The 72,089-nt window shown below is 39.9% G+C and overlaps 2 protein-coding genes across 2 annotated transcripts; one reads left to right on the forward strand and one right to left on the reverse strand.

Moving 5' to 3' along the window:
• Positions 1–20,556: 20,556 nt before the first annotated feature.
• LOC133806581 (uncharacterized) lies at positions 20,557–24,593 on the reverse strand. Its single transcript, XM_062244670.1, has 5 exons — positions 24,090–24,593; positions 23,601–23,934; positions 21,734–23,506; positions 21,529–21,611; positions 20,557–21,381 (listed from the first exon to the last, which is right to left on the reverse strand). Exons 1-5 carry the CDS (start codon positions 24,591–24,593, stop codon positions 20,557–20,559), a joined length of 3,519 nt encoding a protein of 1,172 aa, XP_062100654.1.
• Positions 24,594–27,706: 3,113 nt separating this feature from the next.
• LOC133807422 (mitogen-activated protein kinase homolog NTF3) lies at positions 27,707–31,130 on the forward strand. The gene is made up of 3 exons (XM_062245745.1): positions 27,707–28,260; positions 28,643–29,067; positions 30,106–31,130. The coding sequence occupies exons 2-3, from the start codon at positions 28,645–28,647 to the stop codon at positions 30,799–30,801; spliced, it is 1,119 nt and encodes a 372-aa protein (XP_062101729.1). The 5' UTR covers positions 27,707–28,260; positions 28,643–28,644; the 3' UTR covers positions 30,802–31,130.
• The last annotated feature ends 40,959 nt before the right edge of the window (positions 31,131–72,089 follow it).

Raw genomic sequence — 72,089 nt, forward strand, 5'->3', positions numbered from 1 at the left:
CTGGTCCTCTGAACTGCCTTAGGACCTAAGTATCTCCTTTCACCTGTCTCATCCCAATGAATGGGAGATATGCACTTCCTACCATACAACATCTCATAAGGTGCAACTCCAATGGTAGACTGATAACTGTTGTTGTAGGAAAACTCTATCAAAGGTAGATACTTACTCCAAGATCCACTAAAGTCCAGCACACATGCTCGCAGCATGTCTTCCAATATCTAGATCGTCCTCTCAGATTGCCCATCTGTCTGAGGAAGATAAGCAGTACTGAACTTCAACTTTGTTCCCATGGCCTTCTATAAACTTCCCCAGAACTTAGAAGTAAAAGTGGGGTCACGATCTGACATGATCGACCTTGGCACTCCATGGAGGCGCACGATCTCTCTCATATAGAGATCTGCATACTAATCAACTGTATAGGTAGTCCTCACTGGCAAGAAGTGAGTTGACTTAGTGTAACGATCCACTATCACCCAAATAGAATCATGCTAACCAACAGTCTTGGGTAAGCCCACCACAAAATCCATTGTGATGTCCTCCCATTTCCACTCTGGGATATCGAAAGGCTGCAATAACCCTACCGGCCTCTGATGCTCAACCTTGACCTGTTGAAATGTCAAGCACTTAGCCACATACTCTACTACATCCCTCTTAATTTCCGGCCACCAATACAACGACCTCACATCCTGATACATCTTTGTAGTGCCTGGATGCGAAGAGTAAGGTGTAGTATGAGATTCATCCAGAATCTCTCGCCTCAAAGCAGTGTCTAATGGAACACATATCCACCCCTTGTATCTCAATAAGCCCAAATCAGACACTGTATAATCTCTGGATGCTCCAGCCAAAACATCCTCTCTGATCTTGATCAGTTGTGGATCAGCTAACTGACCCTCTTTTATTCTTTCCAACAGTGTATACTGTAGTGTAATATTGGTCAACTGGTCCACCAGCAACTGTATACCAGCTCTGGTCATATAATCAGCTAACTCTCTGGCTATCGACCTCGTACCATAAATCTGCCCCGAACCTTTCCGGCTTAAAGCATCAGCTACCACGTTGGCTTTTCCTAGATGATACAAAATCTCACAATCATAATCTTTTACTAACTCCAGCCAACGCCTTTGTCTCATATTCAGATATTTCTGAGTGAAGAAGTATTTCAAACTCTTGTGGTTTGTATAGATCCCACACTTCTCCCCATAAAGATAATGCCTCCATATCTTTAAAGCAAAGACCACAGCCACTAACTCCAAATCATGAGTGGGATATCTCTTTTCATACTCCTTTAGCTGACATGAAGCATAAGAAATTACCTTCTCTGACTGCATCAGAACACAGCCCAAACCCTGATGAGAAGCATCGCAGTAAATCACAAACTTCTCCTGATCTGTTCGAAGACTCAAAATCGGAGCTGTAATCAATCTCTGCTTCAGTTCCTGGAAACTATTCTCACACTTGTCTGACCACACAAATTTCTGATTCTTCCGCGTCAGCTCAGTCAAAAAAGTAGCAATCTTTGAGAACCCTTCCACGAAACGCCTATAATAACCTGCCAATCCAAGGAAACTTCTAACCTCAGAAGCATTCTTCGGCCTTGGCCAATCTCTGACTGCCTCAATCTTCGCTGGATCTACCTTAATCCCCTCCTTACTGACAATGTGCCTAAGAAAGGATACCTGAGATAACCAGAACTTGCATTTCTTGAACTTTGTAAACAATCTGTGTTCCCTCAGTCTCTGTAGAACCAACCTCATTTGTTGTTCATGCTCTGACTCTGATTGTGAATAAACCTGGATGTCATCGATGAAGACAATCACAAACTGGTCCAGATAATCCTTGAACACTCTGTTCATCAAATCCATAAAAGCAGCAGGGGCATTAGTCAATCCAAAAGACATAACTAAGAACACATAATGCACATACCTGGTACGAAAAGCAGTCTTCGGTATATCTCCCTCCTTGACCCTCAACTGATGATAACCAGAACGAAGGTCGATCTTTGAGAATACCTTCTTACCTTGCAACTGATCAAACATATCATCTATCCTTGGCAAAGGATACTTATTCTTGATTGTTAGCTTATTCAGCTCTCTGTAATCAATGCACATCCTCAGAGAACCATCTTTCTTTTTCACAAATAGCACTGGCGCACCCCAAGGTGAGTGATAAAACCCAAATCCAACAGCTCTTGCAACTGTACTTTCAATTCTTTCAATTCAGCTGGGGCCATTCTGTAAGGTGCTCTAGACACTGGCTCCATCCCTGGTGCCAGTTCTATCATGAACTCCATTTCTCTTTGTGGTGGCAACCCTGGCAAATCTTCTGGAACACATCCAAGAATTCACAAACTAATCTGGTCTCACTGGCACAACCTGAGTGGTGTCAACCACACTAGCTAAAACCCCAATGCAACCTTCTTGCAATAGATCCCTAGCCCTCAAAACAGAAATCAATGGTATGCGAGGTCCATGCACAGTACCAACAAACACAAAAGGATCCTCACCTTCAGGCTCAAAGGTGACCATCTTCCTTTTGCAATCAATGGTTGCCCCATACTTCACCAACCAGTCCATACCCAGAATCATGTCAAAGTCAGTCATAACCAACTCTATCAAATCCATTGACAACTCTCTGCCCTCCACTGTCACTGGCAAAGATCTGACCCATCTCCTGGATACCACTAACTCTCCAGTGGGTAACAAAGTTCCAAACCCCACAGCGTAAAAGTCATAGGGTCTACATAGTCTATCAATAATTCTACTAGCAACAAAAGAATGTGTAGCACCAGAATCAATCAATACATTATAAGGGGTTCTAGCACTTAAAAGCTGACCTGTAACCACTGAGGGAGAAGCCTCAGCTTCTGCTTGTGTCAATGTGAACCCTCGAGCTGGAGCCGAGCTGTCCGCTTTCCTAGGTTCTTCTTTTCTGGCCTTAAGGTAGTCTTTCTTAAGATGACCCACTACTCCACATGAGAAGCAGGCCCTTGCCCTACACTCTCCCAAATGACGCCTCTTGCATCTAGGGCATTCAAGATAAGACTTCCAGGCCTCATTACCACCTGGACGACCCATTGAAATACCACGAGGCCGCCTATCAGGACCTAGAACTGGGAATGTGTCTGGAACCTTCCTTTTCTGCTCACTGGGGCCTCCACCCCTACCAGAACCCACAAATGGAGGACCTATCCTCCTGAACTCCTTTCTGGCTGGGCTATCTCGCCAGATCTTATTCTCTGCACTCTCAGTTGTGAGTGCCTTCTCAACCACCTGTGCATAGGTAGTAACCCCTGCCACAGTGGTAATACGAACATCACGGGCTAGTCTAGGCTGTAGCCCCTGGATAAATCTCTCCCTTCTGGTCCCATCAGTGGGCACCAACTCCACGGAAAACTTTTCCAATCGATCAAACTTCAAGGCATACTCATTCACTGACAAACCTCCCTAAAGTAACCTGATGAACTCCTCAGCTTTTGCTGCCCTGATAGCATCATTATAATATTTCTCATTGAACAGAGTCTGAAACGCTCCCCAACTCAGGGCATTGACGTTTCTGGTATGGGTAATAACTTCCCACCAAATTCGGGCATCCTCTCGAAACATATAAGTGGCACAAGCTACCCTCTCATTACCAATCACCCTCATGAAGTCCAGGATGGTGGTAATCATACTCATCTGATGCTCTGCCTTGGCAGGATCTGCACTACCTTCAAAAACTGGAGGTTGCTGCTTTCTGAACCTTTCATAGAGAGGCTCCCATTTATTACCAACCTCAGGTAGCTGTTTAGCTGCTGGCACCGACACAGGAGGTGCCTCTGATACACTGGCTACTGCAGGTGCTTGCTATTGTCTCGGGAGGCAGAGTTCTTCTCACTGTCTCAACACTGTATCCTGCAGATCGTTAAATAACTGCTGCCAGTTTGCAGGAGCTGGCTGTGGAATTTGTTCCTGGTCATTCTCTTGACCCTGATTATTATTATTCTGGCCTTGATCACTCTGGCCAGCTGATGTATCTATCTGCCCTGGATTCATTCTTATAAACTTATACCATGCGGAACACAATAGTCAATACGGTCAGTCGGGTAGTGACAACTAAACCTCTTGCCGCCTTACGGTCCAAGAATAAGCAGATAATTATCATATTCCACAGTCATGCAAATATACAAATAGATACATGATTATAACATTTAGCACTTAGCATGTATCACATAATAATTCACAATCAACAATACTAATAAGTATGTTCCAGCAATTTCAATACTATAAGCACACGGTTGCTGAAGATGCATTATTCAGGGCACAGGTTTAACATGGTGTCTCATGTATACAGGTAAAGCATTTATACTATATTTAAGCAGTTATACATATAACTACATAAATAGTTACAAAACTATGAGTCGAGCTTGTCTTCAGTTGTGAGTGTACATGCCCAGCCAGTCTACAAGAACCTTAAACCTTGGCACGCTCTGATACCAAGTTGTAACGCCCTGGTTACCCCAGGGCAGTTACTGTGAACTTTGAACCATGAATTTAATTCGCTACCCGAGTTCTTTGGTTAAAAACGTGCTTCTAGGTGTTATTAACAGGTTAAGGTGGAAAATCAATCAAAAGGAAAGGATATGTTTTATTTAAAACATAAAATTGTTCATGGGCCCATCAAAACATTTACAAGTTATTTACAACTTAAAATGTTCATTACAGTTTAAATTTACAACCCGCCGACCTAAGCGGAAATAATAGGGTAAACCCCCTAGTTCCTCTAAGAACTCATTGACCGTGGTGGTCAAGCGGCTGCATATGTACACAGCACCACCTAAGCTCTCCACTCAAGGCTGGGTGAGTTTTTCTTTCCCTTTACCTGCACCACATAGCACCCATGACCCAAAGCTCAGCAAGAAAACACAAAACTGCATGAATATAACATCAACAATGATCATAATAATCATTCAGGACTTTTAGTCCAAAAATAAAGGAGTGACAATTGCAAAGTCACTAAGGTGGGTTCCGTTCCCATTAGCCATGTGACGATAGGGTCACCTAGGCTTTACAAATAAGTGATCCTTTCACTAGCTTATCAAGAAAGGTGCTCGATGAACTAGTCACCAATATAACCTACCGCATGACCATAGAGTCACAACCATGGGATTCTGCTCCCTAGCCATGTGACAAACAGTCACCTAGGACTTTGGCCCTGGCTCTGAGTAACTAGTCTTAGACTAGTCAAGCGCTTATAATTTTCATCGACCTTAGGGTCGGTCAAGAATTAATGCTCCTAGAGTCATTCAACGCTGATATCGATTAGATCTAATCTTTTATCGGCTTTGTGTTCTCAATGCTTATGTCGTTTCTGACTCTCAGGTCAGTAATACACGACCAGTGCCGATTCTGAATAGTCGGTGCCATACACAAGTAAGCAAGATTTTCTAAACATTTAATATGCAATCAATGTCCACATTTAACAACCAACTTGCCTCTATAATAACCCCGCATGTCACATATAGGGTGCATTTTTCTTACCTCTGGATCGAGCGAGAATTAGTATAAGAACGACCCACAGAATGATCAACCTTTTAATTCCTTGACGGTCACCTGGTCATAACCAAATATGGGATTCCATCAATAAAATGATTAACACTGGTTCTCGAACCAAAACCTAGTCTCCGAGACATCGAATCCTACTAAACCGGGTAGTAGGATTGATCCCGAGGCCTAAGGCTTGAATCCCCAAGCCAAAAACCTATTTCTGGCCAAAATACCACTAAGTGCCGCGGTCCGCCCCTCAAACAGAGGTGGCCTCCCTTCAGCTCCCAGCACGGGCCGCGGCCCTCCCTGGCCATGCCGTGGCCCTTCAGCCTCTTCCTCTCATTTTCTCAAGCTTGGGTCGCGTCACTCTAGAACAGAGTCGCGGCCCCACCTAAAACTCATTCAAAAACCCTATTTTCCTCCCTTCGAACTCAATCCAAAACCTCATCAAAACTCCCCCAACATCACCAAGCAAAGCCCCCAATTTCTACCACAACTTACCCACCATACAAGCATCAAAACCCAAGTGAACTTCCTCCAAAAACTTCCATTAATTCTCAACTTAACACCTTAGATTTCACAACTGAAAACCATAAGAAAAACAGAGCATAACTAAGGTTTCATGGATAGATTCTTACCTCAAGCTGGATTTAAATCCTCTTCAATGGTTAAACTAAAGTCTTAAGCTCCAAACTTTGATTCCTTAGCTTAGTTCTTCAAGTTGGGATCAAAAACTCCAAAGGAAACAAGAGAAAGATGATGAACGTGAGGGAGGTAACCAAACTCTATTTTGGTTCTATTTTCTACAGCCTTCAGCCCATATACCAATCCAAGGGGTAAAAAGACTAAAATGCCCCTAGGTCAAATAAAAGTTTCTAAAGACTCCCATGGGCAAAACCGTCCTTTTCCACCTATCTCGTTAATCATAATTAACACCCTTCAATTCCTGATATCCTCAAGTACCAATAATTCACAGCCCGTTACCCTTTAATTCCCGGTAAAGCTCTAATCACCAAAACACCCCGAGCCACGAGCTTAAACCTGTTATGACCAAACTGATAGTTTATATTCAAAGATCGTCTCATGCCGAATAGCTCGAAAAAATCCACATTATAATATGGCATCAACAATATTTTACCGACATGCATACAAATATACAATTATGCCCTCAACAGGCCAAATTACCAAAATACCCTTATCATGAAATGTGGACCTACATGCATGCATTTAACATCATGTTATATTATAATTCACATAAACATGCATATAATCATTTAATGGCATAATAAAACAATTATGGCCATCCCGGCCTACTAATCTAGCCATTAAACCGCGTTAGGGATTTCGGGGCATTACAGTGGTGGTCGACTTGGTGGAGTATTCTTGCAACTATATCGATGTTATCGCATGATTCGATTAGATGGAGATATACCGGGGTTTTATGGGGGAGTCAGGTAGTAGTATGAGACATCATTTTTGGATGATGCTTAGAAGAATGGGGGATGGTTTTAACGATCCATGGCTGTGTAGGGCGGGGGGGACACCTTAATGAAATTTTGTTCAACTATTAGAAGAGTAGCGGTCAACTCCGGATTCATTTTTTGATGGAGAACCTCCGACAAACGCTTGATCACTCAAACCTCTTCGATATGGGTTTTGAGGGTGGTAAAAACACTTGGTGCAATACACATATGGATGGCTCATTCACACAGGAAAGACTTGATCGAATGTTGTGCAACTGTGAGTGATCCAATTTATTCTTGAACTCTTTTGTGTCCCATCTTATGCTTTGGGGATCGGACCATCGACCTCTTCTTACAAGAATCCATTGTAGTTCAAATGCTAGACAAACTAGGCGCCCCAAATCTCATTTTCACTTTGAGATGGCTTGGGAAAATGAGGAGGATTGCCATGAGGTTGTGGAGACTACATGGGGTTGTGGGACTAGTCTAAATGTAAGTGTCGTGACCGAGAAGCTGTATACTTTTTCTGTGGATCTTAATGTTTAGAATCATTATTCTTTCAAACGTACTAGCTTGCTATTAAGCTGAAGAAAGAAGAAATGATAGTTATGGATAACACATTGGATGAGCACTTTTGGGGCAGATATAAGGAGGTGGAGAAAGAGCTAAATGTGCTCATGTATAAAGATGATAAATATTGGACAACTAGAGCAAAGGACACTTGGCTTAAGTTGGGAGACAAAAATTCAGCATTCTTTCACCAAAGTGCCTCTCAGCAGAAAAAGAAAAATTTGATTGAAGGAATTTTTTGTGAGAAAAATTCATGGGTGACTGCGTCGAATGAAATTTCTAGTGTGTTCGAAAACTACTTTGGGGAGCTCTTCAACTCCCATCAACCCTCACAGGATAGTTTGGTGAGAGTTCTTAGTGTTATTCCAAAGCATGTGACCACTGCCATGAATAGTAGACTTATGCATGGGTTTACTGATGATGATGTTAAAGCTGCTTTGTTTCAGATGAATCCTCGAAAAAGCCCAAGCAAGGATGGTATGGGGGCTGGATTCTATCCAAAATTCTGGGATATTGTGGGAATGGATGTGTGTCGAGCTTATTTGGATTTCATTCATGGAATTGGCTCTATGGAGTGTATCAATGATACCATTATTACACTGATCCCCAAGGTAAAAAGCCCCACCAATACTACTAATTGCAGACCTATTAGTCTTTGCAATGTTTTTTATAAGATAATTGTCAAAATGTTAACTAATAAGTGAGAGAGTACTTGGGTCACATCATCTTAGAAGAACAAGGTGCCTTTATCCCTGGGAGGTTGATTACTGATAATTCCATGGAGGGTTTTGAGTGTCTTAACACTATCAAACTATTGGGGTTTTATGTCCTAATTAAAACACAATTTCTTTGTAATCTCATTTTATTATTAATAAAAGAATAGAAATCAATTTTTGACTTGGTCAATCACTTTGCTCACGTGTTTTATTTTCATGATTATTTGTTTAATATAAACTTCTATTAAATTCCGAGCATATAGCTAATCATATTTATAGTGACGTAATCCCAGTGGAATATAAATATGATTATATGTTCAAAATAATTTAGTCCTAAGATTGGTCAGTGCACATGGTTTACACTGACTTGCCAGTCTATGATATGATCTACTTACACATTGCAATGTTATGTTATTTCTAGAACATTAGCAAAGTAGATAAGATTGGATGTATTTGCTAGATCAGACTGAACCGATATTGACAGTAGATAGGATAAGTAAACATACAATTATTATCTATTCTAGTCATATCATATAGTTGACCATAAGTCAACTCAATCTCAATTCTGAGTGGTTAGTATTCTAACTAATTGTATTATTTGAGTTCTTTGACTTATTCGTTACCAGCTTACCCTACGGACTAGCCCATACTTATATCTTGGGAACTCGGTAGTACAATTGAGTGGGAGTGTTAATAATAGATATGAACATCTATAGCTTCTGATGAAGAAGTGAAACGATGGTTTCCTTTTCGTTTGGTTCAAGTTTCTAAATGATAGAGATCTCATTTCAGTAATTAATATTAGTTTACTAAAATATCATTTTCAAGTAAATAAGTGTTTTAAGGATAAAATACAATGAGGGGTAAAACAATATTTTAGTCTCATCTCATTGTAGACCGTCTATAGAGGATTGAGTGACAATTATGGTTGTCATAATGGATAATTAATAACGTATCTATATTTTTTATAGAGCATTCTATGAATTCAAGAGTGCAATTCTGAGTCTTTAGTAGAGTCACGAGGAATTAATAAGTTAGTAAATTTATTTGTTAAATTTATGATAACTTATTGGAGCTTGATTTCATAGGCCCATGGTCCCCACTATACCTTGGATAAAATCATCTAGATGGTCTCAATTAATTGATTTAAGTATCAATTAGAATTATCACAGTTGACTAGCTAGGTCAATTTTGGATTGGTTCACAGAGTTATGTAATTTAGAGAAGAAAGGAAAAATTATGGCAGATTTATTAATTAAGATAAATTGGTGTCTAAATTAATAAATAATTTTAATTCAAGGTTCAAATTATAAATAATTAATTTGATAAAGGATTTAAATAATTATTTAATTAATTAATCAATAGAAAATAATACGGGCCTTGAATTTAAGTCCAACGGGCTTATAATTAAAAGGGAAATTTCACGGGCCTATGGTTCATGGGAATTTCAACATAGGGCAGATAATTGGCTATTATTTTATTGATTTTTTAATTAAATAAGTAACATAATTGAGCCTATAAAAGGAATTCTAAGTGAGAGTTGAAAACAGATTAAAGAAAGACTATCTGACAGAAAATCACAAGATCTATTCTTGATGCTCTAGGTTTTAGATTCTCTCTATAGCATAAGTCATTTTCTAAGCCTCAATATTCTCTTCTATTCTTCTTCTTATTGTATCTATCTCATGTGTTGAGAATTTCCCACTCTAGTCTAGGTGATTCTAAGGATACTTTGGAAGGCTGTAAAGAAAACTGAAGAACTGTTCAGTTTCTTAGTGATACCTTGTGACAGAAAGGATACAAGGGTTAGAGAAACTGAAGAAAGGACTCAATCATTCTGCTGCACAATAATGTAAGTGTTCTTATCATTATCTTTGTATGAATTCAATTTTAGAAACATGTTCTAGGTGTTCTTATATTAATATGTTTAATATACGATTTACATGAAAATAAACAAGATCATGAATAAGTTTTCCTAACACAAACGACACAAGAAGGGTAAAACTGGGTACTTTGCATTCAAAGCAGATATGGCAAAAGCATACAGCAGAGTATATTGAAACTTCTTGTGGGGGATGATGAAGAAACTAGGATTCAACACTGGTTGGATTGCTTTGATTCGTAATTGTGTTTCTTTGGTCAACTATTCAATTAATGTGAATGGGGAAGTTATTGGAAATATTACTCCTTTGAGGAGCTTGAGATAGGGTGACCTTCTATCACCCTTTCTCTTTCTAATTTGTGTTGAGAGCCTTTCTGCTTTGCTCAAACAAGAGCTAGATGTTGAAAGTATTGCATGTTTGAAATGCGGTAGAAATGGTCCTATGGTTTCACATCTTTTCTTTATAGATGATAGATTCTTCTTCCTTGAGGCAAGTATAGAGGGTTGTTCCAAATTCAAGGAGGTGCTAGCGTGTTATGAGAATGCTTCTGGTCAACTAGTGAACTTCAATAAATTGATAGTTTATTTCTCACCTCATTTGAGCCCTTAGGTTTATGATTATCTCGCTGCTACTTTCACGGTACCCTTGGTCCCTTGCCATGAAAAGTATTTGGGGCTCCCTTGCTTTGCTGGAAAGAGCAAGAGTGGACTGCTTCAATCAATTAAAGATAGGGTGCAGAGTTACATTTGACACATATCTCCAAAGCATTGAAATATGGAATATATTATGAACCCCTGATAGCGAAGGGGGTAAAGCCAACCTATAGGCTACCTGACCAATCCTTTCCAAGATCTCAAAAGGTCCCACGAACATAAGTGTAGCTTGCCCTTCTTTCCAAACCGCTTTACCCCTCTCAATGGTGAAACACAGAGGAAAACATAGTCCCCAACCTAGAACTCTATATCTCTACTCTTGGGATCAGCATAGCTCTTCTCTCTACTCTGAGAAGAAAACATTCGAGCTCTAATCTTCTCAAGAGCCTCACTGGTCCTCTAAACTGCTTCAGGACCCAGAGATTTCCTTTCACCCATTTCATCCCAATGGATGGGTGATCTGCATTTCCTACCACACAACATCTCGTAAGGAGCCTCTCCAATAGTTGACTGGTAGCTGTTATTGTAGGAAAACTCAATCAATGGAAAATATTTAACCCAAAGCCTTCAAAGTCCAATATACATGCTCACAACATGTCCTCTAATATCTATATCATCCTCTCAGATTACCCATCTGTCTGAGGATGATAGGCAGTACTGAACTTCAATTGTGTACCCATAGCCTTCTACAAACTTCCCCAAAACTTGAAAGTAAAAATGGGGCCCCGATCTGACACAATGGACCTCGGAGTCCCATGAAGGCGCACTATCTCTTTCACATAAAGATCAGCATACTGATCTATTGTAAAGTTTGTCCTCACTAGCAAGAAGTGGGATAATTTGGTATATCTATCCACAATCACCCATACTGATTCATGCTGACCCATTTTCCTGGGTAACCCCACTCGAAGTCCATAGTAATGTCCTCCCATTTCCACTCGGGGATACCCAAAGGCTGTAACAGCCCTGCTGTTCTATGGTGTTCAGCTTTTACCTGCTAGCACATTAGTGTAATGACCCAACTACTCTAGACTTTGGACCATTAATGACTACTATACGTAGACACTAATTTTTAATAAAACTTACAAGTGAAATAATCATAACTTCATTAAAACTTGAAAAAAACAAGTGTTAAACTACATAAAATTTAAAGTAGGATATAGGATCCCATTGTTTTTAAAATAAGAACATAACATAATTTTAAATAAATGGATTACATAATAAAATGCGGAAAATACATATAAAATTTTAAAGAGACTTCATCCTCGAATCGAACGCTCGTTCCATCGATTCCATCCGGCCTCAATACACATCCCCAAGCTTCCAAGAACCTTTCCTGCCACCAAAGTTATTTTCTTGCACATATAAACATAAAGGAGTGAGCCTAATGCCCAGCAAGGAAAACCTAACACATAAACCATATACATAAAATTCATAACACAACATATAATAAAACATATCATAAACATATGTCACGCATATTATAATGGCCATTATTACTTGGGGCTCGTAAACTAAACAAGTCATATGCCCATTAGATTTGTGGGGCTTGCTGGCTAAGCAAGTCATATGCCCATCAATTTATTGGGGCTTGTTAGTTATACAAGTCATATGCCCAAGTCTACAACATACATAACATAACACATAAATCATAAGTTAACATAACACATAAATTATAAGATAACATATAGCATAACATATAATATCCTATCCTATTTTTTACCAAAAATATCGGGATATGTGAACAGGTTTGGGACCTTGGGATACTCCTAAAAACCATCAAAGGAAGGTGAGTATACTTAAAGAAAAAGGGATGAAAATAATGAAAGAACTATACCATCGAAAGATACTTACCAAGAACCTTATGTTCAAGATCTTAGATTTCCTAACCAAGAATAAAGAATAAAGTTAAGATGTTGAGTAGAAAACTATAAGAACTTAAGGATAACAATACCAAAATGAACTAGAGTTTGAAATACCTTGAATGCTTCTATGACCGATCTAAACCTTGAACCGAAATGTGCTATAAACCTTACTTCCCAAGTGTTTGGTAAGCTTATAATGATTAATCTTATAATCCCCAACCCAAGTGTTTACACTCTCAAAAATAACCTAGCAGCTTGCAGCCTCCGAACTTAGCTTGATGAATGAATAAATGGCTGGGTACTAGGTCCTATTTATAGAGTTCAAGAATGAAAAGTTCTTCATTTAACTTGAATAAAATAATGGCTTTTTAATTGAAAAATATTTGAATTATCGTTCAGCAGAGACTGAAGACTCGATTAGAAAGATGCTGGGCTTATCAAGAGGTTAAAGATTAAAATGAGAACGTTTTCAAAACCATTCAAAAATTCATCAAAGGAGTCGATATATCGCCCCGAGTACGCGATATATCTCCTGGGCCAGAATGCTCGAGGCTCGTCGAGGTGATCATGCGAAGTTACGTGTTTTTCGTATCCCTGTATTGCGATCTATCGCCCCCTATAGCTGCGATATATCGGCATACGCTGAATATTTAAACACGAAATTGCACATTTTCAACCTAATTTGAATTGAGTAAACAGCCTAGACTAAGTCCTCTAACGTTTTCAAAGCTGCTGACAGACCCTAGGATATTCAAATATTAATCTTAATAAACTTATTCCTCAAAAATACTTAATTATCATTAAACATACATATGACAAGTGTTACTATCTTATTGGGTCTATCTAAACCTTATAATATAATAAATATCACCATCAATATTAGTCATATTAATCAAACCTTAGGTTAAAATTAATATTCTTAAACTATAGGTTAAACTTAGAAAATCTAAAGTGTTACTACGAGTGTCCAATTAAATCCCGGTTTGAACCATAATCCACAATCATAAAAATACTACTACTATTACTATTATTACTACTATCTAACTAGCTAAGTAAAGTTCTTGGACTCTACAATTAGGCACTTAGCCACATATTCAACTACATCTTTCTTCATCCCAGGCCACCAGTATAGCGATTTCAAATCCTGATACATCTTCGTGGTGCCTGGATGGAGCGAGTATGGTGTAGTATGAGATTCATCCAGAATCTTTCATCTGATAACAGAGTCCATCAAAACACAAATCTGCTCCATGTATCTCAGTAAACCCATCTTTGAGACAGTGTATTCCCTAGCCACTCCAGCTAGGACATCTCTCTGTGCCTCATCAACTAAGGGTCATTCACCTACCCTTCTCTAATCTTCTCCAAGAGAGTAGACTATAAGGTGATGTTAGCTGTCTAGCCTACCACCAGTTCTATGCCTGCTCTAGTCATCTCCTCTGCCAACTCCTTTGATATTTGCTTCAAGCTAAACAGTTGTCCCGAACCTCTCCAGCTCAAGGCATCAACCACCACACTGGCTTTCCCTAGGTGGTAAAGAATCTCACAATCATAATCTTTCACCAACTCCAGCCAACGTCTCTGCCTCATGTTAAGATCTCTCTTGGTAAATAAATACTTCAAGCTCTTGTGGTCAGTGTATATCTCACACTTCTCCCCATAAAGGTAGTGCCGCCATACCTTCAAGGAAAAGACCACCACTGATAATTCTAGATCATGGGTAGGGTATTGCTATTCATAATCCTTCAACTGTCGTGATGCATAGGTAATCACCTCTCCAGCCTGCATAAGGACACATCCTAACCCTTGTTTCGACGCATTGTAGTAAACCACGAACTTCTCCTAATTTGAAGGAAGACTCAAAACCAGAGCAGTGATCAACCACCGCTTTAACTCCTGGAAGTTGTTCTCACATTTATATGACCACACAAACTTCAAGTTCTTGTGTGTCAGTTCTGTCAGTGGTTGTAATCTTTGAAAACCTTCCACAAAATGTCGATAATATCTTGCCAATCTAAGGAAACTCCTAATCTCTGAAGCACTCCTTAGCCTTAGAAAATCATTGACTACTTTAATCTTGGTCGGATCCACCATAATTGACACTTCTGGAACTTTGCATACAATCTGTGCTTCCTCAATCTCTGTAATACCAACTAGAGGTACTGAGAATAAACTAGAATGTCGTCGATGAAGACAATCACAAATTTGTCCAAGTAATCCTTGAACACCCTGTTCATCAGATCCATGAAGGTTGTCGGGGCATTAGTTAATCCAAACGACATTACTAAGAGCTCATAATGCCCATACGTGGTACGAAAGGGCGTCTTCGAAATGTCCTCATCTTTGATCCTCAGCTAGTGATAACCAGATCGAAGATCAATCTTTGAAAATACAGTCTTACCCTGTAATTGATCAAACAAATCATTATTCCTCAGCAGTGGATACTTGTTCTTGATAGTCACCTTGTTCAGCTCTCTGTAATCAATACACATCCTTAGAGAGCCATCTTTATTCTTCATAAATAAGACTGGCACACCCCACGGCGAAAAATTGGGCCTGATAAAACCCAAGTCTAGTAATTCCTGTAAATAAACCTTCAGTTCCTTTAATTCTACTGAAGCCATTCTATATGGGGCTCTAGATATTGGCTCTGTCTCTGGTGCCAATTCAATGACAAATTCCATCTTTTCGTGGGGCACTAACCCTGGTAATTGTTTTGGGAATACATCCAGAAACTCACAAACTAACCTGGTCTCCTCAGGTCCAACTGGCACAACCTTGGTGGTATCTACCACACTAGCTAGGAATCCCACACAACCACCTTGCAGTAGGTCTCTAGCTCTCAACGTTGATATCATAGGAATACAAGGTCCGTGCATAGTTCCCACAAATACAAACGGGTCCTCGCCCTCAGGTTCGAAGGTTACCATCTTTTTCTTATAATCTATGGTTGCCCTATACTTGGCTAGAAAATCCATACCCAATATCATATCAAAGTCTTCCATGACCAGGTCAACAAGATCTACTGATAGCTCTCTGCTATCCACCTCCAGCGGTAACAACCTGACCCATCTCCAAGAGACTACCAACTCCCCAGTAGGAAATAAAGTCTCATAACCCACTGCATAGTATTCCCATGGTCTACACAACCTATCAATCACCCTACTAGATACAAAAGGAATGTGCAGCCCCAGAATCAATCAAAACAAAACAAGACGTGCCAACAGTAGAAAGTTGACCTGTCACTACTGAGGGTTAAGCCTCAGCCTCTGATTGTGTGAATGCGAACACTTGAGCAGGAACCAAGTTGTCCGACTTCTTTGGTTATTCCTTCTTCACCCTTGGGAAATATTTCTTAAGGCACCCAACTGTACCACATAAAAATCAGGCCTTCGCGCGACACTCTCCCAGATGACGTCTCCTGCATCTGGCACATTCTGGATTAGTCATCCAGCTCTCATTGCCACCCTGGTGACCAACCTGTATACCTTGTGGCCTCCTGTATGGGCCTAGAACTGTAATGGTATCTGGCACGTCCTCTTCTGGTAACTAGGGCCTCCGCCCCTACCAACTCCAATAAAGGGAGGTCCCACCCTCCTAGTGTCCCTTCTGACCTCGTTCTCGCACCAGATCTTGTTTTCATCGCCCTCAACAGTAAGGGCCTTCTCCACTACCTATGCATAAGTCGTGACTCCAAGTCTTGAAGTAATTTTAACATCTCAAGCTATCATGACATTTAGCCCTTGAACAAATCTCTCTTTTCTTATTACATCAGTTGGCACCAAGTCTACAGCGAACTTGGCCATTTTATCAAATTTCAGGGCATACTCTGTAAAAGTCATGGTGCCCTGCACCAAATTGCTGAACTCATCGCAGCTCTGACTGCATCGTTATAGTTTTCTCATTAAATAGTTCTCTGAATTCCTCCCAGATCAGGGTTTTTACTTCTATGGTTTTGGATACCACTTCCCATCAGATTCGGGCATCCTCCCAAAACATGAATGCGGCACAGGCCACTCTATCATTACCTGCCACTCCCATAAAGTTCAGGATGGAGGTGGTCATACCCATCCACTGCTTAGCTCGCACCAGATCTGGCCCTCCCTCGAAGGTAGGAGGGTGTTGTTTCCTAAAGCGCTCATAGAGAGGCTCCTACCTGTTTTCAGCACCTGGCTGTTGCTATAATATTAGTACCACAACAGGTGCAATGTTCCCTGCTGGAACCTGCTGTTGTCTCAATAGGCGGACTTCTTCTTCCTGGCTCTGTATCCTAGCTTGCATATAAGGAAGCACCTGTTGCCAGTTGTCAGGAGCTGCGGAGGGTTTTGACCCTGGTCATTATCTCTGATCTGACTTCTAGCGCCGACTGATTCATTTGATTGCTCTGGAATTATACTTTCAAGCCTATCTGCAGTCAATGACTCAACACATTAAGTAACAATAATGGTGCCCAACACCACTCCCACGGTCCAAGGCCGGAAAATTAAGCATACACATGCAATAACAGTGCTAATAAGTAGTTCAATAGCTTTCACATACAACAATCATGTTAATAAGAAAGTCAGTTTATATTCATGCTCAATTAGGGTGCTGATAAGCACATTCTTCAATATTTGTAACAGTAATAGTGTTAATAAGCACATCTCTTATCATAAACATAATAGTCAAGGGACAGGCCCTATCGGCATAGCCCATGCTTCCTAATCAAGCATGCAAATAAGACATTCATATGTCAAATAGACAGGTAAACACAAATTAACATAAATAGTTACTAAACCCTGAGTCGAGCTTATCTTCAGCTGCGAGTGTACATTCCTAGCCAATCTTCAGGAACCTTTAAACCTAGACCGCTCTGATACCAAGTTGTAATGTCCTCCTAATCCAAGACCTTTACACTGTGTAATTTAAATAGTGCTTAACTTGCTAAACGAGTCATTTTTCCTTAAACCGTGTAATTAAAACTAACCACAAGCTTAAATACTAAAAATTTCGATCAAAAGTCAACCATTTCATTAAAAGAGTTTGACTTCAATACATGGGATCCCAACATAGTTTAAAATGGTTACAAACCCAAAAATGTATACAAAAGCCGACCTAGGCGACAAATCAAGGTCCAACCCTAGCTCTAATTGATCACCTCGGTCGTGGGGGACGAGTAGGCCGCATATGTACACTATGCCTCTGATAAGTTGAGTATTTTAACCTTCAACTGATAAGTCGAGTCTTTTAACCTTTGATTGATTAGTCGAGTCCTTAACCTTCAACTGATAATCCGAGTGTGTAGCCTTCAACTGATAAGTCGAGTCTTTTAACCTTCGACTGATAAGTCGAGTCTTTTAAAGTAGATATGTCCTTGACTATTAAGCCAAGCTCTTCATCAGATAACACAGATGAATCAGATATACATCAGATAACCCTCGACTATTAAGCCAAGATGAGCTTCATAATCATATATACAGACAAGCAGTTATTACATAACACAGGTAAACACAACGCATTTAACATGTTTAATAAAACATTCTCAACATAGTAATAATCATGTACTATAACTGGGCCAAGCCCTAAATTTAGACCGGGTGCAGTTTTCTTACCTCTGGTCCAAGCACGAGTTAGTTAACCACGACCCTCGAGCACGATCCTATTCGCGGTACCCTAGTCACAACCATAATAAACGATAAACATCAATATCAATATCAAGCAAATAAAAACCTCTGGACCGAGTCCTAGTCTCCGAGACCTTAAATTATACTAAACCACGTAGTAGAATCATTATCGAGCCCTTAGGTTTGAGTTCCCGTCACTCGAAACCTACTTTGGCCAATATTCCCATTTTGAGGTGCGACACCCTTCACAGGTGTCGTGGCTCTCCATAAGTCAGAGAGCCCAGCCTCAACATTCTCTGGACACGGACCGCGGTGCAGCCCAGCAGGCATCGCGATGCGATGGTGGTTCAGGGAGGCGCCCAGGCTCTTGGGTTCATGAGGGCCACGGTGCCCCAAGAATAGGGTCACGGCGCAACCCTGCGACCTCATTTTTCTCTCAGAAAATTCCTCCAAAACTCACCCCAATTAGAAGGATAATATGACTATACACTTAAACATGCCAATATAGTCATATTATAATATAACTCAAATAATTCATATAATCAGCTATATAATAATATAACACATACAATTCACATAATCACATCAATATCCAATTAATTCACATAAATATTCCAATATTGCCCTCTCAGCCCTCTAATCAAGGCACTAAGCCGTAATAGGAATTTTGGGACGTTACAAGGCGCTCCTCACCAAACAAGCAGCTAACTCTACAACTCTACTCTTTCTCTAGCTACCAGAGTCATGAAAGGGTTGTATTTCCCCAATGGGTCCTTTCTCAACGCTAAAGTGGCCTAAAGGTCTTCTTACTTGTGGTGCAGCATCATGTGGGGAAGAGATATCTATCTAAAGTGATCTAGATGGGTTGTGCATGATGGCCATTCTGTCAATATTATGCAAGACTGTTGGATCTTCAAACATGGCAGTGGTAAGGCTTTATCTTTCATTGGGTCGGCGACTTTGGTGACTGTCAGCTCTCTAAAGAACTCCTCTGGCGAGTGGAATATGGATTTGATTTGCCAATCCTTTGGTTCGGAGGAAGCCCATGCCATATTATCTACCCCAACCTCGATATCTCATGGACAAGACCAACTGGCATGGCACCATACAAATTCAGGTATCTACACAGTTAAGAGTGGCTATTGGTTTGTGGTAAGGGAACGTGGTTATGGTCAAGCTTCTACTTCGACAGGCCAGTCCTCATGGTGGAAATTTCTTTGGTCATTGTCTATCACTCTTAAAGTTAAGAATTTTTCCTAGAAAGCCTCATTGGATTTCATCCCCACTAATGTTAACTTGTTTAGACATGGCATCCCGTCAGATACTACATGTCCTCTTTGTGAAAAAGAACCTGAGATAACGTTGCATGCATTATGGGGATGCTCATCTCTGAAAATCATTAGAAATGGTTGCCCAACCCTTGGCTTGGAGAGATACAAAAAGGGCACAAATTTTTATTTGATGGTGTCTGACTGTATGGAGAATCTAACCAAACTAGAGTTGGAACAACTTCTCACTCTTTGTTGGAGAATTTGGTTTAGTCGAAATAAGGTCATCCATGACAATATTTGGCTCGATGAACCTCTAATGGCCTATTGGGCATTGGACTTCCTCTGGAGGTACCAAGATGCCCAAGTTTCAAAGTCTAGTGTTGGGAATGAAGAGATGAGGCAAGAGGTTATGGATTCGACTGAGGCCTTGATGGAGGAGGGTTGTGTTAGATTGCACGTGGATGTTGGTTTAGATGTTACAATAATGAAGGTTGGGATTGGGGTTGCTCTTTTTGGAAATGCCCATCATGTTGTAGCACCTGCAGCCACCCCCATCCTCTCCATAATGGCACCTCATCTTGTAGAAGCAACATTTGTGGTTCATGGCCTCACACTCTATCTCAGACTTGGGTACACTAAAGTTCATCTCAAATCAGACTATTTAAAAGTATGCCGAGCTATCCTTAATCATTAAGATGTTGTCTCAAAGTTTGGCTTGTTAATTCAAGAAATTATTAGTTTGGGTGGTAAGCCCAGTCTTGTGTCAATAAAACATTGTAATCACTCAAATAATAATAGTGTAATTTATTCTCTTGCCCACTTGACTCTCTCTATGAAGGTGAGCAAAGTGTGGTGGGCAGGCCTTCCTTCCTGTCTCTGGCCTTAATTCTTGATACTCCTTGTATGTTCTTTTTTTTTTTTGAGAAAAAAGGCCTCATTAAAACCTCAAGAGTAAACCCAATGGGATAAACCTCAAGAGGAAAAAGAGTGCCTATAAAATATATTGATCAAGTAATGTCATCCTGAATTACAACATTGATACACTCGGGGTATCCAGGCCACCAAATAAAATCATTAGAAAGAGATAAAGCAAACTTAGCCAAGGAGTGAGCAACACCATTGGCCATTCTAGGACAAAAATTAAAGGAGATACTATGAAAAGAATTACAATAAGAAAGAATATCCCTAATAATATATCCTAGATAAGAATGCTCAATCTTGTGACTGTTAATAGCACGGACCACAATGGCACAATCAGATTCAATGACCACCATATGATACCCAAGTCTTGAGCACAACAAAATACTGTGATAAACCGCCAAGGCTTCAGCAATAGTAGGGTCCAATAAATGATCCCATGACCACGTACTAGAGGCAAGGACCATGCCATGAAAGTCACGAAATACCGCCCCAGCTCCTGCCTTCTTCGCAACATGGTCAAGGCCAGCATCATAATTAATTTTGACAACACCCTCCATTGGTTTCTCACAACGATGCACTTTCAGAGTTTCCCTCAAGGACTCACTGGCGTGGAAAGAGCCACCATTGGCATTCAAGTGACGATCTAGAAATGCCAAGCTCCATTCAATAACCATCTGATCAGGAAGAGTAGTCTTCTCATTAACAAATATATTACGCCGATACCAAATACGCCATAAACACACAATGAGTTTTCCAAAGTCAGTTACAGATAAAGAATCTAAGCAATTTAACAAAAACTCATAAATATCCATTTCAGTGTAAGGAGGAACATGCATAATATTACCAACCATGTGTCTAAAGTTACTCAGTCTATCACAATTCCATAAAGCATGGAGTGAAATCTCAAGACCCTTTAGGCAAAAAGGGCATAAGGAAGCAACAGAGATACCTCGATTGCAAAGGTTAGAAAAGGTAGGTAGCCAGTTATTAGCACCTCTCCACAAAAATTGCCTCACTTTCCCAGGAATATTTAATTGCTAGATTTTAGTCCATATCACCAAAACTCCATTAGGGCCTGAAGCCTGGTCCATCCTCAACAAACGAATGGCCTGCCAATATCCACTTTTGACAGTATAAAAACCTGAAGACTCAAAATTCCATATAACACAATCAGTAATAGGAAGATGATTGCGGGGATAGAGAGAATAGTAGTCGCCTCTTGCAAATTAAAAGCCTCATTGATCAAAACAGAGTTCCAATTACCATCAGGAAAAAGAAGGCTAGAGACCATTGCATCTTCAGGAAGAAAATTATTCGAACAAGACCTATCACCATTCAGGCGGGGGATCCAACGGTCATGATACACAGAGACATTATTTTCATCTTTGATAAGCCACCTAGCCCCTGAGAGAAAAAGCTCTTTACCCCATAAAATTGATCTCCAGATTAAAGAGGATTTTTTTGAGCTAGTGGCAGTAAGCACTGAGGAAGTAGGATAATAGAGTGCTTTCATAACCTTTGCAACGAGAGAATCCGAATTAGAATAAAGTCTTGCGGCCTGCTTAGCTAACAAAGCTTGATTAAACAAGGCAAGATCTCTGAACCCCATTCCTCCATCCGACTTGTGCCAACAAAGTCTCTCCCAAGTACACCAGTGTAATTTCTGTTTATCCACATTACCACCCCACCAGAATCTAGCACAGAGCCGATGAATTTCTTTAATGAAACTAGCAGGCAGCTTAAACAAGTTCAAAGAATAAGCAGGGATAGATTGGATGAAAAATTTAATAAGCACCTCTTTCCCAGCAGCAGAGAAGGACCGAGATTTCCAGCTAAACAATTTATTCCAAATACAGTCTTTGAGGGATTGAAAAAGACCTTTCTTACTCTGCCCAGCATAATAGGGAAGACCAAGGTACTTCTCATGGAAAACAACCACTAGAACACCAAGAATAGAGGCCATGTCAACAGCATCACCAGAAGAAATCCGAGAACTAAAACACATGGCAGACTTAGAAAAATTCACAAGTTGACCAGAAGCCTTACCATACCAATTCAGAAGCTGCTTAAAACGGTGACAAGCACACACTGATGCTTTGAAAAAGAAAAGGCTATCACCAGCAAAAAGGAGATGGGAGACCTGGGGACCAATACGCCCACAAGAGAGACCCGAGAGTGTGCCATTCACACAATCACGCTGTACAAGAGCAGACAAACCTTCAGCACAGATCAGAAATAGAAAGGGTGACAAAGGATCACCTTGTCGAAGACCCCTGCCAGGAATAATTTTACCCAATATTTCACCATTCAGATTAAAAGAATAGTCAACCGAAGAAATACAAGCCAGAACTAAACTGATCAATTTCTCATGAAAGCCCAGTTTCCTCATAAGGCTACATAAAAAACTCCATTCAACACGATCATAGGCTTTAGACATGTCAAGCTTGAGAGCAAAAGCACCGGTTTTACTTTTAACACACCGTTTCAGATGGTTAACACACTCAAAGCCAATCATGGAATTATCAGTAATAAGACGTCCAGGGAGGAAGGCACTCTGCTCATCATAAATCACTAAACCCAAAATCTCACGTAATCGATTAGTCATAGATTTTGCAATAATCTTGTAAAGCACGTTACACAAACTAATAGGACGAAAATCTGAAGCATGTTTAGGATCATCAATTTTCTGGATAAGAGTGATAAGAGTAGAATTGATACCTTTAATATGCCCACCCTCATTCAAAAAATGGAGACAAATAGAGCTAACTTCAGGACCAACAGTATCCCAATACTTCTGATAGAAGCCTGCAGACATACCATCCTTGCCAGGACTTTTAGAAGGATTCATTTGGAAAAGAGCCTTCCTCACATCCTCGCCAGTATAGGGTCTAGTCAGTTGATCGTTCATACGAGAAGTGACCTTGGGAACAATAGCATTAAGAACAGGATCCATATCAGCATAAGTGGGAGAACCAGACTCAAAAATAGACTGGAAATAGTCTTGAAAGACTCCCACGAGGTTATCTTGCCAGAACACTTCAGTATCATTCTTATCAAGAAGAGAGCCAATAAAGTTTCTTTTTTTTCCAAGCAGTGGCACTCTTATGAAAATAAGCAGTGTTGTGGTCACCCAGCTTGAGCCAATTCTGCTTAGAGCGGGGTGCCCAATATTTTTCTTCTTTGTAATGAAGCACATCCAATTCCTTCTCAAGAGACACATAATCTTTCAAATTAGTAGCTGAGAGAGAAGCATCCAAACTTTTTAATTGTTTTTGTTTTTTCTTAATATCCTTATGATGCCTTTTAAACACAGTAGTGTTCCAACGACCAAGATTAGTGGCAACATTAGCAATTTTAGTAGCCAAAGTCTCAAAGTTATACCCCACACCGCTATTCCAAGCCGAAGAAACAATATTCCCACATTCCTCATCTTCCTCCCAAGCAGTCTCATAATGAAACTGGGACTTAAGCAACACATCCCCTTAATGCCCTCATTAGTATGATTAAATTGGACATGAAGAGGTCGATGATCAGAACCCCAAAAGCTAAGATGGGACACAGAAAAACTAGGGAATAAATCAAACCATTTTGGGTTACCAAGCATGCGGTCAAGACGTACCTGAGTGAACGTGCTATCTTTGTGCCGATTACACCAAGTAAACTTTGGGCCCGAGAAACCCAAATCAATAAGATCACAATCAGATAAAGCTTGTTTGAAGTTCCTCATGAGGTAATTGGGCCTAGTCGTCGCACCATCTTTCTCACTAGCAACAATAATTTCATTCAAATCACCCCCGCACAACCAAGGACCGTCATAAGACGAAGCCAACATACCCAAGAAACGCCAGAAATCCTTCCTAAGCCTAGCATCAGGCTGACCATACAACCCCGTAAAATGCCAAGATGGGGAACCAACAACATGGATGAACACGTCAATATGAAACTTAGAGAATTGGATAAGCTCAACATCAACAGAGTCCCCCCACATTAGACAGAGACCACCGCTACGACCAATTTTCTCAACAACAATATTACCACAAAATCCAAGACGAACTCGAAGAACTTCCAATTGAGAATGCGAGCTAAGAGTTTCGGACAGAAAAACAAAGTATGGCTTCAACATCTTAACGTGGCCAAGCAATGCTTGGAACGTTCGGTCCTGGCCTAGACCTTGAACGTTCCACACGAGGAAATTCATAATGCTCGGCGGCCTAGCTCCACCGCTAGGTCCGCCGTTGAGATAGTATCAATAGCTTCGTCATCAACCACTTCCGGTAAAACATCCAAAGCAACAGGAAGAGGGACCAAGACCTCATCAACCAAAGAGCTCAAGAGATGAAGTTCCGCTTGACTCTTTAATTTTCTTTTAACTACACGAGGTGGTTTTTGAACAGATAAAAAATCACCACAGGATCCCGTATGGGTACCATCTTTGCGTCCCCGGCGACTACGAGAAGCAGCGACAACTCCAAAAGAAGCAGGGAGTATACGTCTCTTACTTCCAGCGGCAAAGGAAGGAGGAGAAAGAGAGCTGGTCTGTGCTGTAGAACCAAAAATGACTGCACTATTTGACTTCTCGATGGGGGTAGTCTCATGCACGTAAGATTATTCTTCATGCAAGCTATTATCATGTGAGGAAGGGTCCCCGTTCAAGTTCAAAGCAGCATCACTATTGTTTAGTGAATTAATAATAGATACACCGTCTGTCTTGTCAATTGGATCAGACCCATGCATATAGGATTCCTCCCCATGCAAATTAATATCACATGAGGAAGTGTCCCCACTCAAGTCCAACACAGCATCATTATTTTTTAATGGATTAAAAGCCAAAGGAAGACTTTCAACAGTAGGGTCCACACTATTAACGTTAGAATCAATCAAACTTTTGCCAATATTTAGAGATTTAATACCCGAGCAAATTGAAGGACATAATGGAGGAGAATCTTCAGGAGTTACTTCTTTAAGAGCCACACAATCAACATTATTCCCATTAATATTATCTTTTTCAATAACAGATTTTTTGCCACAGTCAATCACGGGTATACTATCCTTATTAATAACAATTCCATTAGGGAGAGAAGAATTCAGGATAGCTACAGCTTTGACAACAGGTTCCGAAATCATAGCCTTCCCCTTCCCTGAGTGATGGCGTAAATCAGGGCGTGGCGGGCGTACGTTACCAGTCGGAATTTTTTCCTTCCAAATCGGAGCAGCAGCAGCAGCCCTTGCCGTCACACCACTAGGTTCCAAACCAGAACCACGATTATCGACCATACGAGAACGTTTTACCGGGGCATAATTTTTCACAGAGGGCAAGGCTTTGATCCATTCTCCATACTTGAAGCAAGGTTTCCCATTCACACTAAAAACCTTAGCTTTACATTCTCTAATCGGGTGCCCAATAATACCGTAATTAAAACAAAGATCCGGGAGGTGTTCAAATTTCAAAGCAACGAGACTTTTATCCATACCAGAGATTAAACCAACATTTACGCCACGGGGAAGGGGCTTAGTGATGTCAATGGAAATCCGTACTCGGAGAAAATGACCCAGATGATCACCAAAAGAACCAGTCGCCACCTCAATCACAGGGCCAATGAGCGCACTAACTTCGTATCCAACCTCAGTCGAAAGACAGCAGATCGGTAAGTTATGCAGTTGAATCTAGAAAGAAACATAATTAAAACACAGATCCGAGTAGTTACCAATCCCAGTTGGTTCAGCCAAAACCAACAAGGAGTGCTCCACTATCCACGGTCCACCTCTAAGAACACGAAGACGATCGTCGTCAAGGACGAACTTAAAGAGAAACAGATTAGGCTTGAGAAGATCAACCTCAAAAGTCCCCTTTAACTTCCACATGTTATTAGTTGAAATCAAAACAGCCTCACGGGGTATATTACGTGCCGAAATGATACATCCGACAAGAGAACGAGTGACCTTCTCTAACCCCTTAGAGATAACGTTCACATCGAGATCACCTTGAATAGTTTCATCAGAAATATCAACATCTAAGGCGTATTGAAGCGCGGCTAACTCATCGGAATCCATAACGAAACACGACCAAGAGACCACAATCACCACTTCGAACTCAAACACCAACGGTGACAGAACTTCAAAGGAAAAGAAGGACAACCGAGAGAGAGAGCAAAAACTTAACTTTTAGCCTTTTCTTTTTAGAAAATGTCCACTTTTCGATATACTCCTTGTATGTTCATTTGGCTAAATTCCCCATAGAGAAATTATAGTAAATGGTCTAAAATATTCTCATCAAGAAGTTAATGTCCTCCTTTTAAAAATTGTAGAGAAATGACCATTTTACATTGTTGATTATCTAAGTTGCCATTTTCTATCATTTTATTTATTTATATAAGAGTGTATGACTTTAATATAGTGGTATATATATTAGTTTTGTTTAATTAATTTTTATTTTAAAGTTACATTGATTTTTTAAGTTTTTTATGGGCTGTAGGTATATTATTTTCAAACTAGTGTATATATGTTTTGTGGTATGATATATATATATTTATGATAGTTAGTTTATATCTTATTATACATAATGATAATATATAATTTTGTATCATGGTATATATATTTTAATAGTAGTATATAATTTTGTTAACATAGTATATATATTTTTTAGTAATAATTTTGTAAGTTTTGTTGGTATATTATTTTTGAACTCAGTATATGTATTTTGTGGTATGGTATATCATTCAACAACCTATAAAAAATAAAAAAATAAATCAAAATAACTTTAAAATAGAAACTAATTATACAAATTTAATATATATATACTATAATATCAAAATATTTAGAATAAAATAGTAATTTATTAAATGGCATATTTGGTAATATGCAATATTAAAAATGTAGTTAGGTTGTTTTACTACAAAATTAAGAATATGAATATTTACTTACTTTCACACATCATTAAGAGTCATTTTACACTAAATCTCTCTGTCTAAATGAAATCACTTTTTCACTAAAAAAAAAAAAAATCAAACTATAATAAAATAAAATAAATAAATAAAAGAAAATGATTATAATAAAGCCAAAGGCTAAGGAGAGCCGTCTTAAATATCCTATGTATGGGACGGTTTTAAATAAAATATCCGTTGCTACATTACAAAGAGCAAAAGCCGGATGTGACTATGAGTGTGAGATTGATGAGAAAAGAAACCACCTTAAAATAATAAAATAAAATTAATTTATACAACAAATATATATACATCTATATACACACGTATTTAAACCAATAATTCTAACGAATTTGTCAGTGTTGGGTAGCTCAGTGGGTTGGGTTGGGTTAGGGCTGGTCTTACTTTCATCACGACCAGATAACGAATCTTTGTTCAAATCGCATAAATTTACTTACTATCGATTCCTCCCAACTCTACACGGATCGAAAATTGGGAGCTGCAGAATTTGAGATTAAGGTTTAAGGTCAAGCTAAGCTCTGATTCTGGCGCCAAACTCAGCTCAGCTGGCTTGATTGGAACTAGGGTTTCAGGAGAACTACGATTCGACCAAGCCATTTGGTAGAAAGCTTATTCTCTGCGTGTGTGTGTTGGTTTGTGATTGGATGGATATGTTTCGAGAGAACTGGAGGAATCTCGAGCATCTTTGATAATTTCGCTGAATTGGGATGAATTCGGATATGGATTAGCCAACGTTTTGGGTCTGATTTTTCTGGTTTTTATTTCTTTCGCGGGAACATAACTGGAAAAATTCAAAGTCGAAGGTAATTCAACTAGATCGGACACAAGAAATTCACTTACTCTTAAAAGGTAACTTTTTGCTCTTTTGGGATTCATATAATTGCTTCTTCTTCTTTTCCCCTTTCCTTTTTAATAAAAAAATGTTTATTTAATTTTTAGTCTGTGAATTATGGAAAGTATTGTATGATATGAGACCCAGAGAATGTTTTCCTTGGAAAATTTCAAATTCATCGTATTTCGACCATTCAATTTTAGTAGTGAATTATCAAAGTGGGGTTTAATTTGTTGTAGGGTCAGAATTGATATGTACGAAATTGATTCCAAAAGCTTATACATTTTACTCTTAGCTTGAAACCAAAAAAAGCTGATCTTTAGTGTCTAAATTCATACATGGCAATTCCTATGGTGGGTTTTGTTTATTTATTTATAATTATTGTCTTCGTTTCTCTAGGAATGGCAACTCCTGTGGAGCCTCCAAATGGGATTAGAACCCCAGGAAAGCATTACTACTCCATGTGGCAAACCTTGTTTGAACTTGACACAAAGTATGTGCCCATCAAGCCAATTGGTCGGGGAGCTTACGGTATCGTTTGCTCTTCTGTTAATAGAGAAACCAATGAGAAGGTTGCAATTAAGAAAATACACAATGCCTTTGATAACCGAATTGATGCACTGAGAACTTTGCGAGAGTTGAAGCTGCTTCGTCATCTTCGGCACGAAAATGTGATTGCTTTGAAAGATGTCATGATGCCTATCCATAGGAAAAGTTTCAAGGATGTCTATCTGGTTTATGAACTCATGGATACAGATCTGCATCAGATTATTAAATCTTCTCAAGCACTTAGTAATGACCACTGCCAGTATTTCCTTTTTCAGGTATGCTTTGACCTCTGCAAGCAAGCCTTTTTAATTTAATAGAATTGCACTGGTAGTATATTGGTTCCAGTTGCATGTTAGAGAAAATTAATAATGCCTGAGATTGGTTTCTTTAACTAATAGTCTCATCAAAAGGAACTTGTTAACGACTGTCTCATACTTACTGACCCTTGCAACACAGAGATCTATGCTATTGATTAATTCTTCTTGGTGATCTTATTTATTTCCGACTGATGTTAAGTATCTGAATATTGAAATTAATTCTCTGGTTTGAAGAGCCAGCAAAATATTACTTTTGGTGTCATGACAAGATAACTCATTTTGGGTTCTCTTTTTACATAAGTTGGTATTCTCGAATTCAATTGGAACTCACCATTTTTAAAGCACTATCGAGAGTAAATCATTTTGGCTTGTATTTTCTCCTGAGTCATTCTATACTCCGACACTCCTAGTTCTGATGATGGCTTTAGAAGAGAATCTCTGCTTTCTTTTCTTCCCTTTTATGGTTTAATCTTTACTCCTGTTATGGCATATGGTTCAACCTTTTCTGTTTTTTGCAGCTTCAGTTTTCCACAATTTGCTATCTTCTATTTTCCCTTTTGCTATAAATAACAAATTTCCTATATAAATCAATTTTGTGAAATGGGAAGTACCACTGTTCTTAATTGTTTTGATCTGAATTTCGGACTTGTAGAATAGAATTGATGTACTACTCTATCTATCTTTATATGTTCATCTGTGCGTTTTCACAAGGAAAATATTTCTATAGTAGATGAACAAGTAAGTTTGCTTGGGTCTTTATTTGACCTAAATAAATTTTCTAAATTTCTTTTAAGTCATTTTTGTGTGATGGTAATGGAACGTATCTCTGTTCTTTTATGTTTTGACTTGAATTTTGGACTTGGGAAATTGAGATCTTCCAAGACTCCTATCCTCGTATGCTTTTGTGTGTGTTTCCTGAAGGAAATCTTTCTACCTTAATTGAACAATTAACTTTGCTTTTGTCCAATTTCCCACTAATTATATTTATTTATGCAGTTGCTCCGAGGCCTCAGGTATCTCCATTCTGCAAACATCCTCCATCGTGACTTGAAACCTGGAAACCTTCTCATCAATGCAAATTGTGATTTAAAAATTTGTGATTTTGGCCTAGCACGTACTAGCAATGGAAAAAACCAGTTCATGACTGAGTATGTTGTCACCCGCTGGTACCGAGCTCCTGAGCTGCTTCTCTGCTGTGACAACTATGATACATCTATTGATGTGTGGTCAGTTGGATGCATCTTTGCCGAGCTTCTAGGCCGGAAGCCTATCTTCCCAGGTTCTGAGTGTCTCAACCAGCTGAAACTGATCATAAACATACTTGGGAATCAGAGGGAGGAGGAGTTTGAATTTATAGACAATCCAAAAGCAAAGAGATTCATTAGATCAATTCCTTATTCCCCTGGAACTCCCTTTTCCCGCCTGTACCCCAATGCTCATCCTTTGGCAATTGATCTGCTGCAAAAGATGCTTGTTTTTGATCCGTCAAAGCGGATCAGTGTTACTGAGGCACTCCAACACCCTTATATGTCCCCACTGTACGATCCTAGTGCAAACCCTTTGGCCGAGGTTCCAATCGATCTTGACATAGATGAAGATTTGGGAGAAGACATGATAAGGGAGATGATGTGGAAAGAAATGCTCCATTACCATCCTGAATCTGTTACTGCTAGCGCTGAGCTGTGTTCTTAGTCTTATTAGCCATGGAGAGGCCTTGGATAGAAAACTCTATTATGAAAGTGAAAGTAGCTATTTTTGTTTATTTCTTTGTTTTTCTTTTTGAGTGATCCAAGTAGCTTTTTATTTATCTCCAGATCTTGAAGGTGCTGGCTGAAGTGGGCTATGTTGTTTGTGCATATAATAGCCTTTCCTTCTATTTTTCATATTGATAAGGAGCCTGAGCATTCAAGTTAGTTGGCGTTTGTAAGCTGTATATAAGGGTGTTGTTCAATGACTACGGAAACATGTTATGTTTGTAAATTAGTAAAATATTACTGTCTAATTTCATATATTGGACTGCAGTACTGTGTTACATACACACACTCCTTACGCTTGGATTATTTTATTATAGTAACAGTAGTTTTATTAGCAATTCTATATGGGAAGTTTGACCATATATGCCTTCTAATAGGGCATATTTATAAAATATGCAAACCTTATGGCAAAATATGCCATCACTGTCCCTCCCATTCAAACTCTCTCTCTATAAACATCTATGGTTTCTGAGCCACCCTCATAAATTGGAAGCAAATCTAACCCATTCTAAGGATGCCGCCACCTCTCATTAACATTGAAGCACCCATAAAAGAACCAATAACTTTTTTCTTTTCTATTGTTTTAATGATTGAAAATCCAATTCACAATTTAAACTGAATATTCACTTAAGACAAGAATTCATAGATTTTAAATACTTATGTAAGAGATTTTTTGGTTTGGTTTGTTTTGTTTTTTTGTTGTTTTTTTTTTCTTTTATCTAGACGTAGAACTCTAAATGTTATAGATTTTCAATTAAAATCAATGCTTAACGATGGTTTAGCGATAGTCACATGAAAATTTGATTTTAGAAAAGAAAAAAAAAACCATACTTAACGATAGTGCTATGAAAATTTAGTTTTTTTTAGGCAAAATATGATGATAAATTGATGCTTAACGATGATTTGTGATGAAATTTGATAAAAACTTTGGTGAGGCATAACTTTTCACTTGTTGTCCGTTTGAGGTTATTTTTTTTAAGATTTACATGTTCAAAATGAGTAGAATCTTAAATTTGGAGTGTGTATAACAACAAATTTTTATTATTTAAGTCTCAATCTTCATTATCGCCTCAAACAGCCAAATTTGTTGTTCAACACTCCAAATTTAAGATTCTACATATTCTAAAGGGGTAGATTTCGAACAAATACCAAAATTAAAAAAAAATACCTCAAATCGACCACCGAGTGAAAATTATGTCTCACCAAACGTTTTTATCAAATTTCATCACAAACCATCGTTAAGCCTAGATTTACCATCGTTTTTTTTTGCCTAAAAAATAAAGTTTTCACAGCACGTTCGAGGATCGTTAAGCGTCATTTTTTGTCTAAAAATCAAGCTTTCATGGTACCATCGTTAAAGCATTGTTAAACATCACTTTTTTGTCTAAAAAAATCAACTTTTTAATGGGACCATCGCTAAATCATCATTAAGTATTGTTAAAGCATCGATTTTAATTAAAAATCTACAATTTTCATAGCTCTAGATTTGGAAAGAAAAAAAACACACAAACAAAACCAAAAAATGTTCTACATAAGTGTTCGAAATCCATGAATTCGTGTCTTAAGTGAATATTTTTTTTTATTGAAGTTTTGAATTGGATTTTGAATCTTTAAAATATTAAAAAACAAAAAAAAGGCATGGGTTCTTCCTTTAATGCTTCAATGGTGTTAGAATGGATTTGATTTGCTTTGAATTTGTGAGGGTGGTTGAGAAGCCATGGATGTTTAGAGAAGGAGATTGTAAAGATGATATATTTTGCCTATAATGTTTAAGGTTGACATATTTTATAAATATGCCTTATTAGAATGAAAATATGGTCAAATTTCCCTTCTATATTTTCTCTTCTCATACAATTTTAAAATTAAAAAAATCACACATTTTAAAAATTGTCATTCAGTACTATCTTATCTACTAATTAAAAAATTAAATAAATTTATTTTTCTATACATACATATTATTATTGATTAATTTGTTTCGTTTTGATTTTTCATTTTGGCTTCGTGGGTTTTTACTCACCTCATAATGGTAATAGGAATGAGAATAAAATAAGAATAAGAATGAAAATTGTATACCTTTCATTGGTAGAGATTTTGGAATATTATCGAATGGAATTAAAGTAATTTTTACCAAATTACTTTTGTGTATTCCAAAATGATTTTTTTCCTCAAATTATTTTGAGATATTTGTAGCAAAAGTACTTAAATTATTACATTTGTAGTACTTAAGTACCAAATTTATTTGTTTGCAGACAAAAATACATTTCGTCCATGTGTTTGGTGCAGTTTAGTGCATTTTCTTGTTCTCAATGTTGTGATATGTAGGTGAGAGTACCCAATAAAATATATATTTGTGGTGAAAGTACTCAATTTAAGAAATATTTGCAGCGAAAATACCATAGTTATAAGCAGATTTGACGTCACATAGGCAGACTTAACGGTGGAATAGACAACTCCAACAAACTGCACCAAAACATGGACATGATGTATTTTTGCCGCCAAAAAATAACTTGGGTAATAGTGTTACAAACGTAATAACTTGAGTATTTTCGCCGCAAATATTTCAATTTCTTTATTATTCCATATTAATATTTTTTTTTTGACAAAATTATCCTCATTTCTTCCAAATTAATATTTGGGGCATTATATTTGCACCCCACTACTAAGTTTACCCCATTATTAAAATATATATATTTTTTATAAGGACAACCCATCTAATTACCAAATGGGGTCTTATTTGAAAAACAAGACACCCCAAATTTTCTAAACATTTTAATATCTTTGCATTAGATTATTCTTCCAATGAAATTTTAAATTGTTGCATCATTGATGAATAATTTGTAGGATTAAATATGCTCCATTTTAAAGCATATATTAAATTCATAAATATATTAGAGATTGAGTAGGTGGGATATACTTATAAAAGTTAAATTTTAGAAAGGAAATTAAGATTTAAAAAAATATATTTTAATCATTTTATATAGGGATAAATATGTAATTAATTTTTTCAAAGAAAAATAAGTGTACTTATAAATTTTTAAAGTGTAAATATAATGCCCCTTGACATTTTTATGACCAAATTATCTTTATTTTTGTAAATTAACACTTATTAACCTTATTATCCTAAAACTTTATAGATTATAATGAAAATTAATTTTTTTTAGAGATCAATAAAATAAATTAGTGTGAGTGATGCCCTAAAACGGGTGATTGTGATTCTGATTGGACTAATGGCATATCACCGTCTTAATTCAATTGCGTGAATCTTTTCAGCTAGTTTTTCTTTAGGAAAATTATCCTTTTGGTCCCCAGTTTAAGTCAATAATCAAATTTATTCCAAAGTTTCAAAAAAAAAAAAACCATTTGTTAGTATAAATAGTCAAAAATGACCCCTTCACTTGTTTTTAGTTAAATTTTTTTCTAAAAAAAATGACAAAAATGCTCACTTAATTTTTTTTTCATATATATAATCTATAAAAATTATTAATCTTTAAATTTAAAATAAATAAAACCCAAAGTAAAAAAAAACTATAAAACTTTTTTAGATTTTGGATTTTAATTAATTTTGTTGATATTTTGCAAATATTATAAATATATTAATACATAAAATGTCAAATATATTTTTTATTAGTTCTAATTTTAGATTTTTTTTTTGAAAAAAAATTATACACTGTTAATCAATTTTCTAAATTATATTTATAAAAAAGATATATTAGTGTATTTTAAAGGAAAAATTTGAGGCGAAACTATCCATAATTTTTGGTTTGTTACAATTAACTATCGAATCTTTTTTTTTTTTCCAGCAAAACTATTCAAGCTTACAAAAATACAGTTTTTGAAGCTATCTATTTAACATCATTAATTACATGGAAGGAAAATTTGTGGCGAAACTACCTAACATTTTTTTAGGAAAATTAGCGGCTAAAGTCCATTTTCTTTTACAAGTGTAGCATTTAAGTCCGAAATCTTTTTTTTTTTGCTCGCAAAAGTCTCTAATGTTACATAATTGTTGCACATTTTCTCCAAACTGTTATCTGTCCGTTAAAATGTAGACTAAACATGAATTTTAGGGACTATTGCTACTAAAAAAGAAAAGTTCGGAGACTTAAATGTTTCAATTTTGAAAGAAAAAGGACTTTAGCCACCAATTTCCATATAATTTGTTTTCAAGAAGATTAAATACTCTATAATTAACATATAAACAAAAATTATTTTTTAGATTTTTTAAGGGGCTATTGACTACCCTAGACATTTGTGGTTCTACTACTGTATAATCTCATATTATTTTTTTAATTACAAAATTAAGACAAAATAATAAATGTTTTCTTTTCATAATTTAAATATTATATACTTAAATATTTTTATTAATTAAAATAATAGAGAAAAATAAATAAAAAAATAAAAACTAAAAAATTTGGAGAGAGAAAGAAAGAAAATTGAATAATTAAAAAAATGTTTAAAGGAGCTATAAATCTAGAAGGAAATTATTAATATAAATGATTAATATTAATAACTTCTTTATCTACATTTATAGATTTTTTAGAGCTCCTTTAAACATTTTGAAAAGCAATATTTATTCAATTTTCTTTCTTTCTCTCTCCAAATTTATCATTTTATATTATTTTAATTAATTAAAATATTTAAAGATATAATATTTAAATAATTTAAAGAAAAAAATTGAGAAACTGATATATAACACAATGTCAAAAAAAATTATTTTGTAATATAGAATTATACAGTTGTATAGCCACAACTTGTCTAGGATAGTCAATAGTATCCTTAAAAAGTCTAATAAATAATTTTTTATATGTTAATTATAGAGTATTTAATCTTCTTGAAAAAAATAATTAATTATATGGAATTTGGCGGATAAAGTCCTCGTTCTTTCAAAATTGAAGCATTTAAGTCCCTGATCTTTTCTTTTTAGCGGCAATAGCCCTAACATTCCTGCTTAGCCCCCATTTCAACGGACGGAAAACAATTTGGCGAAAATGTGCAACAATTATGTAACGTTAGGGACTTTTACAAGCAAAAAAAAAAAAAGATAAATGACTTATATGCTACACTTGTAAAAGAACCAAGACTTTAACCGCTAATTACCTTTTTTTTACGACAAAACTACCCAACATTTTTTTTTCACAGAAAAAATATGAAAAAATTTAAACAAAAAGAAAAAAAAAAAAAAAAACTTGCTAAAATAAAATTTTAAAAAATTATTCATTATCTTTTAGAAAATTATAATGACAAGATAAAAAATGATTAAAAGTAACAAAAATAAAAAAAATTAAACTTTTTTTTTTAAAAATTAATAATAAGTTGAAAGAATTATTTAATTTTTTAGAAGAAAATTTAATTAAAAAATCAGGAAATGTCAATTTTTATTGTGATTTTAGTTAGGAAAAATACTAATATTAAGGTTTTAGGAGAAAAAAATTCAACTAATTATAAACACCTTTTCACCTTTTTTTAATATATTCTTTAACTTTTTTTATGCTAATTTTAATAATTTTTTTTATCTTGTCTTCATAATTTTCTAAAAAATAATAAATAATTTTTTAAATTTCATTTTAACAAGTTTTCATAGATTTTTTTTTCTTTTTATTTAAATTTTTTTATATCTAAATATTTAAGAAAGGTAGTTTTTCCATATAAAAAAAAGGCTGGGTAGTTTTGTTCTAAAAAAAATTATTAGATAGTTTCGTCGCAAATTTCTCTTCCACGTAGTCAACATTGTTAAGTGGGTAGCTACAAAATCTGTGTTTTTGTGAACTTAGCTAGTTTTGCCAAAAAAAAAAAAAGATTTGGATAATTTCACCACAAATTACCCATACTTTAAATGAGTATTTTTTTTCTTTGTCAAGAATGTTTTGACTATAAATAGGCATAATTGGCAATTTTTTACTATTTTATTTTTCAAAAAAAATAGAGGATTATTTTTAGTTTTTTTGAAAAAAAAAAACTTAGGGCTAAACTTGGTAATTGGCTTAAACTAAGAGAATCAAAATAGTAATTTGCCTTTTACTTTATTATTGAGGTTTTTCTTTAGACATCACAAATCACATCACATAATCAAAAGAGTCACATATTAGTGAATATTTTTTTATAATATATATTGGTTTTTTTTTTTTTAGGAAAACTTGGCCTCATTAAAACCTCTCAAGAGCAAAAACAAATGTGAAAAGCTCAGGAAATAAAAAAGAGTGTCAAGTGAAATTTCATTTTTCAAAATTACCAACTAAATTTAATAAAAATTATTTAATTAATGTGGAATAGTTATATAATTTTTTTATCAGACAGATATTCTGATGTATCAGGACAGATTGTCGAGGAATCAGAATATACAAACAAAAAGTAAACAAACTAAAAGTAAAGTGACACGAGAAGTTTTTTATATGGTTGGGAAAACCTAGTCCACGGGGCCACGCCCAGAAATAAAATCAATTAGTAAAGTCAGAAGAATACAATAAGCAATTGACTTATACAAGATTAGACTCCCTATAAATCCTTGTTGCAACCTTGAAGTATTCTACTTTAGTAATATGATTTTGATAAACACCAAGAGCATGAAATCCCTTATGATCTTGATGAGTGCTCGCTTCCTCCCAAAGTGAGACTTATGGAAATCTTATCCCGAAGATTGTATGTCACGTTCACAAGCTTTATGACCTGTTTAAGAATAAACAACACAAAGTCAAACAAACAAACAAAGAGATAGTTGAACAAAGACTACTCTTTACATAAAAAAGAACTCTTCAATATATGAAATATTAACATGGGGAAGAGTCAAGATTAGTTGTTGCTTAGGTGTGATATTTATAGAGTTTAAGATTCACTAAGGCAAGCCAATCTTATTTTTGATCTCAATCAACTAAAATCAGAGAGTTTCCAAAAATATCTCTCAATTACATTCACTACAGAGAAATCCGGATGAAACAGAAGATTATTCTATAACAACAAAAATGAACGAACATGGACTTAATTCTAAACCAAGTTCATTTTGGATTTGAAATTTCTTGGGCACAAAATATATTTCAAGATAATCAAATTAAATCAATTAATACCAAGAAATCTGATTAGTTTTCAATTATGTGCCACCATACATAATGAGTACTCGAAGAAAGTGTCAATTTTGCCAATTATCTCTAACAATGCAACCTAAATAAGAATGGCCAGTTCGCTTGTTCTGTATTGCCTGAATAACATAAATACAGTCGAACTCCACAAAGACATTCAACTAATTCAAACTTCTATACAATTACAGGCTCTGGAGGACTGCCAAGGCTGCAGCAATTGAAGGACTATACATGGCCATATTAAGCAAATTGGTCAAGACAATGGAAATGTTGTGGTGGTCTTTCAGAGTCATTGCAAGACCAACCTTCCCCAAATTCTTGTTAATTGCGGCATCGACCTTTACTTTAAGCTTAGAAATGGACAGAGAAAACTAGCGTTGGCTAGGTTGATTGCTATGGGAAGGGTATATGACCTGCGTAGAGTTAACACAAATATATCTTTGGCCAAATTGAAGAGGATATGGGATAATCATCCCTTCTTGCATCAATATATCCTCATTGACAAGTTTATTTCGCCTAAACCAAATCCTCCAAATAATTGTAGAGTCCAAGAACTTTACTTAGCTAGTTAGATAGTAGTAGCAATAGTAATAGTTGTAGTATTTTTATGACTGTGGATTTTGGTTCAGACTGGGATTTATTTGGATACTCGTAGCAACACTTGTAGATTTTATAAGTTTAAATATTAATTATAACCTAAGGTTTAATTAATATAACTGATTATGAATGTGATATTTATTATAATATAAGGTTTAGATAAACTCAATAAGGAAATGACACTTGTCATGTGTATGTTTAATGAATAATTAAGTATTTTGAGGAATAAGTTTAATAAGAGTAATATTTGAATATCCTAGGGTCTGCTAGTAGCTTTGAAATCATTAGAGGACTTATTCAAGGCTGTTTACTCAATTCAAATTAGGTTGAAAAAGTGCAATTACGTATAATATTTCAGCGTATGCCGATATATCACAACACTAGGGGGCGATATATCACCATACGGGGATACGAAAAACATGTAACTTCGCACGGCCACCTCGACGAGCCTCGGGCATATTAGCTCAGGCGATATATCGGCTGTGGTACTAGATTTTTGAACATTTTTGAAACCGAGCTTATTTTATTCCTTAACCTCTTGATAAGTCCAGAATCTTTTTGACCGAGTCTTCAGCCTCTGCTGAACGATTATTCAAAGATTTTTCAATTAAAAAGCCATTATTTTATTCAATCTAAATAAAGATCTTTTCATTCTTGAACTCTATAAATAGGACCTAGTACCCATCCATTTATTCATTCATCAAGCTAAGTTCAGAGTCTACAAGCTGCTAGGTTATTTTAGAGTGGTTAAACACTTGGGTTGGGGATATAAGCTTTATCCTTATAAGCTTAATAAACACTCAGGAAGTAAGGTTCATAGTATATTTTGGTTCGAGGTGTAGTTCGGTTATAGAAGCATTCAAGGTATTCCTTATTCTAGTTCCTTTATGTATTGATTCTTATAGTTTTTCTACTCAAATCCTAACTCGTATTCTTTATTCTTGGTTAGGCATCTAAGTTCTTTGAACTTAAGGTTTTCGTTGGTAAGTATCGTTTCGATGGTATAGTTTATTCTTTCCATCTCTTTTCTTTAGTATACTCACCTCTCTATTATGGTTTTTAGGAGTGTTCCAAAGTCCCGATCTTGTTCTCATATTCTGGTATTTTTTGTCAGGAAAATAGGGTAGATTTGTATGCTTTTATGTTGTTGATATATGTTTATGTTGTAAGTATGATATGTTTTTAGTTGTTGGATTGTTTAGATAAAAATCACATAATTTGTTTAGATAACAAATAAATAACTTGTTTAGATAACAAGTCCCAATAGTAGATTCCTTGGGCATATGATTGTTTAGATAACAACCCCATAAATTTATATGACTTGTTTAGATAACTAGCCCCGTAAATTTATGGGCATATGATTGCTTAGCTAGCAAGTCCCAAGAAGTATGATGGCCATTGTAATAGATGTTGTAGTTATATAGTTATATGATTATAGTTTACAGTTTATAGTTTATAGCTTATAGTTTATGTGTATGTATATGTTCCATGCTTATAGTAGATTTTCCTTGCTGGGCATTAGGCTCACTCCTTTATGTTTTATGTGTGCAGGAAAATAGTTATGGCGGCGGGAAGATTCTTGGCAGTTTGGGGATGTGTATTGAGGCAGGATGGAATCGGTGGATTATGCGTTCGATTTGAGGATGAAGTTTTTAAGTCTTTTAGCTATGATTTCTATGTATTATTTTTCCGCACTTAATTTTGTAACCAAATTGTTTAAGTTATGTTTTGTTTTATTTTCAAAACAATGGGATCCCATATCCTAAGTGAGATTTTTATGTATTTAAACCTTTACTTTACAATTTTAAATAAAGTTATGGTGTTTTCATATGTACGTTTTTGTAAGATTAGTATAGTATTTATTAATGGTCCAAGGTCTAGAATAGTTGGGTCGTTACAATAATAGTCATGACTTTCTCAAATTCACCAATAGTCATGCAAATCAAAAGGCCCATTAAGAAATCATATAGTGTTCATGAGAAAACTAACCATATTGTTGACTCCCTTTCTAATAGTCTAACTTTTAGCTTTAAAACTTGATATGTTTAAGGCCTATGATCGTAGGTTCCATGAGTTTTGGATTCGTAGGTTTTTTGCTTGTATTTTTTTTTTGTTAATTACTCAATCATTTTAAATGGTGAAACTGTGAGTAATATTATCCCTGAGCGTGGCCATAGACAAGGGACCCCTTTCCTTATTTTTGTTTCTTTTGTGTGTTGAAGGCCTCTCGACCCTTGTTAGGGGTAGTTGTGATGCATGTCTTTTGTCATGTATTGCATATGGTAGATTAGGCCCATCCTGTTCTCACTTATTTTTTGCTAGCGGCAATCTCTTCTTTTTTAAAGCATCAGCTACTGCTTGTGTTCGATTTAAGGAGATTCTTAGTTGGTACAGTGCAACCTCATGTCAATTGGTGAATTTCACTAAATTTGTTGTTTACTTTAGCTCTAAAATTTCAAAGGCAGATAGAGTGCCTATGGAAACCATCCTAGAATTTAATGTGGTTCTGTGTCACGAAAAATACCTGAGTTTACCTTGTTTTGCAAGAAAGAATAAAAATAAGCATTTTCATTCTATTAGAGATTGTATCTAGCAGAAGCTTTTTAGTTGGAAAGCCAAGTTTTTTTTTTTTGCTGGAGGAAAATAGGTTCTTTTAAAGGTAGTCATCCAGTCAATTCCAACATACTCCATGAATTTCTTCAGGCTGCCATCCTTTCTTATCAAGGAAACTTATAAGCTATATGCCCGATTTTGGTGGAGAGGAGATGATACTAAAAAGGAAACTTCATTGGTGTACTTTGGAGAAAATGTGTTGGCATATAAACATGGGTGGCCTTGGGTTTTGTGAGATTTCTTTGTTCAACCAAGCTTTATTTTCCAAACAAGATTGGCGACTCTATTCGTATTATGAAAGGATTCCATCACCCTACAAGTTCTTTTTTCAAATGATAAGACATGCAACAAATCGTCTTACATTTGGAGAAGTATTCTCTAGGGTAGTGAACTGTTTTAAAAGTGGCTCTAGGTGGCAAGTTGGAAGTGGTAAGGATATTTACAAATACACAACCCGATGGATACCAAGAGTGAATGGCCATTGTTGTAACGTCCCGAAATTGTTATTGAGGTTCAGTGCCTTGATTATTGTGCCTGAAGGGCCTAATTGGAATTAAATGTGCAATTAATTGATTATACGTGTGATTATGTGATATAAATAATTTGTGTGGTAATGTGACTAGATATGCATGTTTATGTGTATTAAATATGCATGTGGGCCCATTTTTATAAATTGGGGCATGTTTGAAATTTTGTCTTGTTGAGGACATAAATGTAATTATGTATGTATTGTGAGGAGACCCCAGTGTTATGGGGATATATTTGAGATGTGTGGTCTGAGATGATCCTAGGGAGCGGATTAGTAGAATAGTCACAACGAGGGCCAGATACCTAGCTCGGGGTGAGCCTAGGGATATTTTGGGGGCTTGCCGTGTGTTTGGGGTTTACTGGGTAATAGGTAGTTATTTAACAGTTGATTGAATATGCCGGAACTAATTGGGGATTTATAGGAATACTCGAGGAATTAACGGGAAATGGTGCAAATGACGGATTTACCCTTGGTGGTATTAAAGGGGCTAGAATTGGTCTAAGGGGCGTTTTGGTCATTTTGAGGCAAGTGATAGACTTGGATAGACCATAAGGAAGTGACCAGAACACAAAAGCATACTCTCAGCCCTTCCTCTTTCTCTCTCTACGGCTTACTCTATCTCTTGGTGGATTGAAGGGTTTTGGTAAATTTTGAAGGTAAAGTTCAGAATTTGGAGTTGGGAATTGACGATTTGAAGCTAGAAGTGTTAGGGAATCAGCTCAGGGTCGAGATCATCACTTTGTAAGGTTTAGAACAAGTTTTCTTCATGAATTTCTCTGGTTCTTTTAGTGTTTTGGGGTTTTTGAACTCAAGAGAATAAGTTAGGCTGTGATGAGGTTTTTTGTTAAGTTTTTGGGTATATGTATTGCTCTAGGTGTAGTGGAAGTGTTTTGGGACTCAATTCTGGCCTTAGAACATGTTTGGATCAATTTTAAGGGGATTTAGAAATCTAAAAACGCTGGAAATTCTGGGTTAACGGGGTCACGCAATGGTGCTGTTCTTGAGCGCCACAGCCCGCATGAACTCAGAAGGCCTTGAGAATTCGCTGAATTGCCTCAGTGCCTCGGCCCTGGGCAGGGAGCACCACGACGCGTGTCCAGAAAAATTGAGGGTTGGGCTTTCTGACTTGTAGAGGGCCACAACTCTAATTGTGTGGGGCGCAATAGCTCTAATTAGGGGTGCCACGACGCAAATGGAGGTTTTTGGCCAGATTGGGGTGTTAAGCTCGGGAACTCGATCTTAAAGGCTTGAGAAGGATTCTACTACCCGGTTCAGTAGAATTCGAGGTCCTGGAGGCTAGTTTACTGTTCCAAAGGTTTTTAATCGATTTAGATTGTGATGGTTATGTACTATTACATTGTGACTAGGTTTTACTGCTAAATCTCAGATTTAGGGATCGTGCTCGGGATCACCTAATATTGTCAGCTCGAGACTCAGGTAAGAAAACTGTCTGTGCCCGTAGAGCTATATTGTTCTTAGTGTTGTGTGTATTGTTTGTAACTATTGCGTCATACATGTGTTTGTGATGGAACGATAAAGGTCGAGATCAACAAAGGTCGGGAGCGGCAAAGGCTGGGAACGGTGAAGGCCGAGAACGGCGAAGGCTGAGAACGACAAAGGCCGGGAATGTCAAAGGCTGGGATGCAGGCCGCCAGGGTGGCTCCCACTAAGGGTGTTGTACTCACCCACTTGGTTAAGACCGTGAACTTGGTGCCTGGTAACGCACGCTGATCGGCATAGGCCGTTGTTGTGAAATCCAATAGGAACTTGTAGATTGTTTGTCGTGTTTGATTAAATATACATTTGTTGAAATAAATTATTGTATGCTATGCTGGAAAGTTTTCTTGTTGGGCCTCAGCTCATGGGTGCTCTATGGTGCAGATAAGGGAAAAGGAAAGGCCGACCAAGCATGAGTTGGAGGGCATGGAACGGCGCGTACATGTTTGGCCTACCTAGCCGCCATGGCTGGGGTATTTTGAGGAACGTGTTATAAATGTTTGGTTTCGTTGCCTAGGTCGATTGTAAAGTAACTTTCTAGTTGTAAATATGTTTTAAACAGTATTTTTGGATTCCAATGTAACATTTTTATGATTTTAATGAATGTCTGACCTTTTATACTAAAATCTTATTTAAATGAGTCTTCATTTTAATTAATCACACTTTTTGGTCTAATACCTCGATTAACGAGTAAATTGCATGATTTAAAATCTCATGGTAACACGTATGGCATTACAACTTGGTATCACAGCAAGCCAAGGTTTATGGTTCCTAGAGATTGACCAAACATGTACGCTTGTTGCCAGAGACAAGCTCGACTTAGGGTTCGTTGGTATTAAGTGAAATATTTGCATTAAATTCTTATTTGAATTGCCTTATCTGGTAGAATAGAGAGCATGGTGTGTCTATATATATATATGCATTTTGTAAGAATAAGACTTGATAATTGAAGCATGAGCATTATGGACTTGGGTCCTGGTATGCATATTGTATATGGTTATTGTGTTGTTTATTCTCCACTCATGGTATAGTTCTGTATATGAATATCAGGGTCGGTAGGTTAAGTCATTGGTAGTAGATGTTTGCTGGCATGCAAGCAAGATTGCAAAAGCAAGAGGAAGAGATTAGGTGGTTATGACAGTGAGTTATGTCATGGAACGCTGCCCCGTATGTTTTGGCAACAATGACGCTAGTTACTGTTCAACTTGAGGGTGGAAGCAAATGTGAATTACTGTATGAAAGATTCCAGAAGCATTATCCTCCAGTTTTCAAGGGAGGATTAGATCTGGTCAGAGTTGAACAATGGATGGGCATAATTAGCTCCATCCTTGACTATATGGGAGTTGTAGGCAATGATAGAGTGGCTGTGAAATGTACATGTTGTGGGAGGATGCTCGAATGTGGTGGGAAGTGGTATCTCGAACCCGGAATGTTGTCATGATGGGTTAGGAGGAATGTAGACAATGGTTCAATGAGAGGTACTACTGTGACGCAGTTCGAATTGCGAAGAACAATGAGTTTATGAACTTGGTTCAAGGTAGTAAAACAGTGACAAAGTATGTCAGTGAATTTGATGGGTTGGCCAAAAGCGTTTTTGATTTGGTACCAAATGATGTGGCCCGGAAGGAGCGATTCAATCGAGGATTGAACTCTGGGATGGCCTAGAGCGTTAGGATCGCTCCAGTACATGAGATTGTTACTATAATGCCCTGGGTAACCAAAACCGTTACACTATGTGTTTAAAATAGTGCAAGACTTGTTAATCAAGTCATCTGAACATAAACATATTCCTAAAGTCAATTGATAGATTAGGGTTAAAATATTTTGATCATAAAATGGTTGACTTTCATTAAATTAAGAGTTTGATACATGGGATCCCACAAATAATGTTTACATGGTGGTTACAACCCTCAAAAGAAAACACAACTGCAGCTAGCCAAAATGGAAAAACACAAATTTTGTCTATAGTCCCTGTAAATTCCTTAGCTGTGGTGCTCGAGCAGCTGCCGATGTACACTTCACCCCCAAAGCTCTCCAACTCATGGTTGGTCCAGATTTTCCTTGCCTTTAACTACACCACATAGCACCCGTGAGCCCATACTCAGCAAGAAAACTAAATTCAACAAGCATAGAGAACAACAACAGAATACGAGTAATAAGCCATGCAACAGTAACAGTTTAATGCATACATATAATTCAAACTCAATACAATTAATTAGGTGTCGGCGCCCTTAGGCCGAGCCTTCTAGTTATTTAGCTGATCACCGACTCGCTTAGGTCGAGTTGCGTTCAGTACGCTCAACATCAGCCCCGACCCCCTTAGGTCGGACTTTCACAACAAACATAGCAGACATACAAGTTGTGAAGCACGTAATTGATAGCAGCATAAGCTAACTTGCCTATCAAGATATTTCCAATCACCAATACATTTATTCTCACATATAGCCATTTACAGGGGATCTTAGCCCCAATCACAACTAAGGTGTAATTTTCTTACCTCGGATCCCGAGCAGAAGATATATAGCGGTCTCGAGCACGATCCTCAATTCCGAGCCTTAACGGTAACTGTGGATGCTAAAATCTCCACACCAATGAAAGACTCCCAAATCTTGTCTGAAGCCTCTCAAATGTCCTGATAACCATGACCAAAGCCCCGTTGGTCTCTTGGAGCATTGACTTAGTGAAAAAGGCATCAAACATGGTCTTAGCATTACCACCATTTTGGCCTCGCGCTAGGACCACAATCTTGTCTGGGTAGCATCGCGAGATGCTCAATCCGTGCTTGGAGATGCGATCTCACCTGGGTAACTTTGTGAGATGCTCGCCTCTCGCTTGACTCAGAGGTCTCGCTCGGCTACCTCTGCGAGTTGCCTGTCGTGGCCCATGCCTCTGCCTCAGCAGCCCGCCTCGCGCCACCAGCCCACACCTCGTGAGACATCAGCGACATGCCACGCCTCGCACCACACCTTGCGGGACACCAGCGCCTCGCCACACCTCGTGCCATACCTCGCGGGACACCAGCACCTCACGCCATAGGCCCGCGTCTCGCACCATAGGCCCACGTCTTGCGCCACAGGCCCGCGTCTCACGTCATACCTTGCGAGACATGAGCACCTCACCATGCCTCGCGGGACACCAGCGCCTCACGCCACACCTCGCGAGACATCAGTTCCTTGCGCCTTGCGCCACACCTTGTGAGACATTAGCACCTCACACCTCTGGTATGTGCCTCAAGCCACACCTCATGAGACATAGCCTTGCACATGGTCCTTCCCCCTATAACCGGCACCTCGAGGCTCTGGCCTCCCATGCCTTTTGGGATCGTATCTCCCATGATGACCCATAATAGCTCCAACACTTAAAGTTTAAGAGAGTAGGATGCATTATGAGTATAAGAAAACACACGAATGACTCAAAATATATCATACAGATACGAAGTACGTACGAGGGTACGACCCTGAAGGCCCCATGTGTTTGACCCTAAACACCACGCCAGACAAGTAGTGGTCGTACGAATAGGGTACCTGATGTGGTCCTTCCCAGCCAACCTCTGACATTCGTACTAAACAGATGGTGGAGGTATAACTAGCTAATAAAGTGGAGGTGCTTTCGTAGACCCTGAGCATGTACTGGAGCCAATCACCACGCTCCTGGCACCACTACCATCTATAGACTGCATATGTAGAGTCGTGTCCCCAGGGACCGCCATGTAAAATGAGCCAATAATGCTCTACTATAAATATGACCTCCCTTCACCTTAGAAGGGAGAGAGGATTTTTGGGAGAAAAACTTGTAACTAACTATTGCTAATAGACACTCAACATTCTCTCTATTTTTCACTTTAGAGTTCTAGCATTTACGTTCTGTGTTCTTGCAATCTTTAGGAAGTTTATTTGAAATTTAGTCAACTTAATTTCACTTCTTTTACGATTCAAAAAGTCCTTAATCTAACTTGGTTGACGAGTTCTTACCGTCAACCGTTTGGCGTCGTCTGTGGGAAGGTTAAGTGCCAAGCCACTGTTCTTCCATTGATTCCGGCAGAGAAAGATATTGAGACACTCTAAGTGATTGAGAGAACCACGTGGGGTAGAGATCCACCTCGATGGAGATCAGCTGAAGGTCTCCATGAAGAATCCTCCGCCACCCGAAAATGTGAATGCACCAAAGGAGCCTAGGGTTCCTGAAGATGAAAGAGAAGCCTCGTCCCCAACTGTCCAGCCTAATGAGAACCGTCCGAGATTAGCGGTTGCTCCCGTGAGAGATGCCGAAGAGTTCTCGCCCTAATGAAATTGAGAGGAATTAATAGCATGGCAAGATACCACTGCGTTGCAGTTACGTTAAAGAGACCTACGTACAAATGGTTCAAAAGACTCCGGCTAGGGTCCATCAGGTCTTGGCAACAATTTTATGATGAATTTCTCCAACAACATCACACCGTGCGTGATTACACAATGCTAGGAACTAGCCTCGCTAACGTGAAACAAGGAGAAAATGAGAGTCTAAAGAGCTATATCCACAGGTTCAATATGGAGGCAGCCAAAGTAGGAAGCTTTACCCATGGAGAATTAAAAATGGCCATTACGACTGGAGTATGCCCGGGTAGTAAGCTGTGGGATAACATGCTCAAAAGGGAGGTCACTGACTTAAAAAATTTCTACAAATGGGCACAGAAATATATTCATGTCAAAGATGGTCACAAAAGCCTTAAGGCTGGAAAAAGCTGGTCCCCCCGAAAACCCTCAATCCAGGAAAGCCTAAGTAGTGCAAAGAAAAAGAGGGTCTATGAAAGGTCAAGAGATGATCGGCCTCGAAATCCCCAACGCATTGATGAACGCAAACAACCCCCCTACGCATTTTATACTGACCTAACACACGCTAGGGAGCATATCTTCGTCACAAATGAAAATTAGGTCCCTTTCAGGAGGCCCTTCCCGATGAAAAAAGATCGATAAAAAAGAGACCCCAGTAAATACTGTCAGTATCATAAAGATATTGGCCACACCACCGCAAAATGCACTCATTTGAAGATAGATATCGAAGAGCTTATACGTAGGGGACACTTGGGTAGATACGTCCACAAAGAAAACCAAAGACCGGAAGAAGGAGTACCCTCACCATGGGCACAAGATGTAGCCCCAGAGGTGTAAGGAGAAGTTAGGACCATCTTCGGAGGGCCAGGGTTCGAACGCGAATTAAGGAAGGGGCGAGACAAGTATGCCAGGGAAGCCAGACGAAGTCCGCCTCCATGCGTCTTAAGTTTAGAGCAACGCCCCAAAGAGTTTTAAGGGGGAGAATGACTCGATAACCTTCATCGAAGAAGACGCATGGGGTATCCATTTCCCTCACAATGATTCCTTGGTGTTGACTGTACAACTTGCTAACATGAGGGTGCATCGGGTCCTAATGGACAATGGAAGCTTCATAGACATCCTATATCGCTCAGCTTTAGAGAAGATGGGACTGAACATCAGGCACCTAAAGCCCTGCAACACCTCCCTGTATTGATTTACAGGAGATTCGATACAACCCATAGGTGCAATTGAATGAGCCCTCACCATGGGAGAACAACCTAAACAAACTACCATAATGGCAAACTTTGTCATTGACTGCGCCTCGGCCTTCAATGCGGTATTAGGAAGACCCTCCCTAAGAGAATTGACGGCGGTAACCTCAGTATATCACTTGGCCATAAAATTCCCGACTCCTGGGGTGATAGCGAGCATGAAAGGAGAGCAGAAGGAAGTGAGGGAATGTTATAACACATCCCTCCGTACATCAATAAAACCAGCGGTGCCTACGGAAATGGTAGTTCATGGAAGCACAAACCCACACAAATTGGACCCGCGAGTCATGGAGGAACCCAAGGCCAAGCCAGTAGAGGAGTTGGAAGAAGTCAAAGTTATGAATGAGTCGTTGAGGAATTTGAAGGTAGGAAGAAACCTTCAGGATATCGTGAAGGTAAGCTGGTAGAATTTCTAAAAGTTAACCTCGATGTATTCGCCTAGAGCCACGAGGACATGGTGGGGATAGACCCATCAATCATGTGCCATCACTTGAACATCGACGCAAAAGAGAGACCTATGAGGCAGAAAAGGAGGGCGCTAGAACCAGAAAGATACGCGACCCTGAAAGAAGAAGATGACAAGTTGAAGGAAAATGGGTTTATCCGAGAAGCCAAGTATGGGTATCCAACCTAGTTTTACTCCCGAAGCCCAATGGAAAGTGGAGGACTTGCGTGGACTTCACTAACCTTAATAAAGCCTGCCCTAAGGACAGCTTCCCGCTTCCTAGGATAGATTAGTTAGTAGACGCCACGGATGAGCACGAGCTACTCAGCTTCATGGATCCATATTCCGGGTACAATCAAATACCGATGAACCCGGCCGATGAGGATCATACTTCATTTTTAATAGACAAGGGGCTTTATTGCTACAAAGTGATGCCTTTTGGGTTAAAGAATGCAGGTGCTACTTATCAAAAGTTAGTAAATAGAATGTTTGCAAATTAGATAGGAAGAAATATGGAAGTATATGTAGATGATATGTTGGTAAAGACAAGGAGGGCAGAAGAGCTCACAAGCGACCTCAGTGAGATGTTTTACACCCTCCAAAAATTCAAAATGAAGCTAAACTCGCTCAAGTGCACCTTTGGAGTTTCGTTGGGGAAGTTCCTTGGTTTTATGGTGAATTCCCAAGGTATTGAGGCCAATCCTGACAAAATCAAGGCATTATTGGAAATGAGCCCACCACGAAACAAGAAGGAGGTGCAATGCTTAACAGGGAGAGTAACAACTCTCAATAGGTTCATCTCCAGATCCACTGACAAGTGCCTCCTTTTCTTCAACATCCTAAAAGGGAACAAAAAGTTCGCTTGGGATGAAGATTGTTAGGAAGCCTTCGCTATGCTAAAGGAACACCTTGGAAAACCACCCCTTTTGGCTAAGCTAGAAAAGGAGAAAGATTGTAGCTATACTTAGCAGTATCTGAGCTGCTATAAGCGTTGCCCTGGTCAAAGCAGAAAAGAAGCATCAACAGCCCGTATACTATGTCAACAAGCGGTTGGTAGACACAAGAACTTGGTACCCAGAAATAGAAAAGTTAGCATATGCTTTAGTAATGGCTTTGCGAAAGTTGAGGCCCTATTTTCACGCTCTTGCTATTAAATTGCTTACCAACACCCCTTTGTGTCAAGTCTTGCACAAACCGGAGACCTCAGGAAGGTTGCTAAAATGGTCAATTGAGTTAAGTCAGTTTGACATCATTTATACCCAAAGGACCTTGGTCAACGGGCAGGTACTTGCAGATTTTATAGTCGAGTTTGCCTACCGACCCCATAAGGAAGGAGAAATAGAAGAGAATGAACCAACGTACAAAGGGGAAAAGCATCCTGAAGAATGGAGCCTCCATGTGGATGGGGGGTCAAACGAAGGAGGAGCTGGCGCTGGCATAGTAAAGACGAGACCTGAGGGACATAAGATGTATTGTGCATTAAGATTCTGATTTGAAGCTTCCAACAATGAAGTAGAATATGAAGCACTACTGGCTGGCATGCGACTAGCCAGGGAGCTAAAGGTAACACATTTGCATGTCTTTAGTGACTCACAGTTAGTAGTATTTTAGGTGAAGGGAGAATATCAAGCTAGAGGCCCAAAAATGGCTGCATACCTGGCCAAAGTGAAAGGGTATTTGGATCAATTCAAAAAATACACCATAGAACATATCCCAAGAGAGCAAAACATGAATGATGATGCTCTCGCAAAACTCCTCTACTCGAGATGAAGACACGCTTGAGTCCATCCCTGTTGAATACCTCTCCAGGCCAAGCATAGCAGAAGAGGAGGTTCACATGGTCAGTACTCTCAAGGATTCATGGTCCACACCCATCTCAAGGTACTTAAGTGATGAAATGTTGCCTTTAAACAAAAAATACGCCCGTAAGCTGATTTACAAAGCCGCCCAATACACCCTAGTAGATGGAGTTTTGTATAAAAGAGGCTTCTCCACCCTGCTCGTACGGTGTATAGACAAGGGAAAGAATTTGAAGGTTCTACAAGAGATACACGAAGGAGAGTGTGGAAATCATGCTGAGGGGCAATCCACGACAAAAAGGGCCATACGACAAAGGTATTATTGGGCTACCATGGAAAAAGACATGGGCGATTTCATGAGAAAATGTGACAAGTGCCAACGACATGTGAATTACCCTAGACAGTCACTAAATGAGCTGGTGAGCATGAGCAGTCCATGGCCCTTTACTGTGTGAGGGATTGACTTGGTCGGCGCGTTACCAACAGGAAGCGGAGGAGCGAAGTACGCACTAGTCAATATAACGGATAAGAAAATCACCACCTTCGTCAACAAGTTCATCGCTGTAGGTATGGAGTACCCTACAAGATAATCTCTGACAACGGGACCCAGTTTAAAGGGGGGCTATTCGACGAATATTGCAGAGTAAGGGGGATCAAGAGGAGTTTCTCCGCTGTAGTACACCCGCAAGCCAACGAAAAAGTGGAGGCCATCAACAAGATCCTGAAAAGGAATCTGAAAAAAAATTGGAGAAGTTTAAAGGAGCCTGGGTCGAAGAACTGCCCAATGTGCTTTGGGCCTACAGGACCACCCCCTATTACACTACTGGAGAAACGCCTTTCGCCTTAGCCTATGGGTGCGAGGCTGTTCTTCTACTAGAAATGAAAGTCAACTCCTTCCGTATACAAGCATACGAAGACCAGGCTAACCACACAGCGTTGGATGAAAATTTGGACCTGTTGGAGGCGAGAAGAGAAAAGGCACAACTGAGGTTGGCAACATACCAGCAACGGGTCGCAAGATACTATAATTCAAGGGTGTGAGCGAGGACATTTAGGATCGGAGACCTCGTGTTAAGGAAAGATCTGCCAAACACTCGCGACCCAGGTGCAGATGTACTAGAGGAAAATTGGGAAAGGCCCTACCAAGTTGCCCAGGTGGTGCCCCCTAACACCTACAAGCTGTCACGTTTGGATGATACCATGGTACCCAGAGCACCTAAAAAAATATTATCAGTAAGACCCCCACGTTTGAGGCAAGAATATTATTGCTTTGTCTAAACATGCAAGTTTAAGTGTAATAGCTATGAAGTAGAGGGATAACTTAGACCCCTTGATATGTAGTAAGAACAAGGTCGCCATAGGTAGCTATGTACTCTACTCATTTCCAATGAATATGTTTCTCTTTGGCATCCAATGAATATGTAGTAATAACTCTCGTGTATGAGCAAAATGATCACACTATCTAACTCTCATTTCCAATAATTATCAAAGTGCATGAGCAAAATGATCAAAGTGCCCGATGAGATAAATCTCGCCAACCACTTGGGCAGCAGAGTATACAGCCAAAAAAGGTCCTAAAAAAGGCCCTTACAAAAAAAAGGGGGAAGTAAGGAAGAAAACCTTGCAAGGCATCTCTTGAGTTCACGAGGATTAGCTACCCTTATGAGCATCGAGAGGGTCTAAAGGTCCTATAGGAAGAGCCTCCTAATAAAGGATGATACCTCCACGGGAGGAAAGGCCTCAGGAAGAGCATCCACCAATAAGCCTAGAGCAGCCACCAAGCCTTCTAGCCAAAAAGGGTCATAAAAGATACCCTTGCAAAAATAGTACTATGCGTAATAACGAGAAGGACGCTTCTCGCAAGAAATAACAAGCACATGCAAAAATATATAAAAGGATGGCTAGAACCCAAAGGGTCAACATATCCTTACAAATACAACTAAGGTGCACCAAAGAGACCATCACTAATGGTCCAAATAAAAAATCGACGAGTTATTAGGAAAAAGAGAGACCTATCGAACCCATTCAACTCCTATATACAGGGGTGGGCTCAAAAGGACCTCAAGCATAAAGAAGCAAAAACAAATGATCATATATATATATAAGAAAATAAAGTTGCGATAACATTGCAAGATAAAATCGACATCAGCCACAGCAGGATTTAAAAAAGTTCCCAAAAAAATGAGGTTCAAATGAGCATACAACCAAATAAAATTAAAAGGTAAAAGCTATAGAAGGAAAATCTCAGGGACTCCCGCCGCGAGCATTCCATTTGGCCACCTTGTGACCTTGGCAACGACAAGGTCACCAGAGGAGGAGAAATCAAAGCTAGGATTCTGCCCCCACATTCCATAGAGGGTGCGCTCTATGGACTTGTACTCGACCTTAGCCAAATTAGCCTCCAGGAGAGTGACCCTCTCTTGCAACATTGCAGCCTTGGCTTCCACTCTCCCCAAATCAGCTTCCAGGAGGGTGACCCTCTCCCGTAACTTCGCGGCCTTGGCTTCCGCTATCCTCCTCCTTTTTGACGATGAAGAGGCCTTCGCCATGGCTTTCTCCAGCTTATGCTTGGTGTCAGTAAGCTGTCCCTCGAGCTCCTGAACTTTGACCGCTAGACGGTCCCTTTTAGCATTCGATAAAGGGAGGTCATGTGCCGAGTCTGCGAAGTGTTGAGCCACCAGAGAGGTCTGCAAGGAAGCAAAAAGAAAAAAAAGTGAGCTAACAAAGAACCCCAAAGAAAAAGGCCAATGTAAGACGCATGAACTCACCCAAGTGGTGGAGTGCACAAGGGTCTCCCCAAGCTCCGCCATAGAAAAACTGCTGAGACCTCTCCACTCGGTCTTGGGAATACCTTCGGTGACTCAGTTACACCTTTGCATGTAAGGTGCTAACGTGCGACTCCCCCCTCCAAATCAGGAGCGCCCGGTTGAGCGGAGACAGATGACCCACTCACCGAGGGAGGAGGAAGTGCAGGAACATCGAAAAAAGGGTGCCTCAAATGGTCATGATTAGCGGGAGCACAAGGAAGATTATCATAGTCCTTGGAGAAAGGCACAACGAAGCACCCTAGTATGGTCTGTGGATCGCGGAAATTAGAGGCTGTGTCGCGGTCCGTAGGGACAAAAGGAGGGCACCCCGTGGAGGATGGAGATGACTGGGCTGGATGCTTAGAGTTTGGAGAAACCTCCCCATGCACCCATTTCGCATCACCCCCGTCCAAGTGAGGCTCGGCTAAAGTCGCCCTCTTCTTTCATTCGGAAATATGCCACAGCAGATCGGGTTCCGAAACCATGGATAAACCATAGCAGTTAAGGTTGGCCATAGTGAAGAGACGGGCGACCATTTTTTTTAGCAGGGTCGGCATCGAGAAAGACATCTACTGGTGCTGCCTCTGACTCAAGAACCTTGAGGATACTGAAGCTCTCTGAACAATCAACACAGTTATCAATATGAGTATAAGCTCCAAAATAGAAAATTCAATGTAAAAGGAAAAAGATTGAAGTACTTACTTGGGGATGAGCGAAAATGTTCACGAACGGAAATGGGACCTTTCATAAAGAAAAAGTCCTGCTTCCAGGAACCTGGGTTAGACATGGAACCTTCTATCAAGGAGACCTGAGAATTGGCTTTTTTCAGGAAGTAGAAGCCTTTGGATTTAGGGGTAGGCATGAGATTGTACATAAAATGCACCTCTTGGGCCGTAGGAGCATGACTGTTAAACTCCATAAACGCCATATATAGGCAGCTCAAAGTCAGCTAGCTGTTAGGTGCCAGCTGAAGCGGAGCAAGGTCAAAGTGGTTGAGGACCATGACAAAAAAACGGGAGTAAAGGAATGGTCCCACCCGCTTTCAAGATGTGCTCGCTCATGGCCACGTAGCCCTATGGGGGATTATTGGCCTGACACTTGTTGGAGGTGCGTATAGCTTGTTCTCTTTGCCAATATGATACTTTTCAGATAATTCTAGCAATCGGTATTCTGACATGTTGGACATGATAGTGGACGCCAATAGAGGACTAGAATTTAGCTTCTCGGGAGCCACCTGTTGTCTCATTCCCTTTGACATATCTGCAAAACCAAAGGAAAAAGGTGAGGTCAAAACAGGACAATTTACCCTCCATTTTTTTTCCTTCTTGCAAGAGTTTTCCACTGAGGCATTGACTATGGAAGCATCGAACACGAGTGGATTAAAGACAAGGGTTGAGGGGAACCCGGGGTGACCTCAGGGTTACTATAGGGAGAGAATAAGGCAGGAGGTTCAGGAGGGAGATTTCCCTCCATGAACTCCAACTCCATTTGCAGATCAAAAAGGCTCACTCTAACGTTTGCAGTGTGGTCATTAAGGTCAAATGGGAAAGGGACTTCACCTGTAACGACCCAAATTTACTAATGAGGCTTAAGGGCCTAGATTAGTGTGCCGGGAGGGCATAATTGGAATATATGTGATTTAATGATTAAAAGTATGATATATGACTATTTGAATATTTGAGATGCATGACTATGTGTATTAGTATGCATGTGGGCCCTGATTAGGTTAGAAAGGGCATAATTATAATTTTGGCCCGTTGAGGGCATAACTGTATATATATTCAATAATTGTTGAGACCACATTATTATGTGGATATATCTGTGATCTGTGATTCGAGACGATCCTAGTGAGCAGATTAGCGAAAAAGTCATGGTGGGGATTTATACCCGGCTCGGGGCGAGCCTGGGGGTATAAATGGGAATTTAGAGAATATATTGGGGTCTATTTCGACATCGAGGAATATAATTGGTGATTAATTAGGTATCGGGAAGTAAGCGGAAAATATTAGAGACACTCGAGGAATTAGCGGGAATTGGGCGAAGTGGCCATAATGCCTTAGGTGGATTAAAAGACTTAGGATTAAAGGGGAGGGCATTATGGTCATTTGGCTTATAAGAGATAGGTATTGCTGAGGCTTTATGCTTAGTGGAAATTGTAGAATAAGGTAGAAGTTTGAGAAAAGAAGGAAAAGAAAGAAAAAGAAAGGGAAGAAAACAAGGCATTTTTCCAAGGGTCGGTTTATGCTTTCCTTCATCATTTTCTTGAGTTTTCTTAGAGCAAAGCTCAGAGGGGAGCTAGGTTAGGCTGAGCAACAAGAATTCTGAGCTAGGCTTGAAGAATTGGCAAGGGCTTAGCAAGAACGCACCATCACTTAAGGTAAGACTTTGGAGTTTTCAATTTCTGGTTTGGATTGTTTGAACTATGGTGTCTAAGCTGAATTGATGGGAACTTTAGGAGAATTCAAGCCAAGGATTGAGGAAGAGCAAGCTAAGGAGGTCTAGAGGCTAACTTAAAGTTGAATTTCCATCAAAGGTATAAAATTCTAAGCTTTAAACTTTGAAGTTTTGATTGTTTTGCTGAGTTTCTGAAGTCTAGGGGCAACTATGGTGAATTTTGGCATTAGGGGTCCATGTGGTTAGGTTTTGTATGATTGTGATGCTTGGGATGATTGGAATATGTTAATAAGCTTGTTTTTAAGTTTGGTTAAGGATTGGAAGAGTTTTGGTAAGGGTTGGCTCGGGGAAATCGCAGGAAGGGAAAATGCAGTTTTGGCTGTCTGTGACTAGCGCTATAGCGCTAGCCTCTGGGCGCTATACTGCTAGGCCAAGCATTCTGAGGGTGTTTTGGATATGCTTGTAGTGCTGTAGCGCCCTCCTTAGAGCGCTGTAGCGCTACCCTGTCTCCAGAAAGGGATTTTGAGTTATTTTCAAGGGTTTTTGCCCAGGGGTTCGGGGTTCGATTCCACCACCCCGTTTGGTGGAATTGGAGCTTCCCAAGGGCCCAGGATTGGTCCCGAGGCTAGGGTTTGGACTTGAGGTTTGGTGATGATTTTGATCTATGGTTGTGACTAGGTGTGCGCTAGGGCTCAAGGGGGATCGTGCTCAAGGATCAAAGTGAACAAAGCTAGCTAATTTAAAGGTAAGAAAACTGCACCCGGTTATATGTTTGTGATGGGACAAAGTGTTCCCGATATCTGTATAATGTCAAGGATGGTATTACGCCATGGGACATGTGATGAGCGACCTAAGGGTGCCGTATACAATATTTGCGCACAGGGCGCGACTTGGCCACTGGTAGCCGAGGACAGCTTAATATTCACTGAGCTTGGTTTAAGCGGGCTGGAGTCAGTGGGATAAACAGAGGGCGCTAACCCTAGTTATCATTTGTGAACTGATTATTGTTATGAAATGATATGTTTGGTGTGCTGAATACTTGGTTATCATGGATGCTTAAACTGTTGAGAACATGCTTATGTGTTATGAGATATTGGATTGTCTGTTGATTGCTTATGCTCTGTTATTGTGTTTTCTTGCTGGGCCTTGGCTCACAGGTGCTACGTGGTGCAGGTAAAGGCAAAGGAAAGTTGGACCAATCCTGAGATGGAGAGCTGTGGGGTTGAATGTACATAGTCAGCTGTTCGGTCTCCATGGCCGAGGAGTGGATCAGGGGATCAGGACAGAGATTGCCCAACTGTCTATTTTGCCTTAATATCGCTAATACTGCACTTAATTCTCGAATCTTTTGTAAATGGTTTTTATTCTATTGTTTTTGGGATCCCGTGTAAACAGAAAATGTTATTTATAAGAAATGCGGCTTTTGAGACCAAAATCTTTTAACCTTAGTTCCGTTATAGTTTCAGTAACACGTTTTTAGTTAAATGACTTGTTTAGCAAGTCTAACACTTTTATAAACACATAGTGTAATGGTCTTGGCTATCCAGGGCATTACAACTTGGTATCTGAGCGTCCTAGGTTTATGGGTTCCTGAAGACTGGCTGGACATGAACATTCGCTGTGAAAGACAAGCTCGACTCTGGGTTTGGTAATTGTGTACACATGATTATGTGCTTAAATGATTTGAATGAGATATGATTGTTGATATATGTTTGATTAATAGGGAGCATGAGACACTGATAGGGCCTGGCCCTTGACTATTGCATGATGTTATTGAGGCATGCTTACCAGCACTGCTATGCATGTGAGTGAGTATATGGATGAATATTTGGATGAATTGCTATGAAATTGATTGCTTGTGAATGATTGGAGTTCCAGTGATGGATCATGAAAGGATTATTACCATCATAGTCAGATGGCCAAGTCGTTGATTGTAGATTGACTTGGATAGTTATGCGTCCAAGAAAGTCTACGTGACTAGCCGGTAGTTCCGGGATTAGAGATGATGATCAGGGCCAGACCCCTCCGCCAGTCCCTGAGAACTGGCAGCAGCTTATGGTAGACATGCAGGCTCGGCTACAGAGCCAAGATGAATAGATCCGAATTCTGCGATAGCAGGCCCATATGGGAGTGTTGCCCCTATTTTGCCATCTGCAGTGGTACCTGTTGTGCAGCCAGTTGAGGTTGAGAATAAGTGGGAACCGTTGTATGAGCGGTTCAGGAAGCAACAGCCACCGATCCACTGAAGGCTGAGCAGTGGATGACCATGATTACTACCATTCTTGATTGTATGAGGGTAGAGGGGCATAACAGAGTGGCCTGTGCCACATATATGCTGAGAGAGGATGCCCAAATCTGGTGGGAAGTGGCATCACAGACCAGGGATGTTACTGCTTTGACTTAGGAAGGATTTAAGGATCTATTCAATCAGAAGTATTATAATGTTGCCATCAGGGCAGCGAAGATAAATGAGTTCATGGGGCTGGTTCAGGGTAGCATGACAATTACAGAGTATGCCCTGAAGTTTGATAAACTCGCGAAATTGGCACCAGATCTTATGCCTACTGATGCAGCTAGGCAGGATAGGTTCATTAGAGGGCTTAATGCTATGATAGCCCGAGATGTGAGAATTACAACAGTTCCTGGAGGGACAACTTATGCCAAGGCTGTAGAAAAGGCTCTTACCACTGAGGAAGCGGAGAATAAGATATGGAGAGAGAGTGCAGTGAGGAGGGAGGGTCGCAGGGCGGTGCCTCCATATTCTGGTTCTGGTAGGGGTGGAGGCCCCAGTGATTTGAAGAGAAAGATCCCTGAGGCTTCGATCGCTCCTGGTTCTGATAGGAGAGGTCGGGGTACCCAAGGTGGCCGTCAGGGAGGCAATGATGCATGGAGGACTTATCCTGAGTGCACGAGGTGCAGAAGACGCCATCCAGGAAAATATCGGGCTAAGGCATGTTATGTGTGTGGGGTGGTGGGACACCTCAAGAAAGATTGCCCGACAGTGAAGAGGGGAGATGCGGGGAAGGTGTATAACTTGGCTCTAGCTCGAGTGTTCACCCTGACTCAGGCGAAGGCCGAGGCTAGTCCCTCGGCAGTGACAGGTCAGCTTTCTAGTGCTAGAACTCCTTTTACTGTATTGATTGACTCTGGTGCTACACGCTCGTTTGTTTATAGTAAGGTGATTGATAGACTGTGTAGACCTAGTGAGTATTGTGTTTCAGGGTTTGGGACTATTTTGCCTACAAGGGAACTGGTAGTATCTAGGTGATGGATTAGAGCACTGCCAGTGATAGTTGATGGTAGGGAGTTATCAGTAGACTTAATTGAATTGAGTATGGAAGATTTGGATATGATTCTAGGTATGGATTGGTTGGTTAGATATGGAGCTACCATTGACTGCAGGAAGAAGATGGTGACTTTTGAGCCAGAGGGCGAGGATCCCTTTGTTTTTGTGGGAGCGGTGCATGGACCCCGCGTACCCAGGATATCGACGTTGAGAGCCAGAGACTTGTTACAGGGTGGATGTATAGGTATCACTAGAGTTCCACCAGTAGGACCGGAGGAGACCAGATTGGTTTGCGAGTTCCTGGATGTGTTTCCTGAGGATTTGCTTGGGTTGCCACCGCGTAGAGAGATTTAGTTTGTTATTGAGTTGGCACTGGGGACAGAGCCAGTGTCGAGGGCACCATATAGGATGGCACCGGCGGAACTGAAAGAATTGAAGATACAGTTGCAGGAGCTTTTGGATTCGGGGTTTATTAGGCTTAGTTACTCACCATGGGGTGCTCCAATTCTATTTGTGAAGAAGAAGGATGGGACTTTAAGAATGTGTATAGACTATCGGGAATTGAACAAGTTGACTATTAAGAATAAGTATCCCCTACCAAGGATTGATGACTTGTTTGACCAGCTGCAGGGTAAGACAGTGTTCTTAAAGATTGATCTTCGATCTGGTTATCACCATCTGAGAATCAAGGATGAGGACATACCAAAGATGGCCTTTCGAACGCGGTATGGGCTTTATGAGTTTTTGGTCATGTCATTTGGTTTGACCAATGCCCCAGCAGCCTTTATGGATTTAATGAACAAGATGTTCAAGGATTTTCTAGATCAGTTTGTTATTGTCTTCAAACACGACATCTTGGTGTACTCCAGTTCAGAGACAGAGCACGAACTACATCTTCGACAGGTTCTTCAGAGGTTGAGGGAGCATCCGTTGTACGCCAAGTTGAAGAAATGTGAATTTTGGTTACCAGAAGTGACATTCCTTGGACATATCGTGGGTGCAGATGGGATTAAGGTGGATCCATCTAAGGTAGAGGCGGTTAGGGATTGGCCGAGGCCAAGGAACGCCTCAGAGGTGCGGAGCTTTCTTGGTCTAGCGGGTTATTATAGATGGTTTGTGGAGGGCTTCTCGAAGATAGCAGCACCGATGACAGAATTAACATGGAAGAATTTGAAGTTTATCTGGTCAGACAAGTGCGAAGACAATTTTCAAGAGTTGAAGCGACGACTTATTACAACGCCTGTATTGAGTCTTCCTTCGGGGGAAGGGAAGTTTGTTGTTTATTGCAATGCATCAAGATTGGGTTTAGGATGTGTGTTGATGCAGAATGAGAAGGTTATAGCATATGCATCACGGTAGGTGAAGGAGTATGAACAGCGGTATCCTACTCATGATTTGAAGTTAGCAGCAGTGGTATTCGCACTGAAGATTTGGCGACATTATCTGTATGGGGAGAAGTGCGAAGTCTACACTGACCATAAGAGTCTGAAGTATTTCTTTACACAGAAGGACTTGAACATGAGATAGAGGCGTTGGCTTGAGTTGGTAAAGGACTATGATTGTGATATTCTTTACCATCCGAGGAAAGCCAATGTGGTGGCAGATGCATTAAGCCGGAGAGGCCCAGGTCAGCTATATAGTTCCATTCAGATCTCAAGGGAGTTAGCTAATGAAATGGTCAAAGCAAAGATAGAGTTGGTGGTAGGCCGGTTGGCCAATATTACTCTATAGTCGACCCTGCTAGAGCGGATCAGAGAAGGACAATTGGCAGATGCTCAGTTACAGGGGATTAGGGAGGATGTCTTAGCGGGAGTAGCTAAGGACTATTCTGTTTCTGAGGTTGGTTTGCTTCGGTATTAGGGACAGATATGTGTTCCAGCTGATGAGGGGATCAGACGAGAGATACTAGATGAGTCTCATACGACGCCGTACTCGCTTCATCCAGGTACCACGAAGATGTACCAGGATTTACGGGTGTTATATTGGTGGCCCGGGATGAAGAAGGATGTGGTGGAATACGTAGCCAGATGCTTAACCTGTCGACAGGTGAAAGCTGAGCATCAGTAACCAGCAGGCTTGCTTCAGCCTTTGGGTATTCCCGAGTGGAAATGGGAGGACATTCAATCTCAAGGAATCCTGAGGATCATCGCCTCCAAAGTGTATTTTTATATACCACCAAAGCAAAGAAACACACTAATGGCACCTATGCTTTGAAGACACCATGGCGAAGAGTCAACCGGAGCACCTAAAGACCATCTCCTAGACTGGGGAGCAAGTGTGGATGCTAAAATCTCCACACCAATGAAAAACTCCTAACACTTGTTTGAAGCCTCTCAAAGGTCCCGATAACCATGACCAAATCCCCGTTGGTCTCTTGGAGCATTGACTCAGTGAGAAAGGCATCAAACATGGTTTCAACATTACCACCATTTCGGCATTGCGCTAGGACCGCGATCTTGCCTGGGTAGCATCGCGAGACGCTCAATCCGCGCCTGGAGATGCGGTCTCGCCTGGGTAACTTTGTGAGATGCTCGCCTCATGCTTGACTTAGAGGTCTCACTCAGGTACCTCTGCGAGATGCCAGTCGTGGTCCATGCCTCCGCCTCGGCAGCCCGCCTCGCGCCTCTAGCCCACATCTCGTGCCATACCTCGCGAGACATCAGGGCCTTGTCACGCCTTGTGCCACACCTCACAGGACACCAACGCCTCGTGCCACCAGCCCACGTCTCGTGCCACATCTCTCGAGACATCAACGCCTCACCACGCCTCGCACCACACCTTGTGGGACACCAGCGCCTCGTGCCACACCTCAAGAGACATCAACACCTCTGGTTTGCGCCTCGCGCCACTAACCCACACCTTGCGCAACAGCGCCTCGCGCCACTGGCCCATACCTCGCGAGACATCAAATCCTCGTGCCTCTGGTCTGTTCCTCGCACCATTGACCCGTGCCTCGCGCCACACCTCGCGAGACATAACCTCACACATGGTTCTTCCCCCCGCGACAGACACCTTGAGGCTCTGGCCTCCCATTCCTTTTGGGATCGTATCTCTCATTATGACCCATAAGGGCTCCAACACTGAAATTTTAAGAGAGTAGGGTGCATTATGAGTATAAGAAAACCCACGAAGGACTCAAAAGAGATCATATGGATACGATGTACGTACGGGGGTACGACCCTGAAGTCCTCATGTGTCTGACCCTAAACACCACGCTAGAAAAGTAGTGGTTGTATGAATAGGGTACCTGATGTGGTCCTTCCCAACCAATCTCTGACGTTCATACTAAACAAATGGTGGAGGTATAACTAGGTAATAAAGTGGAGGTGCTCCTGTAGACCCTGAGCATGTACTAGAGTCGACCACCACGCTCCTGGCACCACTACCATCTGTAGACTGCATATGCAGAGTCGTGTCCCCAGGGACCACCATGTACAATGAGTCAATAGTTCTCTACTATAAATAAGACCTCCCTTCACCTAAGAAGGGAGAGAGGATTTTTGGGGGAAAAACTTGTAACTAACTATTGCTAATGGACACTCAACATTCTCTCTACGTTTCAATTTAGAGTTCTAGAATTTACGTTTTGTGTTCTTGCAATCTTTAGGAAGTTTATTCGAAATTTAGTCAGCTTAAGTTCACTTCTTTTACAATTCAAAAAGTCCTCATTCTAACTTGGTTGACGAGTTCTTACTGTCATCATTAACCCTAGTCATAAGCGAAAATGGATAACTATTAAAGTCAAATTCAATTAAATGCTTTAGAATAAAATACTAGACTCAGGAACCTTGAATTCTACTAAAATGGGTAGTAGAATTCATCCTGGGCGCTTAGGTTTAAGTCCCCGAGCCCAAAATCCCATTTTGGCTAAGGATGACTAGGTGAGTCGCGACTCGCCCCTAAGGGTCGCAGTGCGCCTCCAAGTCAGAGGTGCCAGCCCCCATTCCCAGGGGTAGGCGGGCCGCGACCTGCCCCTTTAAGGTCTGGTGCACCTTCAAGACAGCAAGCCCCCAGGGCTTCTAAGGTCACACAGGCTGAGACGCCCATGAACAGGGTCGTGACGTGCCCCCGCAAACCTAGAAACCTTGGGCTTTTCCTGCGTTTTCTTCTCAAATCCAAGCAACAGAATTCAACTTAATCACATATCCTAGCCAATATTAAGTTTATAACCCTCAGTATCACCTTACAAACATCACATATGGCCTATAACACTAGATCAACCTTCCTTAAACCCCAAATTCAGAAACCAACCCAAGCATCCCTAAACATATCCAAACCCAACTAGAATTCAACATATTAGGGCCTACAATCTTACCTCAGTGATAACTTAATCCTGAGTTGTTCCTTGCCTACTCCTAGCTTCAATTCTCCAGTCCCCAAGCTTTAATTCCTAAGCCCAGCAATCTTCCTAAGCCTTCAATCACACAAAGATAGAGAGAGAGAGAGAGAGAGAGAGAGAGAGAGAGAGAGAGAGAGAAGAACGTGAGAGAGAGAGAGATTGTGAGACTTCTGATATATTATATCATATTCTTGAAGTTTATTCCATCTATATCCTATAACCCAAAGACCAAAATGCCTCTATATATAACTCATCCCATTTATTTTTCATGAGGGCAAAATGGTCATTAGCTCAGATTCCCGCTAGTTCCTCGAGTCGTCCTATAAATTTCCAATTAATCCTGACATGCTCAACTAATTACTAACTATTTACCTGCTACTCGATAAATCTCAAATATACGTTAAATTTCCAAAAATACCCTAGGCTCACCCTGAGCCGGATATTAAACCCCGCTATGAAAATTCTGATAATTTTCTCACTAGGATCGCCTCGAGCCGTGTACTGCAAATATATCCACATAATAACGTGGTCTCAATCATTTAACACATATAATCACATTTATGCCCGCAACGGGCCAATATTACAAATATGCCCTTATAAACAAGAACGGGCCCACACACACATATTTAATACTTATAAACATGCATATAAATTCATTCATATTATCATATAAGTCATGCATGCCACGTAGTCACACATTTAATCAATTAATCACACACATATATATATATATATCCAATTATGCCCTCCCAGCACGCTAATCAATGCACTAAACCTTATTAGCATTTTTGGGACGTTACAACTATCCCTTCCTACTGAAAATTTCGTCCTCGAAATTTACCTTAATAATTTGGGGTATTGATCTCGCATAGCTAACTCTAGCTCCAAGGTCACTTCCTCGACCTTGTAATTCCTCTATAAGATTTTGACTAGAGGAATCATCTTGTTCCTCAGAACCTAATCCTTTTTGTCTAAGATTTGAATTGGTCACTCCTCATACGAAAAATATGTATGTAGTTCCAGATCCTCATATCCAAATATGTCGGTCGTATCTGAGACGTACTTCCGAAGCATTGAGATGTGAAACACATCATGAACTCCCGACAATGACGGTGGCATAGCCAAGCTGTAGGCTACCTGCTCGATCCACTCCAAGACCTCAAAAGGTCCTACGAATCTAGGGCTCAGCTTGCCCTTTTTCCCAAATCTCCTCACCCCTCTCAATGGCAAAACTCGCATAAATACATGGTTAACTACCTGGAACTCCACGTTCCTACACATAGGATCAGTGTAGCTTTTCTATCTACTTTGCGATGCGAGCATTCGATCTTGGATCTTCTCAATAGCTTCATTAGTTTTCTGAACCATCTCCGGTCCCAAATACTTCCTCTCCCCCATCTCATCCCAATGAATGGGCGATCTACACTTCCTTCCATACAACATCTCGTATGGAGTTACTCCAATCATTGGTGGATAACTATTGTTGTACGAGAACTCAATCCACAGGAGGTACTTACTCCAGGACCCCTTAGAGTCTAGCACACATGCTTTAAACATGTCCTCTAATATCTGAAGTATTATCTCAGACTGCCCGTCTGTTTGAGGACAAAAGGCTATACTGAACTTCAACTGAGTTCCCATTTCCTTTCGCAAACCACCCCAAAACCTGGAGGTGAATATGGGATCCCAGTCTGATAATATAGAATTAGGAACCCCATGGAGACGTACAATCTCTCTCACATATAGTTCCGCATACTGATTCACAGTATAGGTCGTCTTCACTGGCAGAAAGTGAGCAGACTTAGTGTACCTATCTACTATCACCCACACCGAGTCATGTTGCCCCACCGTCCTGGGCAGACCTCTAAAAAATCCATGGTAATATCTTCTCACTTCCATTTTGGAATACCCAAAGGCTATAACAACCCCGCTTGTCGCTGGTGTTTAGCCTTTACCTGCTGACAGGTTAAACACTTGGCTACGTACTCAACCACGCCCTTTCTCATCCCATGCCACCAATACAAAGTCCGCAGATCCTGATACATCTTCGTGGTACTGTGATGGAATGTGTATGGTGTAGTATGGGATTCATCAAGAATCTCTCATCTAATACCCATATCCATCAGAACACAAATCCAATCCTTATACCTCAGCAAACCCGTCTCTAAAATGGAATAATCCTTAGCCACTCCAGCTAGGACATCCCTCCTAACCTCCTCAACTCTTTATCACCCATCTGGCCCTCTCTTATCCTCTCCAAGAGGGTAGACTATAAAGTATTATTTGCCAACTGGCCCACTACAATTTCTATCCTCACTCTAGTCATTTCCTCTGCCAATTCCTTAAATATATACTTCGAGCTAAACAATTATCCTGGGCCCCTCCGGCACAAAGCATCTGCCACTACGTTGGCTTTTCCTTGGTGATAAAGAATGTCACAGTCATAATCCTTCACCAACTCTAGCCAACGTCTCTATCTCATTTTTATGTCGTTCTGAGTGAAGAAATATTTTAAACTTTTATGATCGGTGTATCTCGCACTTCTCTCCATACAAATAATGTTGCCATACTTTTAGTACGAATACCACCGTTGCTAGTTCCAAATCATTGGTAGGGTACCGCTGCTCATATTCCTTCAGCTGTCGTGATGTGTATGCAATAACCTTCCCACTTTGCATCAACACAAATTGTAATCCTAGTCTTGATGCGTCGCAGTACACTACAAACTTGTCGCCATCTGAAGGAAGACTCAGCACTGGAGCAGTAATCAATCGTCACTTCAATTCCTAGATACTACCCTCGCATTTGTCTGACCATATGAACTTTAGATTCTTCCGCATCAACTTAGTCAATGGTGTGGCAATCTTCGAAAACCCTTCCACGAACCGTCTGTAATATCCAGCTAATCCAAGGAAACTCCTAACCTCTGAGGCGTTCCTTGGCCTCACCCAATCCCTAACTACTTCTACCCTGGTCGGATCCACCTTAATCCCATATCCATTGACAATTTGTCCAAGGAATTATACCTCCAGTAACCAGAACTCACACTTCTTAAATTTAGCGTATAATCCATGGTCCCTCAATCTCTACAATAATCGTCGTAGATGCTGCTCATGCTCTTCCTCTGAACAAGAGTAAACCAGGATGTCGTCGATGAAGACAATCACAAACTGATCTAAGAAATCCTTGAACATCATGTTCATCAAATCCATAAATTTTGTTGGGGCATTGGTCAATCCAAACGACATGACCAATAACTCATAATGCCCGTACCTTGTACGGAAGGCCGTCTTCGGAATATCCTCTTCCGTGATCCTCAGTTGGCGATAACCAGATCGAAGATCAATCTTTGAGAATATCGTCTTACCCTGCAGCTGATCAAACAGGTCATCTATCCTCGGTAGTGGGCACTTGTAATAACTTGTCCAACTCCCTGTAGTCTATGCACATCCGCAGAGTCCCATCCTTCTTCTTCACAAATAAAATTGGAGCACCCCATGGGGAGAAGCTAGGTCTGATAAATCCCAAAACTAGTAGCTCCTGCTACTGTATCTTCAACTGCTTTAGCTCTATCGAAGCCATCCTGTATGGTGCCCTCGACACTGGTTCGGTACCCAGAGCTAACTCAATGATGAACTAAATCTCCTTGTGCGGCGGTAGTCTTGGTAAGTCCTCGGGAAACACGTCTAAAAAATCGCATACTAGTCTAGTCTTTCCTGGCCCCACTGGCATGAATCTAGTAGTATCCACCACACTAACTAGAAAACCTATACAACCTCCTTGTAATAAGTCCCTATCCCTCAACGCTGATATCATAGGAACGTGGGGTCCATGCATAGTAACCACGAAAACAAAGGGGCCCTCACCCTTTGGTTTGAAAGTCACCATATTTTTCCTGCAATCTATGGTGGCCCCATATCTGACTAGTCAATCCATCCCCAAAATCATGTCAAAATATTCCATACCCAACTCAATCAAATCTACTGATAGTTCCCTGTTATCCACCATCACTGGCAGTGCTCTAATCCATCTCCTAGAAACTACTCGTTCTTCTGTAGGCAGTATAGTCCCAAAGCCCACAGTATAATACTCACTAGGCCTACACAATCTATCAATCATTTTAATAGAAACAAATGAATGTGCAGCACCAGAGTCAATCAATACAGTATATGAAGAGCTAGCACTAAAAAGGTGACCTATCACTACCGAGGGACTAGCCTTAGCCTCTACCTATGTGGCGAACACTTGAGCTGGAGTCAAGCTGTCTGCCTTCCTTGGTTCCTCTTTCTTCAAAGTCAGGCAATCTTTCTTGAGGTGTCCAACCACCCCGCACAAATAACAGACATTTTCCCAGATGGCACTTCCTGCATCTAGCACACTCTGGGTAGCTCGTCCATGTCTCACCGCCTCCCTGGCGACCACCCTGAACACCCCAGCCCCTCCTATCAGGACCAGCAATGGTTGAGGTATCAGGGGTCTTCCTCTTATGATCACTGGGCTCCACCCCTACCAGACCGTATAAGTGGAGGCACTGTCCTGTGAACATCCCGTCTCGCAACGTTCTCCCTCCAAATCTTGTTCTCGGCATCCTCAGTAGTGAGGGCCTTCCCAACCGCCTAGGTCTAAGTTGTCTCCCTAGGTACTGATGTGATCCTCACATCTTGGGCTATCATAGCATTAAGTACTCGAACAAACCTGTCCTGCCTAGCTGCATTTGTAGGCACTAGATCAGGTGTAAAGTTCGCTAGCTTGTCAAACTTCAGGGCATACTCAGTAACTGTCATGCTACCCTATACCAACCCAATGAACTCATTCAAACTTTGCCGCCCTGAAGGCAATACTGTAATATTTTTGGTTGAACAAGTCTCTAAACCCATCCCAACTCATGGTAGAAACATCACGAGTCTGTGATGCTACCTCCCACCAGATGCGGGCATCATCTTGAAGCATATAGGTGGCACAAGCCACCCTGTCGTTACCTTCCACCCTCATGAAGTCTAGGATGGAGGTAATCAAACTCATACATTGTTCAACCTTAAGTGGATCTGGTCCTTCCTCAAAAGTTGGAGGATGTTGCTTCCTAAATCTTTTGTAAAATGGCTCCCACCTGTTCCCAATCTCAGGCGGTTGTACAACTGGTGCCACAATAGGTGGCAAGTTAGGTGCAACACTCCCTAACGGAGCCTGCTGCCTCAGAAGGAGAATCTCTTCCTCTTGACTTTGAAGTCTAGCTTGCATGTCAGCAAGCAACCGCTACAAGTTCTCAGGGACTGGCGAAGGGTTCCGGCCTTGCTCATCATCTCTAGCCTTAACCCCAATGCCGGATAGTCGAATTGATCACTTTGTAGGCATAACTTCCAAGTTTATCTACAATCAACGACTCGACTGGTCAGGCAATGATAACAGGTTTATAATCTCCCCACGGTGTAATGCCAAAACTCAACTAATAACACACAATCATAATGCAATCAGGCATTCAAACAACCTTTCATATACAATAGCAATACAAATAAGCATGCCTTATCATATTCACATAACAGTAAGGGCTAGGTCTTATCAATATATCTCATGCGCCCTAATAAACAGGCAGATAAAGCATTTATATTTCATTTAAACACTCAAACATATAATCACATATATGGTTAACGAACCCTGAGTCGAGCATGTCTTCAGCGATGAGTGTACATGCCCAGCTAGTCTTCAGGAACCCTTAAACCTAAACTGCTCTGATACCAAGTTGTAGCGCCCTCGGTAACCAAGACCATTACACTGTGTGTTTAAAATAGTGCCAGACTTATTAATCAAGTCATTTGAACATAATTGTGTCCTAAAGTCAACTGACAAGTTAGGGTTAAAATATTTTGATCATAAAATGGTTGACTTTCAATAAAATAAGAGTTTGATACATGGGATCCCAAAAATAATGTTTACGTGGTGGTTACAACCCTCAAAAGTAAACACAGCTACAGCCAGCCTAAATGGCAAAATACAAATTTTGGCTCTAGTCCCTATAAATTCCTCTGCCGTGGCGGTCGAGCAGCTGTCGATGTATACTTTGACCCCAAAGCTCTCCAACTCATGTCTGGCCCAGTTTTCCCTTGCCTTTACCTGCACCACGTAGCACTCGTGAGCCAAGGCTCACCAAGAAAACTAAATTCAACAAGCATAGATAACAACAGCAAAATACAAGTAATAAGCTAGGCAACAGTAACAGTTTAATCCATACATATAATTCAAACTCAATTCAATTAATTAGGTGTCGGCGTCCTTAGGCCAAGCCTTCTAGTCATTTAGCTAATCCCATCTCACTTAGGTTGAGCTACATTTAGTACGCTCAACATCATCCCCGACTCCCTTAGGCCGAACTTTCACATCAAACATTGCAAACATACAAGTTGTGAAGAACGCAATTAAAGCAACACAAGCTAACCTACCTATCAAGATATTTCCAATCACAAATACATTTATAATCTCACATATATCCATTTACAGGGTATCTAAGCCCCAATCACAACTCGGGTCTAGGTTTCTTACCTCGGATCCCGATCTGAAGGTATATAGTGGTCCTGAGCATGAACCTCAATTCTGAGACTTAACGGTAACCCTAGTCACAAGCGAAAATGGATCACTATTAAAATATAATCCAATTAAAAGCTTTGGAATAAAATACTAGACTCTGGAACCTTGAATTGTACTAAAACGTGTAGTAGAATGTGTCCTGAGCAATTAGGTTTAAGACCCTGAGCCCCAAATCCCATTTTGGCTAAGGCTACCTAGGCGGGTCGCGACTCGGCCCTAAGGATCGCGGCGCGCCTCCAAGTAAGAGGTGCCAGCCTCCATTCCTAGGGGTAAGTGGGCCATGACCTGCCCCTTTAGGTTCGCGGTGCGCCTTCGAGACAGCAAGCCCCCAAGGCTTCTAGGGTCACGCAGGCTGCGGTGCCCCTGAACAGGGTCACGATGCGCCCCCACGAACCCAGAAACCTGGGGCTTTTCCTGCATTTTCTTCTCAAATCCAAGCAACAGAATTTAGCTTAAGCACATACCCAAGCCAATATTAAGTTTATAACCCTCAATATTACCTTACAAACATCACATATGGCCTATAACACTAGCTCAACCTTCCTTAAACCCCAAATTCATAAACTAACCCAAGCATCCCTAAACATGTCCAAACCTAACCAGAATTCAACATAGTAGGGCCTACAATCTTACCTCAGTGATAGCTTAATCCTCAGTTATTCCTTGCCTACTCCTAACTTCATTTCTCCAGTCCCCAAGCTTCAATTCCTAAGCCCTTTTCCTCAGCAATCTTCCTAAGCTTTCAAGTCACACAAAGATAGAGATAGAGAGAGGGAGAGTGTGAGACTTCTGATATATTCTAACATATTCTTGAAGTTTAATCCATCTATATCCTATAATCCAAAGACCAAAATGCCCCTATAAATAACTCTGCCCATTTATTGCCCATAAGGGCAAAATGGTCATTAGCCCAGATTCCCACTAGTTCCTCGAGTCGTTCGATAAATTCCCAATAAATCCTAACATGCTCAACTAATTACTAACTACTTACTCGTTACTAGATAAATCCCGAATATACACTAAATTTCTCAAAATACCCCTTAGGCTCACTCCGAGCTGGATATTAAACCTCGCTGTGATTATTCCGCTAATCCGCTCACTAGGATCGCCTCAAGCTGTATACTGCAAATATATGTACATAATAACGTTTTCTCAATTATTTAACACATATAAATCATATTTATGTCCGCAACAAGCCAATATTACAAATATGCCCTTATAAACAAGAACGTGCCCACACACGCAAATTTAATACTTATAAACATGCATATAAATATACTCATATTATCATACAAGTCATGCATGCCATGTAGTCACGTATTTAATTAATTAATCACACATATATCCAATTATGACCTCCCAGCATGCTAATCAATGCACTAAACCTTATTAGCATTTTTGGGATGTTACAACTATCCCCTCCTACTGAAAATTTTGTCCTCGAAATTTACCTGAATGATTCAGGGTATTGATCTCGCATAGCTAACTCTAGCTCCAAGGTCGCTTCTTCGACCTTGATATTCCTCCATAAGAGTTTACAAGAGGAATCGTCTTGTTCCTCATAACATTATCCTTTCTGTCTAGGATTTGAACTGGTCGCTCCTCATACGAAAAATCTGTCTGTAGTTCCAGATCCTCATATCCCAATACATTGGTCATATCTGAGACATACTTTTGAAGCATTAAGATGTGAAATAGATTATGAACT

This window comes from Humulus lupulus, chromosome X (assembly GCF_963169125.1).
Source record: "Humulus lupulus chromosome X, drHumLupu1.1, whole genome shotgun sequence".
Classification (NCBI taxonomy): Eukaryota; Viridiplantae; Streptophyta; class Magnoliopsida; order Rosales; family Cannabaceae; genus Humulus; species Humulus lupulus.

Coding starts and splice junctions, on each gene's coding strand:
- LOC133806581 (XM_062244670.1), bottom strand. CDS start 24,593: ATGTTGAAGCCATACTTTGTTTTTCTGTCCGAAACTCTTAGCTCGCAT. Junction 23,507..23,600: donor GCAGAATTGGCTCAAGCTGG/GTGACCACAACA, acceptor ATGATACTGAAG/TGTTCTGGCAAGATAACCTC. Junction 21,612..21,733: donor TAGCCTTCTTTTTCCTGATG/GTAATTGGAACT, acceptor TTGAGTCTTCAG/GTTTTTATACTGTCAAAAGT.
- LOC133807422 (XM_062245745.1), top strand. CDS start 28,645: ATGGCAACTCCTGTGGAGCCTCCAAATGGGATTAGAACCCCAGGAAAG. Junction 29,068..30,105: donor GCCAGTATTTCCTTTTTCAG/GTATGCTTTGAC, acceptor TTATTTATGCAG/TTGCTCCGAGGCCTCAGGTA.